At 38.5% G+C, this 52,785-nt stretch overlaps 2 protein-coding genes across 3 annotated transcripts; one reads left to right on the forward strand and one right to left on the reverse strand.

The window, feature by feature from the left end:
- Nucleotides 1–13,901: 13,901 nt before the first annotated feature.
- Nucleotides 13,902–22,036, forward strand: LOC107568126 (uncharacterized). Of its 2 annotated transcripts, XM_016253980.1 has the most exons (7): nt 13,902–13,983; nt 16,801–17,130; nt 17,538–17,771; nt 18,866–18,913; nt 19,189–19,293; nt 20,906–20,977; nt 21,531–22,036. In XM_016253980.1, exons 1-7 carry the CDS (start codon nt 13,920–13,922, stop codon nt 21,743–21,745), a joined length of 1,068 nt encoding a protein of 355 aa, XP_016109466.1. In that variant the 5' UTR covers nt 13,902–13,919; the 3' UTR covers nt 21,746–22,036. The 2 variants fall into 2 exon arrangements, with proteins under 2 accessions (XP_016109466.1, XP_016109467.1); XM_016253981.1 differs by lacking the exon at nt 18,866–18,913.
- Nucleotides 22,037–27,264: 5,228 nt separating this feature from the next.
- On the reverse strand, nt 27,265–39,389 carry cdx1a (caudal type homeobox 1a). Its single transcript, XM_016253982.1, has 3 exons — nt 38,949–39,389; nt 29,877–30,025; nt 27,265–27,858 (listed from the first exon to the last, which is right to left on the reverse strand). The coding sequence occupies exons 1-3, from the start codon at nt 39,322–39,324 to the stop codon at nt 27,667–27,669; spliced, it is 717 nt and encodes a 238-aa protein (XP_016109468.1). The 5' UTR covers nt 39,325–39,389; the 3' UTR covers nt 27,265–27,666.
- Nucleotides 39,390–52,785: the final 13,396 nt, after the last annotated feature.

The raw sequence follows: 52,785 nt of genomic DNA on the forward strand, positions 1-52,785 counted from the left end.
GAAGGGAAACTGTTCTTCTCAGTTTTGGCAAGAAGGATGACCAGCTTCCTTAGCAGCAACCACTACATCGACACAAGTTGTCAAAAGGCAGGGCTCTCAGGTTTTCCAGGATGTATTGAACACACATCCGTGATCTGGGAGCAGATACAACGTGCCAAAAGAGAGAAGAGCGAACTTCATGTGGTGTGGCTTGACTTGGCGAACGCTTATGGTTCAGTACCACATAAGCTGGTTGAGTTTGTGTTGGAATTCTTCCACATTCTAGCATGTGTAATTACCATCATAGCCAAGTATTTTAATAACCTGCGCATGTGTTTCTCTCTCGATGGCCGCACGACTGGATGGCAGCAGGTGGAGGTCGGTATAGCCATGGGCTGCTCAATATCCCCTATCCTGTTTGTGGCAGCGTTTGAAGTCATCCTCATTGGAGCAAGACAGATGGCCAGAGGGCTGTGATTACCGTCAGGAGGAAGACTCCCGGCACTGAGAGGGTACATGGATGATGTGACAACCATCTTACAGACAGCTCCATGTACAGCCCGGCTCCTCAAGCGCCTTGACGAGCTGACACAATGGGCTAAGATGAAGATTAAGCCCTCAAAGTCTAGGAGCCTTTCAATCAGGAAAGGGGTGAGGGACGACAGGACGGTGTTCACAGCAGGAGGGGAGAAGATACCATTGTTGAAAGAGCAACCCATCCGAAGTCTTGGAAGGGAGTATACATTAGAGCTCTCCGACAGACAGATGGGGAAGTTGGTGCAGAAGCAACTGAGAGGGGGCTTGAAAAAATCGACAGCAGCCAGCTTCCGGGGAAACTGAAGGTATGGTGTTACCAATTCACACTTTTCCAGCGTGTGATGTAGCCTCTGAAGGTGTCCGAAATACTGTCATCCCTGGTTAGCAGAATGGACACCATCTCCAACACCTACATCAGGAAGTGGTTGGGCCTCCCGTGCTGCTTCTCTGACACAGGCCTCTTCGGCAAGAATGCTCTTCAGCTTCCTTTGAAGTCCATCAGCCTCGGGTACAAGCATGAGAAGACCCGTCTTGTATTCGAACTAAAGGAATCCAGGGATGAAGCAGTGAAGAGCGCAGGGGTGACCGTCCGCACTGGGCGCAGATGGAGGGCCCAGCAGGAAGTCGATCAAGCCATTAACAGGCTACAACACAAGGAGGTCATGGGAAGAGTCCAACACAGCCGAGCAGGTTTGGGCTGGGGAGAGCCAGTCCAGTTCTGGTCCAAAGCAACAAGGGAGCAGAGGAAGTCCATGGTGGTGGAAGAGGTCTCACGAGTGGAACAGGACCGTTAACTCATTAAGGCTGTTTCCCAGGGCAAACAAGGAGCATGGACCCGCTGGGAGGATAGTACTAACAGGGTCATAACCTGGGCAGATATCTGGCGAACCCCCCAGTCGTGGCTCAGCTTCCTCGTGAGGGCAGTGTATGACACCCTCCCTTGTCCCAGAAATCTCTCCCAGTGGTTCGGAAGTGAGGACAAGTTCCCCCTGTGCAATGAAGCCAATGCAGGCCTTTGACATATCTTGTCAGGGTGTAACGTTGCTTTGACGCAGGGCCGCTTTAGATGGCGGCATAATCAGGTTCTGAGGAAGTTGGCGGAGCAGTTGGAAAGATGTAGAGTCCGGGCAGCTAGCTCTTCAGATCCCATTCGGCCAAACATCCTGTTCCTCAGACCAGGAGAAGGCGGGCAGAAGACAGTGGCGGGAAGGACAACATGTCTGCTCACTCCTGGAAAGGGATGGAAGATGCGTGTTGACCTGGGCACCCAGCTTATCTTCCCAACAGAGATCACTCAGACAACATTGAGGCCAGATGTTGTGGTGTGGGCTACAGCGGCAAAGAAGGTCCTCCTGACTGTGCCATGGGAAGAGGGAATACCAGCGGCGTATGAGTTCAAGCGGCTCAAGTACTCTGATCTGGCGGCGGAGTGCAGAGACGGGGGATGGACCACGACCATCCATCCAGTGGAAGTTGGATGCAGGGGCTTAGTGGGAAAGTCCGCAATCCAGCTCCTTCGAGCTGCTGGGACAACTGGGGTAAGCCTGAGGAGAGCCATCAAGGAGCTGGTGGAGGACAATAAAGAGTTATTCTGTTATCTGTGTTATATATTAACACTATTTTTTTCTCAAATATTTCTCAGGTCTCATTTATGTCTACTTCTACTTCTCCTAACGAATTTTAGGAGAAACATCTGAAATGCTGTTGATACTAAAATGAGAGTTATATGAGAATCACATCTAAGTCTCCTGAACTTAGGAAAAGCAACCACTGAGCAATAAATTTTTCCTATGGGAATCCTCAAACCTTTAGGCAGTTAAAAAATATTTCTGGGTTCAATACGAGTTAATCTAAGTTTCTGTGACACAGTATTGTTTCATAAATGTGTGTGACATGTTTTTGTAACCAGAAATGAGCTGCATTTTAGCACTTCTGCCACACTTTTAAATTATATGAGACTTCTTAATTTATAAATGGCATTGTATGATTATTTTGGTGACTATTTCTTTGATGTAATCTAATATCTTGCCCAGTGTTTACTTTCAAACAATGTGCAAACTGAAGTTGATATAAACGTACACACTGTGTGCAAATATGCTTTAAAATATAAAATAATTGTAATATAAAATGTGTTATAATATAGATCTGTTTGCTCACATAGCAACAGATGCCACTCCTCCTCCACTCGCTCTTTCATGGCTTTCTCATAATGTTTTTTGGCCTCTTCGGCTTTTCTGTCCCACTCCTGCGAAACACACGAGAGACATTTAGCTGAACATACTGCTGAATCAAATAAACAAATCTGTTGACTCAATAACAGCACAGCATCAGGAGTTTATGCCTCAATCATCTGAGGCACAATAAAACAAACCACAGACAAATAATTCAGCAAGTGGCTAATAAATGTATTCAGTGGTGCAGCAGACAGTCTGCATTTGCAGGAAAGAAAGCAATTTTCTCAAAATCTAGACTCCATGCATAAAATATTACATTTGCCACAGAACTAAAATAAACTATGTGTTTTTGAAATGCATGTTTTAATATGTTCACCAGTGATGTCACTGCAATAATTGCATACTGAATTGTGGCTTTTACTAAAATCGAATCATAGGTTACTGAACTTAAAAGTCTCACTTAAAAAAAAAAAAAAAAAAGATATATTCATGAAATGACCAATAGAAATAATCAGATATTTTAAAATAAAGGGGGAAGGGGATAGAAAATAAAGTTTGTACAGTATAAAAACCATTACACCTATTGAATGTCCCCACAAAGGAGATTTCAGAGAATGATATCCCAGGATTCATCTCACTCTTGATTTGCTCTCTGTTGCTGTTTAGCCAGAGCATGTAAGCACTCATTGGCCTCTTAGGAGCACCTGCGTCCTTCACCTTTTTCTGTTCGCCACAGAGAGAGGAAGAGACATTTAATTAAGCGTGTTTTGTTTCGAGTTTCACTTTCTGAACTGTTGAACAGTTCCCAGTAAACGTATTAAAGTGGTCATATGATGCTGCTAAAAAGAACATTATTTTGTGTATTTGGTGTAATGAAATGTGTTTATGTGGTTTAAAGTTAAAAACGCATATTATTTTCCACATAATGTACATTATTGTTTCTCCTCTATGCCCCGCCTTTCTGAAACGAGTCGATTTTTACAAAGCTCATCGGTCTGAAAAGTGAGGTGTGCTCTGATTGGCCAGCTATCCAGAGCATTGTGATTGCCCGAATACCTCAAGCGTGTGACGGAAATGTTACACCCCTTACCATACTGTGATGCCGTGTCCCGGAGCGACGAGAAAAAAACGTTAAAACCCATTATAAACGAGGCATTTGTTGCATCCAGTGGGGACATAATTACTGATTATAATGATTTATACTGTCTTTTACGTGTTGCGTTGCATCACGCCGCGTAAACATAAAACCATGTCTGCATTTGTGATCGGAGAAATGACAAACAAGTGCTACTCTACACTGCCCAAAACTTGCGTTTGAATTGTCAGTGGCAAATTCTTTAAATGAAAACGTACTTACAGCCTGTGAGTCAGAACAGCCGGCATTGTAGTCTACTCTACCAGGATCAGGAAAGTCCTCCATAAAATGCGCTGCACACATCTGAATATTTGGTTTGAACTGTTCTGGAACAGTGTTGTAAATACAACTTAACCACTGATTTCTAGTCCAGGCATGTCCTCTAGCCGATCCGGCGATCCACAGCACGAAGTTGATGTATTTCCTCAGCGACCAGCACGGATCAGCTCCAGGCATGAAGAAGTGGATATCGTCCTCTTTTGGAAGACCAAACAAAGTAGTTTCGCTTTTACAATGAAACACACAGCGCCTTCACGACATGGTGGTGGCAACAACAATACTACAGTGAGAATAAAAGTTACGCCTTCTTTCTTTGCGTGAACATTTGGGCGGCATTATGCAAATCTTCCCACACCGTGACGTAGACATGTGTTCAAACGAGAAGAAATATAATCACACAAAATGTTCTTTATATATATATATATTTGTTTCTTTATATATTTTGTTGGAATTAAGTTGATAACTGTGAATCAAAGTTTGCTTTCAAGATTTGGCATCTGCTGAGTAATTTGACTTTATAATGGTATTAACCATCATTGTGAATAATGTGATAATTTTATGTATGAGAGGGAGAAAGACCATTGTTTTATAAATTATTATTAGTTAGTTTCTTCTAAAACACTACTGTGATTAAGTTAAATCTCATGCAAACAATACTGTGATTAAGATCATGAGAGTACTCACATTCTACTGCAGTTATGGTTACTGTGATATAATTGCACTCAACAGGCATGTAGTGTTCAAACGAGAAGAAATATAATCACACAAAATGTTCTTTATATATATATATTTGTTTCTTTATATATTTTGTTGGAATTAAGTTGATAACTGTGAATCAAAGTTTGCTTTCAAGATTTGGCATCTGCTGAGTAATTTGACTTTATAATGGTATTAACCATCATTGTGAATAATGTGATAATTTTATGTATGAGAGGGAGAAAGACCATTGTTTTATAAATTATTATTAGTTAGTTTCTTCTAAAACACTACTGTGATTAAGTTAAATCTCATGCAAACAATACTGTGATTAAGATCATGAGAGTACTCACATTCTACTGCAGTTATGGTTACTGTGATATAATTGCACTCAACAGGCATGTAAATGCTTTAATTGCATTTCCGCTCTGACCAAAGTGCCAATGTGTTACTGCTGCAGAGATATGATGTCCTGTTGTTCCCATTCAGGAACTCAAGATGCGTCGAGAAACGCTTTGGGAACGCTCCTGTGTGACCGCGTTCCGAAGCACGTGTAAAATCAGTCCAATAGAGTAGCGAGACATCACGAGCGGCGTGATGTGAGCACCCAGGACGCATAAAAGTGCAAGTTAGCTTCTGCTCTTCAGTAGCACTCTGTGTATGTGTCAGTCTAATTTACTGTTGTCTGTCAGTCCATCAAGCATGTCTAAAGCAAAATCCAAGTCTAAAGTGGCGAGCGAATGGCATTTCAGATGCTGTGTTTCTCCCTGCCCACGATATCTGGCAGCGGGGGATACACACGATCTGTGTGTTGTTTGTTTGGGAGTGGAGCGGAGCATGATCAGCTCTCGAGGGAGCTGATTGTCATGACTGCGAGTTGCTCTCGCTGCGTGTGCGTTTTTGATGAGAGAGGCCAGGCTCGCGATCCCGCTGGCAGCGGTCCCGCTGTTGCTGAGGCACAGTGTAGACTGTTGTCATGGGGATCGCAAGTGGATTTAGTGGAGGGATCCGAGATGGGCTCGTCCTTATCTCGGTCCTCACCTGCTAGATCCATGGCTCCCTCTCAGGGATCGGAAGCCCACGCTGCGGTTTCTTCCACCCAGAGAGAGAGCCAAGCACATGATCTATCTTCCTTTGAGGAGGTGGAAGTGATGAGTGTCGAGACAGAGGAGACTGTGGACTCGCCACCACAGTCCCTCGCTTATGAGGAGCTTGTGGAAGTTGTGACTCGTGCTGTAGCCAAGTTGAACATTGATTGGCCAGCCGAGAAACAGGATGCTCGTCCCAAGAGCAAATTTCCTACGAGCCAGATCACAGCCTTCACAACAGGGCCTTCCATTTTTCCCCGATCTCCATGCAGAGGTGTCTAGATCGTGGGAGAAACCTTATTCATCCCATATCTACAGCCCTACAGTCTCAAATTATTCTAACATCGTGGGGATGAATGAGAAGGGATATGGGGCGATGCCAGTGGTGGAGCAGATGCTTGCTAGTTATCTCTCCCCATCTTCATCATTCAGGCATCATCCCTGAAGGCCCCGAAGCTTCCCACCAGGCCAGTGTGGCTGACATCGGGTCTGGTTGGGAAAGCTTATACAGCGGCAGGTCAGCCAGGCTCAGTGAGCCCCGACAAGCAAGTTTCCCAGCTGCTGCCCAGCGACGGTACGGCATGGGAGAGCTTGTCCCCTCAAGTGAAGGTGCTAGAGCAGTCAGGTCGGTCATTTCCTGCCGGTCATCCGCTTCAGGGCACCGAACTGGCTCCTCTAATGACACCAAAGGCCAGTCTCGAGAGGCTCGAGGGCCCCGAGCAGGCTCTGGTAATGGAACAAGAAGCAGATACTCTCTTGAGGAAGGGGGCCATAGAACGTGTTCCTCCTCTATCGAGAGAGTCCGGGTTCTACAGCCATTACTTCATCGTTTCAAAGAATGATGTGGGGTTGCGTCCGATCTTAGATCTGCATCTTTTGAACCGCGCTATCAAACGCCTTCGGTTTAAGATGCTCACTATCAAGCAGATAGTATCTCAAATCAGGTCCGAGGACTGGTTTGTTATGACAGATCTTAAGGACGCATACTTCCATGCATCCATCCTCCCTCAGCACTGGAAGTTCCTGATGTTTGCTTTCGGGGGCAAAGCATACCAATATCGGGTTCTTCCCTTTGGCCTGTCGCTCTCACTCCACACTTTCACCAAGTGTGTGGATGCTGCTCTGGCTCCACTGCGACTTCAGGGCATCTGCATACTCAACTACATAGATGATTGGTTGATACTAGCTCAGTTGGAGCAGATGGCGGCTCGGCATCGAGATGTTGTCCTCGCTCATATGAAAAAGCTGGGGTTAAGGCTAAACGCCAAGAAAAGGGGGCTTTCTCCACTACAGAGAACCACTTATCTGGGCGTGGTGTGGGATTCGACCATGATGCAGGCACATCTGCCTCCTGCTCATATCGAGTCAATCCTCACGGCAGTCAAAAGAGTAAAAGAAGGCCAGACACTCACTGTCAAACAGTTTCAGAGACTGTTGGGTCTGATGGCAGCTGCGTCCAACGTGATACCTTTTGGCCTGCTGTACATGAGACCCTTACAGTGGTGGCTCAGGACCAAGGGGTTTTCCCTGAGGGGAAATCTGCTTTGCATGATCAAGGTCACGCGGCGATGCTTACGTGCCTTGGACATGTGGAAGAAACATTGGTTCCTGGCTCAAGGCCCGATGTTGGGGGCTCCTTGTCATTGCGTAATGCTAACGACGGACGCCTCCCTCATGGGCTGGGGGGCGGTAATGAGTGGCCGCTCTGCCCAGGGTCTGTGGGAAGGGCATAATCTCACGTGGCACATAAACTGCCTGGAGATGCTGGCCGTGTTTCGAGCTCTGAGACACTTCCTTCCAGACCTGTGGGGACACCATGTGCTTTTCCGCACAGACAACACATCCGTGGTCTCCAACATCAACCAACAGGGGGGTCTGCGTTTGCACCCTCTTTACAGGCTGGCAAGCCGGATCCAGTGATTTCTCCGATTTTCTCAGATTTTCTCAGATCTCTTTCCCCGATTTCTCTGCTCCCGGGAGTTCTGGAGAGAGTACGGCAGGACAGGGTCCGCCTTTTGCTAGTAGCCCCGTTCTGGCCAGCCCGAGTATGGTTTTCGGACATGGTGTCCCTCCTATCTCAGGCTGGGGGCACCATCCTTCAGCTCCGCCTGGAGTTGTGGAAGCTGTGGGCGTGGCTCCTGAGGGGGGCACAGCTCCTAGCATCTGGTCTCTCAATTGAGGTTGTTGAGACCATACTCCAGTCCAGAGCTCCCACCACAAGGAAACAGTACGCTTTGAAGTGGAACTTGTCATTGCGTAATGCTAACGACGGACGCCTCCCTCATGGGCTGGGGGGCGGTAATGAGTGGCCGCTCTGCCCAGGGTCTGTGGGAAGGGCATAATCTCACGTGGCACATAAACTGCCTGGAGATGCTGGCCGTGTTTCGAGCTCTGAGACACTTCCTTCCAGACCTGTGGGGACACCATGTGCTTTTCCGCACAGACAACACATCCGTGGTCTCCAACATCAACCAACAGGGGGGTCTGCGTTTGCACCCTCTTTACAGGCTGGCAAGCCGGATCCAGTGATTTCTCCGATTTTCTCAGATTTTCTCAGATCTCTTTCCCCGATTTCTCTGCTCCCGGGAGTTCTGGAGAGAGTACGGCAGGACAGGGTCCGCCTTTTGCTAGTAGCCCCGTTCTGGCCAGCCCGAGTATGGTTTTCGGACATGGTGTCCCTCCTATCTCAGGCTGGGGGCACCATCCTTCAGCTCCGCCTGGAGTTGTGGAAGCTGTGGGCGTGGCTCCTGAGGGGGGCACAGCTCCTAGCATCTGGTCTCTCAATTGAGGTTGTTGAGACCATACTCCAGTCCAGAGCTCCCACCACAAGGAAACAGTACGCTTTGAAGTGGAAGCTTTTCACTTCCTGGTGCAGACAGCGACTGCAGCACCCAGTCAACTGCCCTGTTGGTACAGTTCTGGAGTTTCTGCAGGAGTGTTTTTCCTCAGGGTTATCTCCCTCCACTCTAAAGGTATACGTGGCGGCCTTAGCTGCTTACCATGCCCTTCTGGGTGGTCAATCATTGGGGAGACACCCACTCGTCACCCGTTTCCTCCGTGGCACCCTGAGGCTGAGGCCAGTACAGCACACTAAGGTGCCCTCATGGGACCTGGCGGTGGTTCTGGAGGGCTTGTGTAATGCCCCCTTTGAACCCATAGAGGAAGTTTCAGACAAGTTCCTCAATCTGAAGATTTTCTTTCTCCTCGCTATTTCCTCACTGAAAAGGATAGGGGATCTTCAGGTGCTTTCAGTATCGGCATGGTATGTCAGTATTGGTATATCAGTATTCAGCCCCGGGCATGGTTAGGACATTCCTTTACCCGAGGGTCGGGTATGTCCCTAAGGTGCCCGCTTCTACTCCAGGGCCCATAGTACTACAGGCATTCTGTTCTCCTCCGTTCTAGGAAGTAGGCCAAGAAAGGCTTAATCTGCTCTGTCCAGTACGTGCACAGGACGCTTACGCACATAGAGCTGCCCGTGGCGTAAGGCAGATCAGCTGTTTGCTTGCTTTGCTAACTTGCGCTCTGCTGGATGCGCTTTTATGCTTCCTGGTTGCTCACGTCACCCCACTCGTGACGTCTCGCTATTCTACTGGACTGATTTTACACGTGGTTCAGAATGCGGTCACACAGGGGTGTTCCCAAAGCGTTTCTCTACGCAGCGTCTCATTCCCTCGGGGAACCATGGTCACATACGTAACCTAGGGACGTTCTGTAAGATGTTTTTGGAAAAAGTCTCCTATGCTCATCAAGTCTGCATATATTTGATTAAAAATACTGTAAAAACAGTAATTAGAGCGCAGTCGATCAGGAGTATGGTGGCCTCCAAGGCCTTCAACTTGGGTGTGGCCCTGCAGGACATTTGTGCTGCAGCGGGCTGGTCCTCTCCGCACACATTTGTCCGCTTCTATAACCTGGACCTGGCATCTACCCCAGGGTCCCAAGACCTCTCGTCGTGATGTGCTTGTGAATACACACACAGGCAGGGACTTGATAGTATGGCGCAGTGGGTATTCTCATTCCCAAAGCGTTTCTCGACACAGCTCGAGTTCCTGAAGGGGAACGTCCCTAGGTTACGTATGTAACCATGGTTCCTCGAGGGAACGAGATGCTGCGTTTCCTTGCCATACTCCCTGCATCCCTGCGGGCGCTAATTCATCGAAGCTAACTTGCACTCTGCCGGATGCGCTTTTATGCTTCCTGGTTGCTCACGTCACCCCGCTAGTGACGTCTCGCTATTCTACTGGACTGATTTTACACGTGGTTCAGAATGCGGTCACACAGGGGTGTTCCCAAAGCGTTTCTCGACGCAGCGTCTCATTCCCTCTGGGAACCATGGTCACATACGTAACCTAGGGACGTTCTGTAAGATGTTTTTGGAAAAAGTCTCCTATGCTCATCAAGTCTGCATATATTTGATTAAAAATACTGTAAAAACAGTAATTGTAAAATATTACAAATGAACTGATTTCTTTTAAATATGTGATTTATTGCTGTGATCAAAGCTGAATTTTCAGCATCATTACTCTATTTTTCAGTGTCACATGATCCATTAGAAATCATTCTAATATGCTGAGTTGCTGCTCAAGAAAATTTCTTATTATTGTCAATGTTGAAAACAAATGAGCTGTTCAACATTTTCGTGGAAACCATTTTTTTTTTCAGGATACTGCATTTACTTGAAATATAATTTTTGTAACATCATAAATGTCTTTACTGTCACTTTTGCCCAAAAAAGAAAACTCTTTTAAACAATAGTCTAAAAAAAACTAGTTGATTTACTGAAAGACTGTGTAGAAAAGAGGCTAAATGTTTTAGCTAAATTTATAAAGTATTGGTTGATTAATATGCTGAGTTGCTGCTCAAGAAACATTTCTTATTATTGTCAATGTTGAAAACAAATGAGCTGTTCAACATTTTCGTGGAAACCATTTTTTTTTTCAGGATACTGCATTTACTTGAAATATAATTTTTGTAACATCATAAATGTCTTTACTGTCACTTTTGCCCAAAAAAGAAAACTCTTTTAAACAATAGTCTAAAAAAAACTAGTTGATTTACTGAAAGACTGTGTAGAAAAGAGGCTAAATGTTTTAGCTAAATTTATAAAGTATTGGTTGACTTTTCCCCACAGCAAATACATTACTAGAAATATATCATTTTTAACTATACTTAATAAAAAAATTAAATACATTTTGATTATATTTCCCAACCCTACTGTCCATATTACTTTTGTGCATTTTTACTTAAACAACAACAAAAAATAAATAAATAAATAAATAAAATAAATGTTATTAAAACAACAGAAATTACCTCTTTAAATCCTCTGTTCTTGATGTTCAGCTCCGTGGCATTGACAAAGTCAAGAGTTTTCGCATTCTTTCCTACATAAGACAGATGAGAGGTGATCTATGTTATTTCTGCAAAGATGTTTTAAAGAAGAGACACTGCTGTATGTGTTTTATTGGGAAAGGTGTAATGATAGGGATAAGGTGCAGTTTACCTCTCAATGTTGTAGAAGAAGTAATGGTTATTCTGCGTGGTTTCTATTTGAAAGTTAAGGTGGTGGTGGTTCCTCTGGTGAAGTTAATGCAGCAAATCTCCTCGAAGCGCTGGCTTATGCACACAGATGAAGCCTCTCTGTAGAACATACAGCAGCCCTGAGCTCACCTTATACACACACGTTATACACTGAGACCCCGAGTGACTACACACACACACACACACACACACACACTCAGATAAAGATTGACAACAGTAAAAACTTAAAAACTAGCTCAACTTCTTATCTTGACACACTATTAGGCTATAAATATAAAAACTAGGAGTGGCCAATATGAGCAATTTATAACCACAACATTTGGTATAAAAACCTTTTAGGCAAGGATCAAAAATAAACCCTCTAAATAACCATGTATAGCATAATTTTTTATAAAGCATCTGCAAAGATTTACAGAAAAAAATAATTTAATTCGCCATTTAACCAATAGGAAGCACCATTGTATTAGTTAGAAACAGCACCATTGCATTATTGAGAATTGGAACCCACAATATTTATGTTCACAATTTGCAATAAAAAAAAAAATATATATATAAAAATATATCCAACCTGATTTCACATTCAGAAAGTTATGTTCATATGAACCCTGAACGTTGCTATTCGATTCACATATTTGTTTACATGTTCATTTCATGTCAATTAAACAAAACCCATTTGGCACAATGTAACCGGAGCTACCATTAGTGCAAAATGTTGCTTTGCCATGATGACATATTCAAAAAGAAAGCTGGCATGGTATGAAACGTTTTTTTCCCTCCTTATTATTTTTGTGCCTTAATCAATTCAGTTGATATTTCATTCGGATTGAGCTCAATCGGACTCTTTGAGGAGTTTAGATAAAGGTTTTCAGTCTGATTGAGCCATCAATCCAATATAAACTGATTATTTGGGTGCATGTAAACATAACTATTAGGTTTAGTTTATCTTTGGTGAGGTGAATTACACAAAACTCACCACGAGCATCTGCCTCTGGTCTTTGTGTGACAGCAGAAAGAGACGCAGTATGGTGGTGTAGTAGGGGATCTTATAGTCAAAGGTAACCGTGCAGGTGCAGGAAGGTGGGGTATTTACGGATATCATACCTAAAAAAAAGGTTTTGAAAGAAACAACACTGCATTACATGATGTAAAACAATTTTTTTTTAATAAACCATTTTCAATATTGGATCAATTCAAAATTCAAACCCCAGGAAATTTCAGTGAGACTGAAGCAGGCTGCTGTTACTATAGCAACAGATTGACAGACTTGTGCTGATGGAGACCTCGTGTGGTAATCTTGAGTAATGACAGATATTTCATCATTTCAGCACAAACAGAGCTTCTTTATCAGGAAAAATGTTTTTACAAACTACAATAATCAGTGAGAGCTTTTTTTAAAGCACGTGCTGGGTTTAAAACTGACATTATAAATATCCTTATGACAACTGGTTTGTTTAGCTGTTTTTTCCCCTGTATATTTGTTTCACAACGCAGGTCATTTTGTCCCTCATATTTTTGTTTCAGTGGTGTAGAGTGAGGAATATAATAATAATAATAATAATAATAATAAAACACTTTAGATATTCTAGATAAACTTCTGATGGTCAATTTTCCAGTCGAGTTTACAGGGAATGTCATCGATTATGATTTTGTGCCAGAACTCGTGGAAATTGACAGAAAATGTGCAAATCATGGCAGACAGTTTCTTTAGTAGATGTTTGTTAGTCAGCAGTTAATTATAGCCAGTTTTTCCCTGTGGTCAATACTTGTTGAGAATTCATTATGAGCCCTGCTGCTGTAATAAAAACAGCTTATTAACATACTAAATAATGTCTTTGTGAAAATGTAAATCTGCAGTTCAGTCATGACAAAAAACTTTATTAATGTAAATAGAATGTGCATAGGTTTGGTCTTGGCGGACTAGATCTTCTACGCTGCTGCTGCTGCTGAGCAAGTAGACTTGCTTCTGCTAAATGCTCAGATCATGACATTAAAAGAAAACATGCTGCTGCTGCTGCCGCTAGAGAGAGGAAGATTCCCGTAACGGATCTAGGCAGGTGGTGCTGGGGAGGTGGTCGGCTAAGATGAGGACACGCATAGCGTGCAGACATAGCATTCATTGAATATGTCCTGGTTATATTGGTAAACAGTAATGAGTATGTGAATTCGATTTGCTGGGAACATTGAATTGAACAAACCAATGAGAACGTGAGTAGAGTTTCATGGCTGAACTATTCATAAGCATAATCAATGGAAAGTCCCCACCATGATGGAAAAGCAAACCTATATGTGTTGTCTGTTCTTGTGACCTTGTACAAGGCCCCAAACTGCAAATTATATCAACTTCCTTTTCTCTCACAGAAACTGCAGTCGTTTTATTAATGTATTGTGAGCACAGATGAGTGTCAGTCGGGCTCGTCTGTCAGAGTGAGTAGTGATTGTGTGACTGAAGCGGCATCACACTCTTCTGCTGGGATTGGGCTCTTCTTGACAATGGGCTTTAGAGAAATGTTACTCATCTTTGGACTGATGCTGCTGCTACAAACTGCTTGTGCATGTGAGTCACTTTCACATCAAACTCATGCTGCTGATTAAATAAAAAATATAAAACATAATCAAATAAAAATATCTGAATAAAACACACTGTAATATTACATTAGGAGTCTGCAGAGTTAGTGGAGAAATTGATTTGTGAAATGGAAGAGTTTAAATCATAGTAAAAGAGTTCAGCATGTGTGTTATAGACACATGAAGTCAAAATGTGAAGTTTGTGGCTTTAAGTTCATTATGTGAAGTTTAAGTCTGAGTTCATCACCCCCTCCTTCATCTCAATAAACTCTTCTTAGAAATGTATCTTTGTTAAGTATAACAGTAACATATTTCTTTACCTTGCAAACTAAGCTAATATTTCATTCAAAATATTTCAGATACTTTTCCACTGTTTCTTACTTTCTTACAGCTCTCTTTACAGCTTACTTTCACTCCTTTAAATCCACTGTTCTTCGCTCTTGTACACACTTCTCTCTCTCTGTGTGTGTGTGTTTGTGTGTTTGTCTGCTAAATGACTAAATGTGTTTGTTCTTCAGGTCTGGATCGTTTCTACTGGTTTAATCAGACTGATCCGATGTTACGCATCTCAGGGACACAAACTCAATCTGCTGATGGTGCTGAACACTAGTGAATATAACATGAGAATACAAAAGAGAATAAGCAACAACAGCACAATTGATCCATTTTGTAGAGTAAAATGTGGCAGGATGAGGGAGTGTGATCTTTGTTCTATTCTGATCTGTGAAAACTTTCACAGTTAGTTTCACGAGTCAGTTTTCAGAGATCAGAATAGTGATGTTAGTGACCAAGGGAAGGGTCAGCTGACTCGTGGTGAACTGTGAAATTTTTCACAGATCAGAATGGTGATGTTACTGACTGAACCGTTCCCTGATAGCACACATACATCTCGGAGACGTCTATTTGATGTCTGCATTTACATCTGCAAGACGTATTTTTTAGAGTGTTTGCTCATCTGCAATACGTCTATAGGACGTTTCCTTTTAGATGTCAAACAGACGTCTATTAGATGTCTTTAAGATGTTTATGATGTAGAATGTATGTAAAACTGACATATGAAAGTCGTCTGTTAGATGTTTGTCCACAGCAGATGCTTTCCAGATCAAGAGATCTTTAACAGACATCTTGCAGACGTACATGTGCTATCTGACCATAACGGCACTGTGAACGTTTTCACAAATCAAAATAGTGATGTAAATGAATCAGGGAAGAGTTAACTGACCAACTGCACTGTGAAATTTTTCAGATCAATAGTTAAGTTAAGGGATCAAGAAAGGGTTAACTGACAAAAGCTATACTGTGAAGCTTTTGCAAATCAGAATATTGAAGCCAAGTACTCAAGGAAAGGTACAACAACCACAACTTTATTGTCAAACAAAGTGTACAATTGTATATGCTCATTTACCTAATGAATTGGAAACCGTTATTCACAGAAACAGCCCCCCCCCCCCATTATTTGCATGTCTATGACAGCACGCTGCGTATTTATAGCCAAAATAAATCTGAATATCAAACTTCCTCTTTCCTCAGTGAAGAGGTCAGATATTTTCTCGTGTGTCAATCCAGTCTGAGCATCGCTGTGAACCGAGACGGACAGAAGTCCAGACACTCGTGTCACGATCTGAAGCAGCATCACCCTTTTCTGCTGGGATTGGGTTCTTCTGGAAACTGGAAACTGAAATGATGCTCATCTTAGGACTGATGCTGCTGCTGCAAACTGCTGCATGTGAGTCACTTTCACATCAAACTCTTTTGTGATGCTTTTTAGTCAGATGCATCTCTGATATAAAAGCATTTGTGTTAAGAGTCTGCAGTGAACTAGTCATAGTGATATCTGATCTTCTTAACAGTTTGTTTTAGTGGAGTATTATCATGTCCATTGTGCTGGAAAATGTCAGTCATTTTGTGAACGTATTTAGTCTTTTTAAAATATTTTTGTGTTATATGGAGGACTCATCAAATTATGTCTACCCATTAAACATGATGTCAGAAATATCAAGACATTATTAATAAAAAGAAATGTGGCACGTTAATGGGATTGAAAAGAAAGTGCAGGACAAAGACAAAAAATGTGCATTATCAGATTATCACATGTTAAAGTGCATAAAGTGTTTGTAGAAAGTGAAAGTATTAGAGCAGAGTTTATTTTAATAAAATCAACATTTAGATTAGCTTTTTGACTGTTGGCGCACAGACTAGCTAATATTATAGTGTTTTAAATTAAATTGAATGCTTTATTTTAACAGTTATTTTTATTACATACTAAATTAAATTAAATCTGTCAAGTAATATGACTTTGTTTAGTATATAAGAGTTAAGCATCTGTTTGATGAAGATGAGCATTATTTTAGATCAGATGTGTGAGATCATATCAAGAGTCTGTCAGAAGATGTTTCTTCTGTTGAACTGTAAATGTTTGTCATTTGTGTCTGATTTTATTTCATAATGGAAGACATATTTATACACCGTTATTTGTGTGTGTGTGCGTGCGCGTTTTTGTGACAAATGAGGACATAAATGTGTATAATGACAAAGGTATGACATGGGTATTACAAGGAGAAGGTGACTTTTCAGGACATTACGCCATGTCCCCACTTTTCAAAACGCTTATAAATCACACAGAATGGAGTGTATTGAAAATCTGAAATAGCACAAAGTTTCCTGTGAGGGGTAGGTTTAGGGGTAGGGTTGGTGTAGGGCAATAGAATATACGGTCTGTACAGTATAAAAACCATTACGCCTATGGGATGTCCCCACTTTTCACAAAAACAAACCTGTGTGTTTGTGTGTGTGTTTTGTTCTTCAGGTCTGGATCGTTTCTGCTGGTTAAATCAGACTGATCCCTGTTATGCAGCTCTGGGACACAAACTCAATCTGCTGATGGCGCTGAACACTAGTGACATGAAGATACAAAAGAGAATAAGCAACAACAGCACAACTGATCCCGTTTGTAGAGTAAAATATGGCAGGATGAGGGATTGTGATCTTTATAGTAACAGACCTGAAGTTACAGTCATTAATGGGACTCTGATAATAAACCGTGTGATCAGAGCAGATTCAGGGAATTACACATTAAAACTCGATCATCGCTCAGACGGCTCAGAAACATCTACAGATCTTCAAGTGAATGTTGAAGGTACAGAAACTCTCTCATCCGACTCATTACAATCTCATGTTCTCCAAAGACCTCATGCAAACGAATCAGTTGAATCTCTGTGAAGGGTTTTATTTATGCAGCTCATTATTGAGTAACGAGAAGGATTTAGTCAAATTCATCTGCACTTTTGTACTAAGATTATTTTCAGATTGAAATACCAGCATGTTGCTTACTGTACACTGCCTACTGGTTTATATATAACATATGAAAGCATTTCAAACAGTCATTTGATACATTGTTGTCACATGACTAACCTACTGTACGCTGCATGTTTAATTAAGTCCAGCTTTCATCTCAGCAATACATTTATGTTTAGTAATGTCTTGACATTGACTCCTAATGAGTCGAGGAGGAGTTGTGTGACTGTCACGTGTCCCTCCCTCCAGCTCCTGTTGGCTCAGTGGAAGTGTCGATCCGCTGCTCCTCCAGTGGGGCGATGAGGGCGTCCTGCTCCTCTGAGGGGGATCAGCTCCTCTACAGCTGGACTCTGAATGGAGATCCACTGATGGATGGAAACCCCAGCACTGATCTGGATGAGGGAACTGATGGAAGCATCAGCTGCAGTGTGAAGAACCACGTCAGTCACGGACAGACGGCCATTAGTCTGAAACCCTGTTCTGGTGAGCTTTTAATACATGAATGTCAACGTATTTATAAAAACCACAGCAACAGCAACAAGAGTGATGAAGATGAGTGAATCTCCCAAAACCTGTCGAGAGCATGCCAAACTCATACTTCACCACAAAATCCTCTTATGCCAGAGTGCAATATCTCTGAAGCGTATGTTGATGGACTGTGATGGTTTTACCTCCTCTAGGACTTTTTAGTTGATTCTATTTTATTTTTTAATTAAGTGAGACCAGATTTATATAAACCTTTCTGTGTTTATTTGTTGTTTATCTGTAGTTTATTTACTTATTTTCTTACTTTTTCACTTGCTAAATTATAAACAATCAAATAAACATTTCACCACAAAATCAAAAGAAATTATATTTTGCATGAGGAAAATTAGAACTACAACCATTACATTTACAACAATACATTTTATTTGCATTTTGACCGTTTTTCACGACATTTTCTACATTTTCTTTACTGTAATGTTCTACAATTTAGTTTTTTTGTTGTTGTAATTGCGATTATTTACAGTGATAATTGGTATTTGATTATTATTACTGCAATTGCATATGATACATTTTCATTTTTTTGCAACTGCATATGATACATTTCTCTCAGGTACATTTTATGATGATAATATTATGATTTTAATTGCCATAATTTAAAGACGGAAAACAAATGCAACCATTACAGTGTGTATATTTTAAATTTTTTAATATAGTTAATTTCTACATATTAATATTTTTTTGCATTAATGCATTGAGAATGTATTTTTTTCCCCTTTTTTGAATTTTCGTCATATGTCAGGTATTTGAGGCCTAAATGTCACAGTGCAAAATGATTTAATGCCCCTAAAAACATTCAATGAATCATGAATGCAAAATATTACTTACTTACAGTTACGTATTACTTACAGTTAGTACAGATTTTGAACTGAAATGTGACCTGGACTTGACCTAGACAGGTTTCATGAGAATCAAACAAAGTAAATGTCTTAATTAGCCACCGAATACAATACATAACTAAATTATTAGTTATCTCTGCAGTAATTTATATTAAGGGAGAAAACAGGTTATTCTGAAATTATGTTTTATTACAGGACCATCTACTGCATCTGTGACCTCAACAGTAAAGGATTCAGAATATGGTATGAGTTTCTCAAAAGCTGGTGAATCTCACCCATGGAGTATTTCCTTCATCGATGTGTGTGTGTTGAGCAACAGCAACTACTGCAAATTTCAAATAAACTGAATATTGATGGTTTTGAGAGATCCACAGGCTGTAGTCTTCTGTAGCTAAAATGATTTTTGAACTAATTTACTGTGCTAGTTGTTCTTGTTGCTGCTGCAGTTGGTACGAATGAACTTTTTGAAGCAGTTTTGTAGTTTGATTTAATTGAGCTTGTGTTTCTTTCTTCCAAAGTTTTACATGTCTCTCTGATTGCTCTGGGCTGCGTTGCTCTGATCCTGATTCTGCTGTTCATCACTGTATATCACGCCTACAAGAAAAAACAGGTCAAGTCGACAGGTCAGTTCATTTTGAATCTGTATAGTTCATATACTTACTGATAAAAGTTCAAGTGTAGTACACGATGCAAGTAGCAATTACAGAGCCAAAAACAATACGCATTAAAATCTTGAGAGGATTTGTGGCTTATATGTTATATATTCTGAATAGATTTGTTTAGTCATTGCACTCCCTTACAGACAGTTTTAAAGACAATTGCACCAAAAGCCAAAAGCAGAAACATTATATACGTGGTGAAGATGATCCAAGCCAATTTTGGTGGAAATTAAAAAAAAATTCTGGGATTAACCAATGTAAACTGGTGTAAATTGATTGAAAAAAATTATTTTTGACAATTAATTTTTGGCTTGTACTCAATATGATCACAGTATGTATGGCAAAGTTAAATTCATTGGGCCTCAATCATGAAACACATAATATACATTTATGCATAAAAACACATAATACATTTTTTATGTTGATTGTTCATAAATCTTTTCTGATTTACGAAAGTCTTCGTATGTTCACAATGTTAGTTGGTTTGAAAAAATTTTACAGCAACATGTGAAACGTGTAAAACATCCACATGTTTAGTTTTTTTCTGGCACTGCATTTTGATAACACTATATACCATAGTAATATATAATTACAAAATTCTATTTATTAGAAACCAATTAGTGAAATGTGAAAATAAATAGCCACTTGTAAACAGGAAAACATTAAAGCCTTGATTACAAATGACTGGAATTAATTAATTATAAAGTTTAACAATGAAGTCATATATATATAATATTTGGGAAGGCGACTTTTATGTGTAGTGTAGTGTCTGGACCAATCAAAAACACAATTTTTCATTTGATTTAACAAATCAGTTATTCATTAGATTAACAAGTCATCACAGACCCCTCACCCAATAGACTGGGTGCCAGGATGTCTGCGAACGACCACATGCCACTGGTTACCATGGCAACCACGACACCTTTGCTAGACCAGATACATTTACGACCTAATGGCATGTTGAGAATTCCCCCTCTCACTACATTTTCCATAGGAAATTCACAGTGAAAAATGTACTATTCTCTAATTAATTCATAGAAAAACCTTTCTGTGAATGAACACACATATCCTTCAGGTCATTGTGTATGTTGTCTTTGAGATTTTATACTGTTTTATGCATGCTTATGATGGAACCACTCGTTCCTGTCATCTTACCTATATGTAATCTTACCATGTTTAGTATCTATGAATTCACCTTCTGATGATCTAAACGAGCATGTATATTATACAGTATGTTGGTACATAGGCAATATATTAGTGTCCTGAGAATCTTTAGTAATTTCGATTCCAGTTCCATATGCAAATTACCATGCTTCCACACAAAGGGTCATATTTACTCAGAATTTACTCATATTTTTATTTTCATAAATCTAAGATTAGAGAAGATGTGATCTTACTTCCTGTATTCTGTATTCACTTTTTTCTTGATATTTTCCATGCAAACAGTTCGATATAAAAACATTAATCAGCATGATCTGATAATTATCTGTTATAAACCTAGTTTTGGAGCCAATACTTTTATGATTGAAATTAGGTTGTAGTTTATCTGTTGCTAATATCAGTGTTTTCCCATCAGCTCCTGCTGGCAGTGCGGACATCATATATGCTGATATCTCTCATAAGAAAAAGGGTGAAAAGAAGAAAAGAGGTAAGAAACTCAGTGAAGCTCTGAGATCTGCTGTACTCTTTAAAACAACACAAGACTCTATCAGTTTGTGGTTTATTAGTCTCAATCATTGAATTAATGATGGTACTTCCTAAAACTCAAGGTCATTTGGTCACTATCACACATTGAAAACAAAAGCTTTTATCACTTTAGATTCAGACAGTAGTTTAACTAGATTTTTCGGTGACTTCTGTCTTTTGAAATCACATAGTTTAATGTTTGAATGCTGCTTTATGGATTAAGATAATGTTTGCAAACTCTAAATCATATGGTGTTTGGTAAGTGAACAAATCTTTTTTGACTCTTTTGGAGTCGATTCTTTTGCTCAGGATCAGTCAGACAGTTCCCATTTCATGTTCAATGCAAACAGTTTTTCCCTTTTACAAAAATAGAGAACTGACTCAGAGAAAGTGTCATCATTAATGTTTAAGGAGCTGCTATTTTTGCAGTAGACTAGTAGTAACCAACAGCTTTTCAGTATGTGTAGAAATGTCCGGTAATGTCTCGCCATTCATCATTTCTTCTTTCTGTGCAGAATTACTCCCGGCTGCTGATGCGGAATACGTCGAGGTCAAACCACAGAAAAAGCGGAAGGAGAGGAAAGAGAAGGAGGAAGAGGTTCAGTACGGCGAGGTGATGTTCACTCTGAACTGCTCAAACGCTCACCTGCAGCCTCAGGATGAGTGTGTTTATTCTCAAGTACACACACAACAAGAGCTGTGTAACATCGCATTTTCGCTGGGAAATTAAGTGTGTATGTTCACTTATGTTTCACTTTGGGAGTTATGCAGTTTACATAAAGCACATATCTCTTTGCATATGCACTGTGAATTGTTTTGTCTAACAAGTTAATGATGGTATTGTATGTTGATATGCTGTGTTATGGAAGGTAGAGTGTGAGCTTTAAAAAAGGAGCTTCTGCCACACCTGCGTCATTCGCTGGAGCATCACTCTCTAGTGAACGCGCGTACGACATATTATGTTACAGATTACGGTTTATAAAGTTTTAAATATGGATATTTTTCTTACACAAACGCATTGATTCGCTTCAGAAGGCCTTTATTAACCCCGCGGAGCCGTGTGAAACACTTTTTATAATGGATGGATGCACTTTGGGCTTCAAATTTTCAACACCCATTCACTGCCTTTATAAAGATGGGAAGAGCCAGGACATTGTTTTTTTTAACTTAACTCCTATTGTATTTGTATGAAAGAAGTCATATACACATAGGATGGCTTGAGGGTGAGTAAATCATTTTTGGGTGAACTGTCCCTTTAACGTATGTGTCTGGGCTGAACCGTGAGATGTTGCGTAAGCAAGACAATGGAAAAAAAAAAAGGGAAACCAAATGCATGTCATTTTTCATCAGACAAGCACTACTGTTTTTAGTGCTTCTCCTGTTGTTCTGCTGGCAGCTCTGATGATATGACGGTGAGAAAAAGCTTAAGTGAAAGTTAGATTATAATCATGAATATCGAGGAGGTGATCGATGTGCACAAGTGCTCAAAAGTCATGAAAACACAGCAATCGGGTGATTTTGAATTATTAAAACATTTCAAAGCAATGGAAATTTGCTAGCTTTGCTAGATTGAGTTCTAGCAGAATTGAACAGTGATGTGAGAGTTTATGGGTTAAAACATGTCAAATATCTGCATCTGGAGTGAGTTGAAGCAGTTAGTTTTACTTAAATGGCACACGTTGTTTCAGAATGTTTCTGTTAACAGAAAAATATTGCTGTAATAATATCTTAAATTTCATAAGTTCCTCAAGTACAGGGAACAGCCTGAAAAAGGCCTGATGATGTCTAGAGATTTGCACACACTGACAGGTTAAATTGCTTTAAAGTCCTGTGAAATCCTTACTAGTCCTGCTAGTAAACTGTGCTGTTTCTACTGGATAAACTAGTACGTTGTTCAATTCCCAGATAAAAACTTTATATCTCTGTTGCTTTCATTAAAAAGGATTCATTTATATTACCCCCCAGTTCTATATATACAGTAATGTTGGATATTTAAGTGCATCCAACTTTATTTGCATACACACAGTATACTCACATAAAGTGATATATACTATATAGAAAATCTCCACTGCTTTAATTGTTTATGTCATCACAAAATGTAACTGTTATCATCCAGCTCTAATCTGCTAAATGCAACATGAAGATATTAAGCTTTTATAAACATTAACATCATGATTTTCTGTAAAACTGCTTTGAAACAATTAACCCTTTGAAATGGTGGATTTGGACATCTTAGCGTTGTAGTCGGTGGTCTGAGGTGAATTTCCTGATCATGTCATGTGACTTCCCGCATGTGAAAAGAAACATCTATGTTTATACACACACACACACACACACACACATACATTTTGGTGTCCGCATCATAAAGTACTTTAATGTTTTAATTAACTTTTGTGAAAATAAAATGTCAAAATATGGGTGAAATATTGTTCCATCGTCTTTGAGTGTAACAGATATATTTATGTAAAAATGAATCAACATACTTATTCTGACCTGTACTTATAAAACATAAAAAAGAGTGCTCATATGAAATTTGATTATATTTTAAATATTAAAAACTTCTTGATGACAAATTCTGGTTTTAAATAAGCCTGACCAGATTTTTTGGTATACATACTGTCACACTGAATAACATTATAGTGGGTTTCTTCTGTAACTCATAGTAAAAATATATGATAGTCATTATTTTTGCTCATTTTAGGCACATTTTAATGTATAGGGAATTGTTTTTTAAATGTATAAAAAAATATAAATATAATTTCAAGTGACTAGTTATTTCTAAATATAGATTTTTTGCGCTTTATAATAATGAGTGAACAGATATAAATGAATATTTAGTATTGTAAAAATGTCTCTAAGACGGATATGTCTTATTTTTTATTTTTACATTAAAAACCCATATGTGTTTTCATTTTAGTTAAAGTTTTAGTATTTTAGTTTTTTAATTTTCAATTTTTTAAATTATTTCTATATAGTTTTAATATAAAAAATTTTTTTTTTAGTTTTAGTACTTTAACTTCAAATCATGAAAATGAGAAATTTTTCCTTCAGGCAACTAGCTGACTTTTAAAATTTTATTTAATTAAATTTTTTCAAATGTTTTCAGTTTTCGATAACCCCCGGCACCCAAGCACTCATAAAGATGAATGTCTGTCGAGTGGAGTAATTTTCAGCATGTTTTTGCTGTGAGGTAAAGAGATGGAGATGCTGCTGTTGCATCGTCATCTTCTTCCTCCTTCAGCAGCGTCACTTTACAATATCCAGATGTCTTAACGATTAACACACACTCAGAATAACGTCCTGCTGGTATCTGCATGGCTGTAAATGGGCTTTCACGAGAAAACGGGAAAGGAAATAAAGCCCTGTTGGGATGTTTGGAAGAATTAATTCACATGACCAAATGAGCAGTTTATTTTCTGAAGTTCTGTTTCATTCTTTTGCTTTCAATGTGTTTTTTCACGCTCATCGAGATAAAGTGTAAAATAGTGTGAGTTGCATAAAAAACTTCAGTTTGGTTCCTCAAAGTGTGCAACAAGAGAGTAATCTCTTTATTTGACAGACGAGACGCTGCACTAACAGCTCGAATATGTTCGTAACAGCAGAAAACTGAAGTGAGGATCTATTTTTAAAGCATGAGCCGTACAGGTGCAGTTATATGTGGATGTATGACGTGCACACTGACTCATTTATAGTTTTTCTTCTCTATTTTATTTGAAACCCAGACAGGTGTTTGCATATATTTATATATGTTATACTCAAATGCTCTTGATACTGAATACTATCTCAGTACTCAATTATGTTTCTGAGGCAAAAATCACACTTTCATTATTCCTTAATTAACTTTTTCGAGCTCCCCCATATTTTACGTTCACTTAAAACAGCCAATGAAATTTATTTTGGTGTAAAGTATAATATGACATTTCATCCTTACATCGCAACAGTGTTTGGCCTATATTAGCTTCTTTTTTTTAATTTCAAACCTGTATGACTTAATTTTTTTCTGTGAAGATCATTTAAACAAAGTCTCAATTTTCTTTTGGACCCCCCTGACTTTCATTCAATGAACAAAAACAGCTGAAAGTAAACGCACTTCAAAGTATCTAATTTGTGTTCCGCAAAATTTTTTATTTTTATTATTATTAAAAGAGTTATTTTGTGTTGTTTTCTTAAATATCTTACTTCAAGAAATACTCAAAATCGAAGGCTAACTTAATACTTGTTTATGTTTTGGAGGCAAAAATCACACTTTTATTATTCCTTATTTCCTTTTAATACTTTTGAACCAAATTTAATTAAAACAGCCAATGGAATTAATTTCAGTGTAAAATATAACAAGACATTATAGACTTTATTTTTTATGTCACAGCAGTTTTTTTTTGTTTTTTGTTTTTTGTTCCAAACCTGTAAGACTTTCTTTTTTTCTGTGAAGATTTACATTTATATTTTAGATCATTTAAAGAAAAAAATGATGGGCCCCATTTATTTTCAATGTATGAATAAAAACAGTTTATATATATATATATATATAAACACCCAAAAATACACATACTGTATATACACTAACTTAGTACTTGATTATGTTTCCAAAGCAGAATCACGCTTGTATTATTCCATAATAATTTACTTTTACTTTTTTGAGCTCCCCAAAATGTTACTTTCTCTTAAAACAGCCAATAAAATTGTGTAAAATATAATAGGACATTATAGTAATTTATCTTTGTATCACAACAGTTTTTTTTTCACTGTATGAACAAAAACAACTGAAATATTCTTATTTGTGTTCCACAGAAGAATAATAGTATTATTTTGTTGAATATCTTACTTAAATACTCAAAACTGAAGACCAGCACTCGATAAAATCACACTTTTATTATTCCTTATCATGTCCTTATAATTTTTGGGAACAGCCAATGAAATTAATTTCAGTGTAAAATATAATAGGACATGATTGTATGACAGTAAAGCTGTTTTATTTATAACTATTGCTGAAGATGGAACTATATTTGACTGAAGTGTGACTTTTGACACACATTTTGACCCGGTCGTCAAACTCAAATGTATACTTCTGATAAATGTGCGTTCCTTCAGATGAGGGTCAATGGTGACATTGTGAAACCGGTCAAACATTAACAGTTCAAACGCATGATCTTAAAGGACCTGAGATGAAGGTTACTGGCATCAGGTCTTTATTGGCTCTTTAATTGACACGAATCATCTGACCGAGCTGCAAAAACAGGCCCCACCCATCCCATCCGATGACGTCCGTGCTGCCCGCCGCTTCTACTCGACCTCTGGCTTCTCTGTCAATGATTGACTTCGCTGAACACATGCTCACCGCTTCAGCTTCTGTTTTTATCAATAAGCTGCGTTTGTTTCCTTGTGTTATCACGACTTCTGATCCACAGGGCTCATTGTGATCGGTAAACACTCACACGCCAACTGGTTTCCACCCTCTCAAAGTACAGCATGATTTAGAGATGGTCGTTGTATGATTGAGTTAAATCTGATCAACATGTCAAGGTCATATTTGCTAAAAAAAAAAAAAAAAAAAAAGGAGCATAAAGGATTTTTTCCCCAGATAAAATAAATAAACAAAGGAACACTTTTATTAAAGCCTTTATATATAATGCATAATAAAAGTATTTTTAATGCATTAAGTATAGCCTGTAACGCAGCTTGTAATGTATTGTATGCAAAATTGAAAGCACCATTATAATGCATTGCACTTATCTATTCATAGTTAGATCTTTAGAACGTATAATGCATTAAAACACATGACAAAGAAGGAATCTGCAAATATTGCATTTTTAATTCTGGTTATAATTACTTATGAAAAGATATAATGTATTATAATGCATTATACATGAAAGCTTCAAGTGTTACCAAACTGAAAACTCTGTAATGTGCAAAAAATATATTTCAATATATATTTAACATATTGAAAATTATTTAGTATTTATACAACTTTATAGCATTTTATTTATACTGACCAAAAAAAATAAAAAAATTTTTTTTTACATTTTGTATTAAAAAATGAGTTACTGTAATGAGGGTCGTCATTGAGAATAATGGCAATCACATAAAACTCAAAAGTAATAATCTCATTTCAATATAGAGAATTTGGAGGAAAATGTGATTAACTGTTGTGAAAATAATGTCAAAATGCAAAAAACAAAACCTTAATGGTCTTAAAAGTATGATTCATTTTTGTCAGATTCAGAATATCAGCAGTTTTACATTCTCCTCAAATATGATCTTTTTATTAAAATTATGCACTTTTTTTTTTACAAATGAATGATTACACAGAGGCACCAGTTGACTCCATTCAAAAAAAGAAGTCATTTTTCCATCATCCAGTAGGTGTAAAATATTTAACATAGTAAAGCAAAGCAGTAGTGATACAAATATAGTCATCAGATCATCATCAGTAGTTTGTGAGGTCATATCAAAAGCAGTTTAGAAATTTAGAAACCATTATGACGCCTGTCTTCAGTCGTTCGACATACTCTGAGATTTTTTACAAAAATTGAAATACTGTGCACGTTATTCACAATAAAACATATCATTCGTGTAGTGCAATATGAACGCTCCACTCAGTGTCACTGAAACCGTGTAAACATGTACTGTTTATCCTTCTGTCTGGAAGAGTTTTCAGTATTCCTCTTTGATGCTGGTCGATATGTTGTCTGTCATCAAGCTGTTATTGGTGCTGCTGACCATGGCGGTGTTGGCGTGGCCGGATACGCTGACCGGTGTGGACGTGGAGCTCTGCTGAGTCTGCTGGAGTCGCTTCTTGTTCATTTTCCTTTCTTTGGCTCGTCTGTTTTGAAACCAGATCTTCACCTGTGAATCACAGAGTCAGAGTGATTTACCTTACTGAACAACCGATGAGGCTTCTAGCTGTACCAGACACACCCTGCATCAGTGAATTTTTCATATTGTGTGTGTGTGTGTATATATACATATAATGACGAGAAATGATGGAATAAACTACATTTTAAAATATATAACAATAGAATATAGTTATGTTAATTAGTAATTATGTTTTGCTTTATTTTTAATCAATTAAATGCAGCCTTGGAGAGCAGAAAAGACTTTAAAAACAACATTCAAAGACATTTCAAAAACATTTTGACAGGTAGTATATATATATATATATATATATTTTTTTTTTAAACAGCTGGGTGCAAGAGTGTGTGTGTGTGTGTGTGTGTGGAACAGTGACATGCGAAAGTTTGGGAAACCCTTGCAGAATCTGTGAAAATGTGAATAATTTTAACAAAATAAGAAAGATCATACAAAATTCATGTTATGTTTTATTTAGTACTGTCCTGAGTAAGATATTTGACATAAAAGATGTCTACATTTAGTCCACAAGAAGAAAAAAAATCCTCCATGTCCTGCAGATTCTTCAGTTTTCCAGCATCTTTTGCATATTTGAACCCTTTCCAGCAGTGACTGTACGATTTTGAGATCCATCTTTCACACCTTGAACAGGATGTCCACATTTTTCCTATTTTGTTGAAATATCTTTTTTTTTCCATTTTGTACTCCCCTACGGAAGCAACAGAAGATACTTGCATGTTTCCCGGAAGACAAATTAAGTACAATTGACCTTGATCTTCAAATTCTCTTAATGCATCGTGTTACCTTCTGGAGCATCAGTGAATGTTTGAACCATTTTAATAGTTGTGTTTGAGTCCCTCAACTGTCCTCAGTGTGAAAAGATGGATCTCAAAATCATACAGTCATTGCTGGAAAGGGTTCAAATATGCAAAAGATGCTGGAAAACTGAAGAATCTGCAGGACATGGAGAATTTTTCTGAGGAACAGTGCTCAGTTGAACTGTTCAGGACAAACAAGGGACTCATAAACAACCATCACAAAACCAAAAAACAGTGGTAGATCATCCAGGTAACCACACATAGTATTAATAACCAAGGGTTCCCACACTTTTGAATGGGGTTATTTTAATCATTTCAGCTATTTTTTTTCCTTGTGGACTAAATGTAAACATCTTTTATGTAAAATAAATTTTTCTGAGGAACAGTGCTCAGTTGAACTGTTCAGGACAAACAAGGGACTCATAAACAACCATCACAAAACCAAAAAAACAGTGGTAGATCATCCAGGTAACCACACATAGTATTAATAACCAAGGGTTCCCACACTTTTGAATGGGGTTATTTTAATCATTTCAGCTATTTTTTTTCCTTGTGGACTAAATGTAAACATCTTTTATGTAAAATATCTTACTTAGGACAGTACTAAATAAAAAAATAACATGCATTTTGTATGATCTCTCTTATTTAGTTAAAATTATTAACATATTCACAGATTCAGCAAGGGGTTCCCAAACTTTCGCATGCCCCTGTGTATATATATATATATATATATATATATATATATATATATATATATATAATTACATTGATGTTTTTGCATTACAGTACAAGAATTTGGGGAGTAAAGCATGTCATAATGCTAACAATCTTGACAATCTTCATTATCCTACAAAAATCTGCATTTTCTTTTAGAAAAATATAATTGCTTATTTCATTGTTTTGATTGTAGAGGGAAATATGGACAATATTTTTTTCTGAAATTCACACTCACCGTTTCTACAGAACTGAGTAATGGAATTTCAAAAAGGCATTGACTATCATCTTCATCTTTCTAAAAGATGCAGCACATTGTTTTTCCCTGTGGTTTCTAATATTCTGCATATCACGATACGTGCATCTAATTCTGTACAGGGGCATCATGTCCTTTCACAAGAAACTCAGTTATAATTAAACGAACCTCACAGCATAAACTCGCAGGTTGGTTTAATTTCCTCTTTGCATACTTAATCGACCTACCTGGCGTTCTGATAGGCTCAGGGCCACCGCGAGCTCCGCCTTCCGTCTGATGGTGATGTAGCGGCTGAAATGAAATTCCTTCTCCAGCTCCAGGCGCTGCACGTCACTGTACACCACTCTGTATTTGTCCTTCGTCCGGGTCTTTCCTCCTGCCATCACAACAGGGTTATTCTTCATTTCCATATTCAGGTGTGGTTACTGAAGAAGGCTTTTGAAAATCATTTTATAGAGATTACTGGGCCTGATTTATATTTATGTTTCAGATTCCAGTCACTGAATTCAGTGTATTTGAGGCAAGACACCCAAGGTCAATAGGGTAAAAAAAAAAAAAGGTACAATTTAAGAATTGAAAACGATAAGAATTGCACACATTTTTTGTAGTGTTATGTTAAAATTTCCAAATTAGACATTATTAGATTATTAGACTAAATAAATATGCACAATTTCCATAAATTTGCAGAGTAGAAAATTCTTGTTTGACTTTGTTGACATATAAGAGTTAAAGGTTTTTAGGGGGATTTTGGATCACTCCAAAAATCAGAAAATACTGTCAACAGACAGAAAATCACGCTAAAGTTTCACGCCTCAGTAAAAATCTTCAGAATATAGATAGGAATAAAACTGTTAAGTTTGGTGTGTGTCAGTTCTGCTGGAGAAAAAACTCACAGAAGGTATATAATTAAAATCTACAGATGCACATAGATAAAAGTGCAATGAAATAAACACTTATAAGTGTCACGTGTTTGTTTCTGTTTAGTTCCTGTTTGCCCCTATTTGGTTCAGTTCCTGTTCTCATTTAGTTAATCATCGTTTATTCACATCCCCTATGTGATATTATTCATCTCGTTTGCTCCTTAGTTTGCCTGCCCTTATAAGCCCTCAGTTTCTGTGTCTTCTTTGTGTTGGATTAACGTTACTTTCAATGGTCTATGTGTGTTGATGTTTATTAAAGACTCCTTCGTCGTGCACCATTTCTACAACCACGACCGCGTGACAGAATCCAACACCAATAACAGACAAAGATGAGAACAATTGAGGACAAGTTGTATGCGTTGCGGCAGAGAGGTCGGACGTTGGAGAGATATGTGGAGGAATTCCTTGCGCTTTCCAACGAGGGGAGCTGGCACGACCCTTCACTTGTTTCCAGCTGGGGCTGGACTATGATATAATCTGCTGCGATCTCCCCATGGGTGAATTTCCCCTGATCGAGCTGATTAATCTCGTCCTCTATTTAAACAGTTCCGACTTCCAAATTCTAAGTCTCCTTGTCAAGCCCCCTCTGGAACAAGCCGTGTCTCCCCAGCTCACCTCACGCTAGGAACGTCCACATACCTCGCCAACGGCTCCGACCACTTGCCCAAACCGAGACATCCCCGTGTTCTCCGGAGCTCCACCGTAGTCCTCAGCCCAGGTGCGTCGGCCACTCCGAAGTCACACTCACCGGCCGCCTTTAAGTCAAGACGGCTGGCCGATCATCAGTCAGGCCCGCCGGCCGTGGCTCACTCAAGCCCGTCGACCGCCACTGGCTCTACGCTCTTGGACATGGCGCTGCCTTCTGAGTTTTCAGCTCCAATCCTCACCCCAGAATCCGCTCTAGAAAGCTCTCCTTCGTCTCCGCTGGACCCGTCCAGCTCTCCATCGTCTCCTGAGTCTCCTTCGCCTCCGCTGGTCCCGTCCAACCCTCCATACTGTTACGGCGCGGGACGCGCCTTCCAGGAGGGGGGCGATATCTGTCACGTGTTTGTTTCTGTTTAGTTCCTGTTTGCCCCTGTTTGGTTCAGTTCATGTTCTCATTTAGTTAATCATCGTTTATTCCGATCACCTGTGTTATAATATTCATCTTGTTTGCTCCTTAGTTTGCCTGCCCTTATAAGCCCTCAGTTTCTCTGTCTTTGTGTTGGATTAACATTACTTTCAATGGTCTGTGTGTTGATGTTTATTAAAGACTCTTTTACTTCTACTCCTTCGTCGTGCACCATCTCTACAACCACGACCGCGTGACAATAAGTGTATTTTGGATGCTTTTTTCACTATGTTATGAAAAGTCAAATAGCCCAAAATCTCAATTTACCATGTTTTTCTCTGTAGTGTCCTGCCTTGAGAGATTATTTTTGTGTGTACAAAATATCTCCAATGAGACAAAAACTGTAATTTTTACTGTGCACAAAGAGCAATATTTGAATGTCAAATAGAAAAAAATGCACAAAACAATTCCCATGACTTTTAATAAGCTGACAATCCCCTGATATTCTCAGCTTTTGCACAACATTCGAATTCTTGGATTTTAGTTAGTTGAGATTTGTGCAGCTTGGACTTCAAATCCCATCTAAATCATCAATCCACTGATGAAAGACACGATGATTCATTGCTTTTTTCAGTAAAAAGGGCACTTATACAGAAGGGCGGAAGGTTCGCACTTGTGATCTCATTTCCTGTTTTTATATTCGGTCACCAAGCAGAACAGGTCTTGTGCTAATATTAACATGAATATTCCCAACAAGAGGCTGATGGAGAATATCGGTGTGGTAAACCACTTTCATATTCTTCTCACACTTTTGGTTTATCTTGAGACGTTCTGTTTGCCTTATGTTAGAATTAACCACACAACCTCATCTTAACTCGCTAAATAAAACTCAGAATTTTAAGTCAATTAAAATGTGATTGCAGTACAGTTAAAAAGCAGGTGTCTGAATCTGCTCAGCCACTGCAGGAGCTTTTCCTAGATCAACTTCCCTTTTCCGAGTCTTTCTTTGCAATGACCTTTAAGCTAAAGCAGACATTTAGTGACTGAATTCAGCATTTAAATGAGTCCATTTTGTACTTCTGTCCTTCTACTTTTAAAATGTATTTTATATATATACAGTGGGTACGGAAAGTATTCAGACCCCCTTAAATTTTTCACTCTTTGTTATATTGCAGCCATTTGCTAAAATCATTTAAGTTAATTTTTTTTCCTCATTAATGTACACACAGCACCCCATATTGACAGAAAAACACAGAATTGTTGACATTTTTGCAGATTTATTAAAAAAGAAAAACTGAAATATCACATGGTCCTAAGTATTCAGACCCTTTGCTCAGTATTTAGTAGAAGCACCCTTTTGATCGAATACAGCCATGAGTCTTTTTGGGAAAGATGCAACAAGTTTTTCACACCTGGATTTGGGGATCCTCTGCCATTCCTCCTTGCAGATCCTCTCCAGTTCTGTCAGGTTGGATGGTAAACGTTGGTGGACAGCCATTTTTAGGTCTCTCCAGAGATGCTCAATTGGGTTTAAGTCAGGGCTCTGGCTGGGCCATTCAAGAACAGTCACAGAGTTGTTGTGAAGCCACTCCTTCGTTATTTTAGCTGTGTGCTGTGAGCTAAAGCTCCCTTCCTAGAGCTGGGTTCTGGTCGTCCCAAACGTCTTCCATTTAAGGATTATGGAGCCACTGTGCTCTTAGAGAAATTTTAGCAGAAATTTTTTTGTAACCTTGGCCAGACCTGTGCCTTGCCACAATTCTGTCTCTGAGCTCTTCAGGCAGTTCCTTTGACCTCATGATTCTCATTTGCTCTGACATGCACTGTGACATTTTAAATTCCCATCAACTGGGTGTCAGACGGGTGTCAAAAACCTCTAAAGTAAAAGTATGAAATGCCGTGCAAAATAAAATGCTAAAAATCTTATTGGTTCCTAAAATTAGTTTAGATTCACAGATGTTTTTGAGATTCACCTCCCTTACAGAATATCTTCTTTTTATTCAAATTATCCACTATTTTAAATGAATATTTACACAAACACACTCAGCAGTTGAGTTCTCTGTTTGAGCGTTATGTCTGTGTAAATCTGAAACTGTTTAAATCTGATCAAGGAGGCCTTTCAAAAAGGATTATTAATATGTGAATATTTTGAAATATATAAAGACTACTTCTTCAGGGTTAATGTTTAGTTAATCTTAAATTAAGAATACATTTGTACTATTATTATTATTATAAACTTTGAAATAAAACAAATTATAAAAACCTTAAACATATTTTATTTCAGCTAGTTTCCAAAGCAACATTTCTTATTTTATTTTAGTTTAACTTGATGTACTAAAATAACTAAAACAAAATAATACAATTATATAGACTATTAAAAAATCAATAACTAATAAAAATGATAAAAACACAACAAAATTACTAAAACTTTAGCTAATATAAAAGGGAAAATATAAAAATAAGTTAAAAAAATAATTGAAAATGTTCCAAATTCAAAAAAAAAAAATTTATATATATATCAGCTAGTTGCCAAAGCAATATTTCTCACTTTGACTTAGTTTAACTAAATAAATTTACAATTATGGAAGTCCATTTCCGCCATGGAATAAAAAAGTAGAAAAGGTAATCACAACTTTCCATCTCACAATTCTGACAATTATTCTCAAAATTGTGAGTTTATATTTTGCAATTATGAGTTTATATCTCACAATTCTGAAACTCAGAAATGTGAGCAAAAAGTCAGAATTTTGAGATTTCTTTTTTATTCTCTGGCTTTTTGTTTTATTCTGTTTATATAATATTTAAATGTAATTTGTTATGTGATATTTAAAAATTATAATAATATTAGATATATAATTATACAAATAATAACTAATAAAACTGAAAATGCAAAATTTACTATTTATTACTAAAAAAAAACTATAATATTATTACTAAAACACTAACTAAAATTAAAATGGAAAATATAAAAATATTTAATTTTACTTTTTTAATGCTACCAAAAAAAAACAACAACTATAATAGCATCTCGGTGAAACTAAAATATCACTGAAGTACAGACAGACACACACACACACACACACACTGTCTGGACTGTCTGTCCTGTAAACCCCTGAATGCAGTTTTCATAGACTGAATCTCTTTCTCAACAGTTTTCTTCCCTTTTCTTCAGCAGCTTCGGCTGATTTGTGTAAACACACACACACACACACACACACACACACAGAGAGAGTCTCGTCCCCTTATCAGTGCGCTCTGGTCCTCCCACACAGCAGGGTGCGGCGCTGCCTCAGACTCGCTGGCCTCTGCCACTATTAGCTTTTCACAAAATCTTTCACTTTGTTCGACTCTTAAGGCGCCTTGTGTTTAGACATGAGGATAAATAATCGAGCGGTGAACATTAGGCAACACCTTCACACACTGTTTCATCCGGTGTCACACACGGCTGACTCACTGTGTCTCTCTACGATGGCGCCCTCATTTGTCTCTTTCCCTAAACGAACATATACGTCTGTGACATTACTAATGCATTACATGTTTGGTAAAAGTCCTGGGAAGAGCGATTGCAGAACCACCTTCTTGAACTAACAATTCATGTTAAGTGGGCGTCAAACATGTAGTTAGTTGAGTAGTTCTGTTTTAAATGGGTTTTAAATGGCTAACTGATTTTTACTGTGGTTTATCTCTTCAAAGCGGTTCTGAGAAGGCAAAATATTTAATTGTGTGCACTCAGTAAATCAGGGTTTACAGTGTTTAACCTCATTATACACACACAAACCATCACAGTCATATGATGGGCTGTAATAAACACAACATAAAGAGATAAAGACAGAATGTGTATCAGCAGATGCCAGTCCAAACCTTAGTGTGCTGACTAACTAGACTGCATTTCACAGCATCACAACCCAGTTATTTTGGTGTCACTGAGATATTATGGTTTTTATTTATATTTTGAATGAGTTTTTATTATAACATTTAAAATTTTTTCCTCATGTTTTTAGTTAATTTAGTTATTTTAGTTTCTGTTCATTAGTTTCTGTTTTTTTATAATGTTTATATAGTTTACATATTTCAGTTTTACATTTAGTTATTTTAGTACTTCAAGTTAAACTAAATGAAAATGAGAAATGCTTCCTTTGAATATAAGCTAAATAAAATATGTTTACATTTTCCTCAATATTTTATTTTTAATATTTTTAATTCGTTTTTATTTTTGTATTTTCTGTTTTCATTTTCTTTGCAGTTTGAATTTTGTTCTTTTTTTATATATATAGTTTTATTAATTTATTTCAGTTTTAGTTATTTTAGTACATCAAGTTAAACTAAATAAAAATGAGAAATGTGGCTGATATAAAATAGGTTTGTTTAATTTTTTTATCTACATTTATTTTATTTCAAGTAACAATTTTTTTAAGGTTTTAGTTTTATTTATCTTAGTATATCAAATTAAACAAAATTACATTTACCAATGTTGCCTTTGCAACTAGCTGAAATAAAATACTTTTTTATATTTTATTGTATTTTTTTTTCAGTTCATGCTTTTTTTTCCCAAGTAATGAGAATGTTTTTATGGTTTTAGATTTAGTTAACTGTAATAACCAATGTATAAATAGTCATAAATGCAGGGCTGTCAAATCCATTAATCATGATTAATTGCATCCAAAATAAAACTTTGTGTTTACATAATATATATAATTGAAAGAAATATTTACATGTGTATACTATTTACATATATATCTATATATATATATATATATATATATATATATATATATATATATATATATATATATATACAGTATATACAGTATTATGCTTGTTAGAGTAATGCATCTATTTATTAGCAACATCAAACTCTATTGAACTAAACTTTTTTTTTTCAGATCAGTCACTAATGAGGTTCTATTTCAGTAGAGATGCTCCCTTAGTAGACAGCTGACTGTATAGACAGTAAGCAGCTCACTAGTACATTTTGGCAGCAAATTACAGCAATTACAGAGTAAAAAATATCTAATTCAGTCATAGCAGGGACTTTAATTCAACAATAAACAGAACATTTAATGAAGTAAATGTGCACATTTTAATTGTCTCTAGTGGTAAACGTCTCTATTATTAACTAATGGATCACAATGAAGTCATATTTATCACAAACATTGGTTGTATGTCACTGTTTTCCAGTAGGGGGCAGCAGTGGATTGCATTTTAAAGAGTGAAAATGACTCATTTATTAAATAAAGCTAATAATGTAAATAAATCATGCCGTTTTCTCATGCATTCTTTCAGGGTGAGGTTTGGATCTGGATTAGTCTTTTGTCATAATTAGGTTTATATAAAAACAATAGATATATTACTAGGAGAGATAAGTAGCCCACTTAGATAAGTTAGGTGAGCCAGGTACACATGTGAGTTTCTCAAGGAAAAGCCTTTCATATTTTCAGCAGAATTTCCTGAACATTCTCATCTATGTTTGTTTTAGTCACATGATGCATAATCGCCGCTCAGGTGATGATATCAGAACGTTTGAACAGTCAAACACGATGACCGCATTTGCATCTTGACCAACTGTGTTAGACAACGGTCCTTTGAGCGCTGAAGACCAAACTAGTGCGCTTCAGTTCCTCCTTTTGGACTGCTTAAGAAATACGACCAATTATTATTGAAAAAATATGAATCCGATAAGTTTGAATTGAATCAAATTGCTCAACAACAACAAAAGCAACAAATCACTAAAAAGCTTCTGGAACTAACTCTCCACGTTTCCCAAAGGTCTGTTTCTGTCCGAGCTTTATAACTTCACCGGCCTGCCTGTGTGTGACATATTTATACAAATATTCCCTGAAGAGATTAGTTTATCACTCAGTAAACTATTAGCCACAATGCACTTCCGATAAGACCGCAAACATCTATTATTGGCTGTTGAGCTACATGCTCCTTCAGATCTCCAGATGGTGTAGATCAACAAAGCTCAAACAGATGAATTCTGATGGAATTTAGATCTCTCAGCTGATTCATAAACTGACCTGTGTGTCGATCACAAAACGCAGAATATTTCCACAACAGAAACAATTAGAACACTTAAATATTCTAAATGTTTTTCAAGCAAAACTTTCACTTTCTGCACTTTTGAAATGGTTCATTGAATGGTATCAGGTGATTATACTGGGCAATACAGTCTGATAGAAACCATGGTACTGTATGATTTCCATGTTGATATACCATGACTTTTAGGTGGTAGTCCAGTGGTTTTGCATGTTCAAAAACCAATTGGTATTACAAATCGTTTTGACCCAATGATCACTGTACTACTATGGTATATTTCAAAAAAGCATATAATCACATGGTACATGAAACACACACACAGGTTTGTTTTTGTGAAAAGTGGGGACATCCCATAGGCGTAATGGTTTTTATACTGTACAGACCGTATATTCTATTGCCCTACACCAACCCTACCCCTAAACCTACTCCTTACAGGAGACTTTGTGTTATTTCAGATTTTCAATACACTCCATTCTGTGTGATTTATAAGCGTTTTGAAAAGTGGGGACATGGGGTAATGTCCTGAAAAGTCACCTTCTCCTTGTAATACCTATGTTATACCTTTGTCAGTATACACATTTATGTCCTCATTTGTCACAAAAATGCACACACACACACACACATGGTATCACCATGATCCATGTCCAAAACATGGCATTTCCAATTGTATTGTACAAAAAACAATGTACTGCTAATGTATATTTCCAAAAAGCAAGAAATCACATGGAATATGTCTAAAAATGCATGTCCCAAAAACATGGTATTTCCAATCTTATTGTGCAAAAACACTGTACTACAATGGTATATTTTATAAAAGCATCAAATTACATGGTATCACCATGATGCATGTCTAAAAACATGGCATTACCAATGATACTGTCAAACAAACAAACCAACAAAACTACTATTATAGTACATTTCATAAAACCATTACATGGTATGTCTAAAAACATGGTATTACCAATGGTGTTGTCCAAAAGTATTTGATAAAAGCATCAAATTGATGCATGTCCCAAAAACATGGGTATTACAAATAGTACTGTCTAAGATACATGGTATTACCGTGACATATGTCTAAAACATGTTATTACAAATGGTATTGTCTTAAACACTGTACTATTATGGTATATTTCATAAAAGCATCATATTACACTGTACATAAAAAAAAAACCTTAATGGAGTTACCATGATGCATATCCAAAGAACAAGGCATTACCATAATACTTTTTTTGATAGTGTAAGTGAGAGAGTGTGCTGTGAGTTAATAGAGGGCTCAGGAGAGGATGTCTCACCCAGGTTCGCGGGAGCCGCGGCGCGTCGCATCCAGTCCAGCGGCTCTTCTCTCTCCACAAGCGCGCTCGGAGCGCCGCTCAGCAGCCCCTGGTCCACGGGCGGAACGACGTTGACCTCCACGCCGTTCGCCGGGAGCGAGTGGCCCGTCCCGTGGCCGTAGAGCGGCGGCCAGTCCTCGCGCGAACCCGGGCCGAACCCGGGACTCCACGAGCTGCCGGTGTGATGCAGGTCATTCCCGAGGGCCGGACCCGGGTGGTATCCGCTGTAGTCCGGGTACGGGGCAGAAGGGTAGACGTTCAGGTGAGGCTGGCTGAGGTTCAGGTGTCTCGCGGGGTTGCCGTACATGGCCGCGTCCAGCAGGAAGCTCACGGACATTTTCCTCGCGAGCTGAAAGTTTTACTTTAACTGAACTTCACCTTACCGGAGCGCTCGCGGGCGCGCGTTTGTTTGCCCAGCGCTGACGTCACGCCCGGGACACCCACCTGAGCTGATTTATGACACGCGCACAGGTGCCGCTGACAGGCCGGAAGGGCGCCAGATCACCGAAGTGATCACCCGAGAGGCCGCCATCGACGCTAGGCTTTATGTCTTTGTCTTTGGCGACGCGACGCGACAAACGCTCCATTATAATAAAGAACGCTGGCGCGCGCGCGCGTCTGTCGCGTTAAGAACATTTACAACAACACTTTGCATTAAGGTCAAAATGTGATCTTTTATATGATGAAGACTACGATGAAGATGTCAAGTGATAAAGATCATTATGATGATGGGATGTCAAGGAATGTTTACAATGATGAAGATGATGCCATCTAGTATGATGCTCTAAGAGCTAGTTTAAAGTGGTGGTGGTGATGATGATGATGCTATCTAGCAGTGATGAAGTTCATGTTTGAGGTGTTGGCTGCTTCTCAGGGAGCCAGAGCGGCGCTCGTGACTCTTTACATCAGAAAGCGCTCGTGCATTTCAAAGGGTCTCGCGCGCCGCACATCAAAGAGCCGCAATAAAAGCGACAAATGAGCGCCGCTGTAAATCAAGGCCTCTGTATTCAGATGATGATGACACGCGGCTTCTGCTTCCTCTGACAGGCGTGAGAACCTGAGCACATGACCAGCGCACTGGAGCCGCTCGTGCTGCGGTAATGCTGCTGCTTTACATTAACACTTACACGGCCTGGTGTCTTCCAGCACGTACGGCGCATTACTATACAACTTATTATCATGCTGTATTTGTTATCTGCACTTTATATTGATTTTATTGGTTATATTACAATAGCTAGCCTACACTCTTAAAAATAAAGGTGCTTCAAAAGGTTCTTCAAGCGATGCCATAAAATAACAATTTTTGGTTCCACAAAGAACCATTCAGTCAAAGGATCTCTTTCTTACCTTTTTGTAATCTGAAGAACCTTCTTTCGCCCCAAAGAACCTTTTGTGAAACAGAAAGGTTCTTCAGATGTTAAAGCTTCTTTATGGAACCATTTCGACAAAAAGGTTCTTCTATGGCATCGTGAAGCACCTTTATTTTTAAGAGTGTATATCATTATTTGCAGTATTGCATTGATTACATACTAATACACACCTAGATCCATAGATTTTAAACGATTGATGGTTTTAATTACTGTTCTGTTTCAGTTCTTCTTGTCACGGTACATAAAACGTAAAGATTATTAAATAATTTGATTATTAAAATAGTTTTAAAATGTATTCTTATTAAGGTGTGAAGATGCGTTACACATACAGTACACAGTTGCACTACATATTCTCGTCCTTTCAGTGTAAAAACACACACACGCTGGTTTTGATGTTTTATGGGGACTCTCCATACACTCGATGCCATAGAAGAACCTTTTTGTCGAAATGGTTCCATAAAGAAGCTTTAACATCTGAAGAATCTTTCTGTTTCACAAAAGGTTCTTTGTGGTGAAAGAAGGTTCTTCAGATTATAAAAAGGTAAGAAAGAGATGGTTTCTTTAAAGAACCTTTGACTGAATGGTTCTTTGTGGAACCAAAAATGGTTCTTCTATGGCATCGCTTGAAGAACCTTTCGAAAGCACCTTTATTTTTAAGAGTGTAGGCGTAACTTTTTTTATGTACAATCTGTATTTTCTATCCCCTTAGGCTACCATACCCCTACCCCTCACACAAAACTTTCTGCATTTTTACATTTTTAATGAAAATTGTTTAGTAGTCTGTTTTAAATTATGAGGACTTAGGAAATGTCCTCATAAGATACGTTTATGTTATTATACCAGTTAATACCCATGTCTTTTATTACTTCTACTGTCTTTAACGTTTGAATATGATGCTAATTTTAACAATAAAAAAACCCTGACAAGTTTTTAAAATTAATTTATTTGTATTATTTATTTTTTAATCCATGTATTTATTTTATTATAGGACAAACACAGACACATGTAGATATATATATATATATATATATATATATATATATATATATACAAACAAACAGTAAATCATCTTCATGTGTCTGTGTTTGTCCTCTAGGGGGCAGTAATCAACTGTCAGATATGCAATAAGGGAATTTGTAACTTTTCTCATCATCACATACAGTCACTTCCCAGTCATTCTCAGGACAGAAGCCTTATCATGTAATGACACTGAAATATGACTCATCCTTTTCCCAGTTTAATTATACAATTATTATGTTATAGTTATTTAATATGCCATAACTTACTATGTGAATTGTGACATTCATTAATGATATATAAAATACTAATACTAATACACTGAAGTTAACAAACAGTATTAACAAAAATAGTGCATGCCATGAGCTCTTTATTTCAGATGAAACATGAAATATTTGTACCTTTACAAAAATCATTTTATTACATCACAGGACAATGAAATTTAGACAGAATGTTATTCTAAGTGGTTACAAGAATCTAAAATACACACATTTCCTTAATCATTCATGTTTTTTTATCCTAAAATCTTAATGCTGAATCAAAAAAAACAAAACACATAGATCTCAACTACTAATTTATACACATTTGCACATAAATGCACAAGAATGGCTAATGAAATAGAATAAAATAAATGTAAATTTAACATTACTTCACTTGCTCAACAGTGGATCCTGGAGAAAGCAATATTATTGACTATTTTAGCTGGATGCTATGGTTTGAAGTTGAAAACATCTTAATGATGGATTTGTTTATTACAAACAGGCAGCTTTTGTCTTTACAAGGCAATAACTGATGGACTGGAGTCGTGTGGATTACTGTGATGTTTTTATCAGCTGTTAGGACTCTCATTCTGACGGCACCCATTCACTGCAGAATGAAGAAACAAACTCATCTACATCTTGGATGGCCTGAGGGTGAGGTCATTTTCAGCAAAGTTTCATTTTTTGGTGAACTATTCCTTTAAGCTGCGCTGTGTCAAACCAAACATACATTCTCCCATACATATCATTTCTCATTCTTCCTCTCGTCCACTTAAAATAAGCATTCTCAAGCGTACAAACTCATACAAAGTTGATGCTTGAGCAGCGGTTGGGATCTCTGGTCATCTCTCCTCCTCCATTTCCTGTCTCAGATGAGAGTCTGAGCTCACAAGTCATATTTGAAAAGGCCCAGCCTTATATCCTCAGTGCGACCCAAACCTCTGACCTCCAGCTGTGAAGACTCAAACTAACTCATGGAGAAACATTGTGTAGTAAAACAATGAATCATAAATGATTTTATTAAAAATGCTAACTTTTATTCAAGATCTTGTTTATTCTCGATATCTTTCAATTGCATGCATGTCCTGTGTAAACATGTCTGCATATGCCTAATTCCTAATTCTACAATAATTTAGTTTCTGCAATATTAATGCAACAAATACACACATTATTCATGTTAATTTACACTGTTGCACAGAAACTCTTGTCTCATTTCCTGAACAAAAATAAACCGCTCTTGAGATGTATTTACTGGAAAAAGTGATCCCACCCACAGTAAAATTTTCAGATGTTCATCTTAAAATAGATAAAAATAAGATTATAAAAGCAGTAGAGAGGTTTGTTTGTTAGTTTTGCTCTTTCTGGGCCAGATATAGAGATTTAGTTTCACACTCAGCATTTCTGAGACGTCTGTTAGAGCGTTCCATACCACAGCACTTAAAGCAGGACGTGTGGCGCTGCAGTTATCCGTCATATAACTAGATATTTCCCTTTCTGAAATCATATTTAACAGTTTATTAATCTCAATAGGGAATAATGTTTGTTCAGATCACATTAACATCAGTGCTCATGAGGAAATCTTCTGTCCGTTTTTATAGAGGAAAAATGTCTACTGCAGTTTGAAAGCTGTACTACTTCTTTTGGTTGTCAAAACAATTAGCAAAAAAAACCATTGGATTTAATATTATATTAAACTTTAAACATGCACATACATCTAAACAGTAGTTGTTACTTTACTTTATTTTTTACACATTAATAATAATAATAATTATTATTATTATACCTTAATAATGCTTGAAAGTTATGGATGGTTGCTAGGGCATTTCTATGAGGTAAAAAATAATAATTCATAAGTATGAAAATATATTAAAAAAAATATATATATAAAAAAAACTATTATAAAAAGAAAATAAAGAATATGGTATACTGTAGTTCTGCAGTAAATGTCGACATGCATTTACTCATCTCACTTGCACAAAATCAGATTCAGTATTTCTCAAAATGAATAAAAACACTGAAATGCAAACTCAGAATATGACACCAACCTGCAATAAATAAATATGTTAAATAACACAAATATCCTTTATGTATTTAATCCAGTTTTATTAACCAGTGTCTTTGCTGGCTGCTGACCTTCAATGATCAAATTCAACCATACTAATAAGCAAAAATGACTTTAGATAAACATGAACATTTGTGTGTGTGTTTTTTTTTCGACAAGACGGTGTTGAACTTTCTTCTCTTGCACCCCATCCTTCATGCAATCCAGAACTTCAGCCTGAGGCTTATTCATTTCACTTTTGGTGTGAAAGGGATTTTACATCTACAATACTTTTTTATATTAAAAACAAACAAGCAAGTACAGGCCAGATGAGAAAAAGTAATGCAAATGTAACGCAACACATACTTTCTATGAAAGTAACTAAGTAAAGCAATTAGTTACTCTTTTAGGGAGTAACACAAAATTGTAATGCATTACTTTTAAAAGTAAATTTCCCCAACACTGGGAAAGTGTTCCAAATTTGATGGTCAACTGCCTTACAAGACAGCTGCCTATGTATACAGCAAAAATAAGGCTAGCTTGTGTGTGTGTGTGTGTGCGTGTGTGTGTGTTTGTGTGTTTGTGTGTTAATGAGCTGTTTTTGAGCTGAGCGTGTTACGAGGCCATTCCAAGTTTTAGAGACTTTAAAAGGAAGCACCTCCTCCTCCCAAATCCCAAAGGACTCACACACACACACACACACACACACACACACACACACACACACACACACACACACACACATTTACTGATACAGAAAACAGACCCCCCCCCCCCCCCCACACCCCAACACACACACACACACACACACACACACACACACACACACACACACACACACACACACACACATTTACTGACAGAAGGTTGACCAATTAGTTCCTTTAGTGGCTCTTTATGAGACAGGCTGCAGATAAAGCGAGCTGTGAGAGACAAAGCCCTGAGAGACACATGCTCCATTGCTTCTGTTTACTGTCCTCAACTCACTCATCAGCAATTGCTGATGACGAACCACAGAATCTGACCTGAGATCAGCTCGCAGATGCTTAACCGAGCCAACGAAACGAGTCCGAGCCGCAGGAGAACCGATCCCGGTTCAGTGTTTATGTGCGACAGATGTAAGAGTCACTGTTTTAGACTAAATGCTGCCAGACACTAATTTTATGCTCATATTATGGACATCGAATAGTGTTTTATGTTCATTTCATCAGCATAATTTTTTTACACAGACAAAAACAAGCCGATAACTAAATAAGAACCAGTTTTTAATGACAAAAACTATGACTAAATTGTCAATTCGCTGTGGTTTTCTGTGCATTAAAGTGACTTTAGTTGCTTTAATAAAGATTAATCTATAGGCTATATAGTTTATACACAGAAATATGTCTGCTTGAAAGAATGAAGAATGTGGTATGAAAATTGCACAAAAAAAACATATAAGCACTGCTCTTTTATTGAAAAGAAGAACATGTTGTTGTTTCTTTATGAGAAGTGGATTTATTTTGTTTTAAGATCATAAAGAGATGTTATTTGTCACAACAGTCAAATCTGTGTTGGTGTTGTATGTTGCAACCTTAATATCATTCATATTAACCGGTTAATAGATGTTTTCTCCAGTAATGCAATACTTTAGAGAAATAATGAATACGTTACAGTTTAACTAAACCCATGAGATTTTAGTTGATATTTAGTCGACTAAGACTAGACTAAAACAATTCAGATGACTAAAAAATGACAGTCAAAAGACTGTGACTAAAACTAAATCAAATTACCTTAATAAGATACTTTATTTAATAAAATATAAATATAACAAAATATAAAGATAAAAAATGTAATAAAATAAATATACAATATACACAGACACATAGCATATATATAGTGCTTAGCAACACAAAAGACTATGACTTTGACTAAAACTAAATCAAAAATGATGTTTGTTGGACTGGAGAAAAGTCAAATATATTGTAACGGGGCTGACAAGACGTGAGACGTGCGGATCCATGTGCAAGCTTTTATTAAAGCAGAAGAGGTCAGAAACACAGGCAGGGTCGAACAATGGCAAACAGGTATATGGCGGGCAAGACACAAGATTAATCCTAGGGCTAGCGTAGGTCAACGATCGGCGAACAGAATCAAAAGGGCGAGACTAGAGGGGATAAATCCAGGAAAACAGGCAAAGATCAGAAACCGGGAAAACAGACAAGACAAGACTAGGCTGGGCTGGGAAACTAACGAGGGCTCTGTAATGTAGCTATCACTGCTTGCGATAAGTGCATACAATACTCGGCAGAGAATGGTTGTTTGAGTGACTGTTAAATAGTGAGTGAGTAATATGAAACAGCTGTGTGCAATCAGCGCTGTGTGCAATCAGTGCAATGAATGATGGGATATGAAGTCCGGGATGATATGCAACAGTTTGTGTAGTGCGAGAGTCAATGTAATGGAAAGGGTGATCTCTGATGGTAAGCTTGGGGTTGATAGACAAGGCTGAGCATTCAGAGGCAGCCTCCTTGCCTGGGTCGGGACAGGACAACAGTTCACAAACGACCTCCTGGGCCAAAACAAAGCAAGCAAAGAATTCACAAACGGTCTCCATAACCATGACAGGACGAGCAGGGAGTTTGCAAACTGCCTTTATAGCCGTGACAGGACGAGCAGGGAGTTCGCAAATGGCCTCTATGGCCGTGACAGGACGGGCAGAGGGTTCACAGATGGCCTCCATAGCCGTGACAAGGCAGGACGAGGATTCACAGATGGCCTCCTTAGCCGTGACAGGACAGGCAGAGAGTTCACCGACGGCCTCCATAGCCGTGACAGGACAGGACAAGAGTTCACAGACGGCCTCCATAGCCGTGACAGGACAAGCAGGGAGTTCGCAAACGGCCTCTATAGCCGTGACAGGACAGACAAAGAGTTCCCAGACGGCCTCCTTGGCCGGAACAGGACAGACAGAGAGTTCATAGACGGCCTCCTTGGCCGGAACAGGACAAGCAGAGTGTTCATAGACGGCCTCCTTGGCCGGAACAGGACAAGCTGTGACCTGACTTGACTCATGATAATGAACTGTAACTTGACTTGACTCATGACGATCAACTGTGACTAGACCTGACCCATGATGATCAGTTGTGACTTGATTAGACTCATGACTATCAGCTGTGACTTGATTAGACTCATGATAATAAACTGTGACTTGATCTGATTCGTGACGATCGACTGTGATTAGACTCGACTCAGGAAGATCTGTTGTGACATAACGGGGCGCTGTTGTGTCCGGCATTTTGTGAACGTGCTCTGGTACAGCCGCCATTTCAGTCACAGACACTGTGTCGTGTTCTTCCTCCGCGACACCCACAGTAAACAAAGATCCGACAGTCAACAAAGCATAATCCATAAACTGAGAGAGCGATGAACGTGGACTCTCGCGCCTAAGCTTAGCCCTAAGAGGTTGATTTATGCCATTGCAGAAAAACTCTATCAGTACACAGTCTGGTAAATCAGAATAGTGAGTGATGGCTAAAAACTCTCGAATATGGTTCTCCAATGATCGTGGACCTTGTTTAAGGGCTAATAAAATTATTGCCGTGTCAATACCTGGCCAATGTACACTTGAAGAGCTGCTGGATCCTTGTGTGGCCGAGTATTCTGTGACGGGGCTGACAAGACGTGAGACGTGTGGATCCCTGTGCAAGCTTTTATTAAAGCAGAAGAGGTCAGAAACACAGGCAGGGTCGAACAATGGCAAACAGGTATATGGCGGGCAAGACACAAGAATAATCCTAGGGCTAGCGTAGGTCAACGATCGGCGAACAGAATCAAAAGGGCGAGACTAGAGGGGATAAATCCAGGAAAACAGGCAAAGATCAGAAACCGGGGAAACAGACAAGGCAAGGCTGGGCTGGGAACTAACGAGGGCTCTGTAAAGTAGCTATCACTGCTTGCGATAAGCGCATACAATACTCGGCAGAGAATGGTTGTTTGAGTAACTGTTAAATAGTGAGTGAGTAATATGAAACAGCTGTGTGCAATCAGTGCTGTGTGCAATCAGTGCAATGAATGATGGGATATGAAGTCCGGGATGATATGCAACAGTTTGTGTAGTGCGAGAGTCAATGTAATGGAAAGGGCGACCTCTGATGGTAAGCAGATGGAAGTTCACGGACCGGATTCATGACATATATGTCCAGTCAGTGGGTCACAAACATAATCACAGACTGTATGTTTGTGTGTGTGTGTGTGTGTTGAGAACAGCTGCATATGTTGCATATGCTTGTGTGTAGTTTCTGATGTATATGCATATGTTTGTGTGTGTGGGACTTGCTGTCAGACACACAAGGATGAATAGCTAATGTTACCGTATCTGGGTCCATCTGCATTCTCGGCTTGTGTGTGGTAAGAGAGTTTAATCAAACTGATCTCATAAAAGTCTCGTTCACATTGTTTGTAATTAGAGGATGTTTGCTGAACGATGCAGATTAATATTTCAGGCCCTTCACAGATGAATAGAAAACTGCAGCAAACATTTCACAGACGATCTGGCGTTGTGTTGACATTTTTGATTAAACTGTTATTCTGATTCAGCAAATAAGCTAACAGACAGATTTTAATAAGAGTAGCCTACTTTGTGTATTTGAACAGTTTGTTCCTTCCTGAAACAAAACAATATTTATGAGCATGACAAACTTTTTAAATAAAAACATGACTCACTTTTATTAGTTTTATTCCAATTTATTGCGAGTCAGACTCGGTCACTCAACCAAATTAGGCTATGTCTATGTCTGGATTTCCAATCTGTTTCTTTGAAATTAATGCTGCATGTAAAACTAAAATGAACTTGCATTTGTCTGAGAGAAGAGTTTAAAATTAAGTTTCAGCTGAACTAGCCTATTTCAGAAATAAACCAAAGCTACATTACATTAAGCCATAAATTACATGCATAGGCCAAAAAAATCCAGTGGTGTGGAGTACACTTCTATACTTGCTTATTTATTATTATTTTATTTACTTAATTAGCCTATTGCACAGCTCATTGGAATACCTGATTGTGATCATGTAGCATTTAATGGGAAGAAGCCCCGATCTGAACCAAAAGATTCACGATAAACCCTCATAAGCCCCGATCTGAAACAAAAGATTCACGATAAACCCTCGTAAGCCCCGATCTGAAGCAAAAGATTCATGATAAACCCTCTGAAGCCCCGATCTGAACCAAAAGATTCACGATAAACCCTCCGAAGCCCCGATCTGAACCAAAAGACTCACGGTAGGCACTCCGAAGCCCCGATCTGAACCAAAATATTCACGATAAACCCTCTGAAGACCCGATCTGAACCAAAATATTCACGATAAACCCTCCGAAGCCCCGATCTGAACCAAAATATTCACGATAAACCCTCCGAAGCCCCGATCTGAACCAAAAGATTCACGATAAACCCTCCGAAGCCCCGATCTGAACCAAAAGATTCACGATAAACCCTCCGAAGCCCCGATCTGAACCAAAAGATTCACGATAAACCCTCCGAAGCCCCGATCTGAACCAAAAGATTCACAAAAAACCCTCCGAAGCCCCGATCTGAACCAAAAGACTCACGGTAGGCGCTCCGAGGCCCCGATCTGAACCAAAAGATTCACGATAAACCCTCCAAAGCCCCGATCCGAACCAAAAGACTCACGGTAGGCGCTCCAAGGCCCCGATCTGAACCAAAAGATTCACGGTAGGTGCTCCGAAGCCCCGATCTGAACCAAAAGATTCACGCTAAACCCTCCGAAGCCCCGATCAGAACCAAAAGACTCACGGTAGGCGCTCCAAAGCCCCGATCTGAACCAAAAGATTCACGATAAACCCTCCGAAGCCCCGATCAGAACCAAAAGACTCACGGTGAACCAAAAGACTCACGGTAGGTGCTCCGAGGCCCCGATCTGAACCAAAAGATTCACAAAAAACCCTCCGAAGCCCCGATCTGAACCAAAAGACTCACGGTAGGCGCTCCGAAGCCCCGATCTGAACCAAAAGATTCACGATAAACCCTCCGAAGCCCCGATCTGAACCAAAAGATTCACGATAAACCCTCCGAAGCCCCGATCTGAACCAAAAGATTCACGATAAACCCTCCGAAGCCCCGATCTGAACCAAAAGATTCACGATAAACCCTCCGAAGCCCCGATCTGAACCAAAAGATTCACGATAAACCCTCCGAAGCCCCGATCTGAACCAAAAGATTCACGATAAACCCTCCGAAGCCCCGATCTGAACCAAAAGATTCACGATAAACCCTCCGAAGCCCCGATCTGAACCAAAAGATTCACGATAAACCCTCCGAAGCCCCGATCTGAACCAAAAGATTCACGATAAACCCTCCGAAGCCCCGATCTGAACCAAAAGATTCACGATAAACCCTCCGAAGCCCCGATCTGAACCAAAAGATTCACGATAAACCCTCCGAAGCCCCGATCTGAACCAAAAGATTCACGATAAACCCTCCGAAGCCCCGATCTGAACCAAAAGATTCACGATAAACCCTCCGAAGCCCCGATCTGAACCAAAAGATTCACGATAAACCCTCCGAAGCCCCGATCTGAACCAAAATATTCTCGATAAACCCTCCGAAGCCCCGATCTGAACCAAAAGGCAAAAAAAGAGGCAATTGTGTTTGGTCCATTAGCTTTTTCTGGCAGTCTAAATCAAGTGTTAGGCAGCTTAGCTGCTTATGTAAAACCATCTGTTAAAAACCTGGGTATTGTCTTTGACTCTGCCCTGCTATTTGATAAGCAGGTAAATGCAGTTATCAAATCGTGTTTTTTCCAGCTGAGACAACTGGCCAAAGTTAAAAGTTTTTTAACTTTTGCTGAGTTCGAGAAAGTAATCCATGCATTTATATCTTCTCGTCTGGACTATTGCAATTCAATCTATATAGGTATTGGTCATTCCTATATGAACCGCCTGCAATTAGTCCAAAATGCAGCAGCTAGACTCCTTACTGGCACTCGTAAATTTGAGCACATCACCCCCGTCTTGCTCTCTCTGCGTTGGTTGCCGGTTCATTTTAGAGTAGAGTTTAAGATTTTACTTTTTGTTTTTAAGGTCTTAAACGGTCTGGCACCATCTTATTTATCTGAACTCATGACTGTTAACATATCTGCGAGATGTTCAAGGTCATCAAATCAGAAATTGTTAAAGGTTCCTAGATCAAGGTTAAAAAGAAAGGGAGACCGGGCTTTTGCCATAGTCGGCCCCAAATTGTGGAATAGCGTACCTTTATCTATTTGGATAATCTCTTCAGAATCTCTGTTTAAAGTAAAACTTAAAACTCACCTTTTAGAAAAGGCTTTTAACATCTGATTTGTTCTGAGCATGTTTCTGTACTACCTCCTGTACCATATGACTTTTATGTTGTTTTATTGTTTTGATTTTATAATTTCTTGTACAGCACAATGGTCAACGACTGTTGCTGTATTGTGCTATATAAATAAACAAAACAAAACAAAACAAGATTCACGATAAACCCTCCGAAGCCCCGATCTGAACCAAAATATTCACGATAAACCCTCCGAAGCCCCGATCTGAACCAAAATATTCACGATAAACCCTCCGAAGCCCCGATCTGAACCAAAAGACTCACGATAAACCCTCCGAAGCCCCGATCTGAACCAAAAGACTCACGGTAGGCGCTCCGAAGCCCCGATTAAAATAAAAAGAATCGCTATACGCGCTTCGAAGCAGTAATCCTTCGAAGCGCTGATCTGAATCAGAGTCACAATACTCCCTCCAAAGATTCATTTCGAATTAAAAGATTAGAAAAAAATGCCGAAACTTCGTGAAGCAGTGTTTCAGAATGTAGGCTAAACGAGAGAGCTCGGATCATTTCCGTGTCGTGGAACAGCTGAATGACTTCTTTGCTTTAGGGAGAGTTGTGTTTGCTGTAATGAAGCAAATGAGAGTTATTAATTGACGTCAGCCAGTTGAAGCGCAGGATGAGCGCAGAAGTTCACGTAATGACTACCGAAGACTAGCATCTGTGGGTTAAACACTAGTTTCTTTGATTTGTCAAGCTGTCAGTTCGTCTGTCTATACGTGCCATGTGCGAAAATGATCGAAACACGGCATCGTCGAAAATCCACATCAGCGTTTATGCGAATGTCGACAGTTCATGCGCATATCAAGCGTTGTCTTTCATGATTTCATTTCTTAAGTGTAATTAAAAGAAATCCCCCAATATGTTTGGATGGAAACCCAGCAATAGCCTATAGGCCAATACCTGCAGGACCGAGCAGCCGTGAATAAATCTTGATTTGGATTTGAGATGTCAGACAGAAGAACTGGGACAGTGACCGTGGATATTTTCTTCCAGATGTGAAGATGAGAAACACAGGAAGCTAACCGTTGAAAGGAAAGCCAGATGTTTAGAGAGCATTTAAAGAGCTAGAGCAACTTTTCCACGTTTCCATATATATAGGCCTCTATGTATATAGTTTTTTGAACTGTACTATGTAGCTCTTATAAGGTTTTACAGATGCATGTGGTGAAGAACATTATTGTCAGATATTTGTGAAAACACTTGTTAAATTAGGCAATAGCAGTCAGTCTACATCCTGATGGTCTCGCACCATATTTCAGCTGCTGTGATTCAACAATGCTACACAGACTCTGGTGAGTTTACTACTACTACTACTACTATTATTATACTATTATTATCATAATCATCATATGATGTAATTGTGCATCTATTGTCTGTCAACTTTGTCACACAAATTGTAAAGATTTTTTAGATTTTTTGAAAGATTTTCTTTGCCATTTTTAAGTACTTCCTCTGATTTTAAGTTGGTCTCATTTGTAGCAGCAATAAAAGAACAACAAAATGACTGCTGCATTTAATACAAATGTCATACAGTAATCATATTTTGCATTTCACATATGCTGCAACAAAACAAAAAAACCTAATCCCTGGAAAGTACAATAACAAACTCTCTTTGACAAGCCAACATTGTAATTCTTTGGCACAGAACCTTTTATTCATGCACAGTTTCTGTTCAAGGCCTCTAATGAGTCTCTGTTTATCAGGACGTTTTGTGTTCACTCACACAATTACAGGGCGAATGCCAACAACCCCCCCCCC

This window comes from Sinocyclocheilus grahami, unplaced genomic scaffold, assembly GCF_001515645.1.
Source record: "Sinocyclocheilus grahami isolate Dianchi unplaced genomic scaffold, SAMN03320097.WGS_v1.1 scaffold1217.1, whole genome shotgun sequence".
Classification (NCBI taxonomy): Eukaryota; Metazoa; Chordata; class Actinopteri; order Cypriniformes; family Cyprinidae; genus Sinocyclocheilus; species Sinocyclocheilus grahami.

Excerpts from the sequence above, each read along its gene's own strand:
- cdx1a (XM_016253982.1), bottom strand. The coding sequence starts at position 39,324 with ATGTCCGTGAGCTTCCTGCTGGACGCGGCCATGTACGGCAACCCCGCG. Across the intron at positions 30,026-38,948 it reads CGCGGCTCCCGCGAACCTGG|GAGGAAAGACCCGGACGAAG; the intron begins GTGAGACATCCT and ends TTGTGATGGCAG. Across the intron at positions 27,859-29,876 it reads TGAGCCTATCAGAACGCCAG|GTGAAGATCTGGTTTCAAAA; the intron begins GTAGGTCGATTA and ends TGTGATTCACAG.
- LOC107568126 (XM_016253980.1), top strand. The coding sequence starts at position 13,920 with ATGGGCTTTAGAGAAATGTTACTCATCTTTGGACTGATGCTGCTGCTA. Across the intron at positions 13,984-16,800 it reads GCTACAAACTGCTTGTGCAT|GTCTGGATCGTTTCTGCTGG; the intron begins GTGAGTCACTTT and ends TTTGTTCTTCAG. Across the intron at positions 17,131-17,537 it reads TCTTCAAGTGAATGTTGAAG|CTCCTGTTGGCTCAGTGGAA; the intron begins GTACAGAAACTC and ends CCCTCCCTCCAG.